Consider the following 72,089-nt stretch of genomic DNA (forward strand, 5'->3'; position numbering starts at 1 on the left):
TCCATTTATTGTAATTTATTAATGAAAATCGTAGATTGCATGGGGTTTGGACAGAGGTGGAGATCTTGGATAAAAATGTGCGTATCTACAGCCTCAATCTCGATCATAGTGAATGGTTCTCCTTCGGATGAGTTTCGGATTACGAGGGGCTTCGACAGGGATGTTCTCTTTCTTCTCTCCTTTTTAATTTGGTTGATGAACTATTGAGTTTGATGTTGTCAAAAGCTGTGAGTTTAGGCTTGTTTAGAGGATTTAAAATTGGAAGTCAGGGTGATTCATTTGAGCTCTCTCACCTCCAATTTGCAGATAATTTATTAATTTTTTGTAATGCTTCAATTGGGGAGTTGAAGAATGTGAGAAGCGTGCTTATGATCTTTGAGATGATTTATGGCTTACAGATTAATTTATCAAAAAGAAGGTTATTCTAAATCAACGTGAACGATAGGGTCATTTGTGAGTGGGCTGCTACAATATTGGGTTTTTTCCCAATGGACTATTTGGGGTTATCTCTTGGGGAGTATCACTATGGGATCCGATTATTCAAATGTTCTATAAGAAATTGACTGTGTGGAAGTCGGCTTCATTGTCTATTGTTGATAGAGTTGTGTTGATAAAGTAGGTTCTTTGCTCCCTACCGATATATTTCATGTCAATTTTCATATTGCTGAGGTGTGTACTAAAGAGGCTTAATTCAATTATGGAAAATTTTATTTGGGGGGATTCGGGTGCTAAAAACAAAATCCATTGGGTAAATTGGGATACTGTTTGCATGCCTAAGGTTTTGGGAGGGCTTGGGGTTTCAAATTTAGAGCTTATGAACGGAGCTTTATTGGGAAAATGGACTTGGAAGTTTGCCAAGGAAAAGAACTCCTTGTGGAAAAGGATTATTTGTTGCAAGAACAAAATTGACCCGAATTCAATGGGGATGGAAAGTTTGGCCTCTTACAAAGTATCTTGGATATGGAAAGGTGTCGTGAAGAATTGTTGTTTGGATGATGAGTTTGGGGTTTTCTTATGGAGTAATTTTATACTAGAGGCGGGCAATGGGGACTCAATCATGTTCTGCCATGATGCTTGGTTGGACGGAGTTCTATTGAAAGTACGTTTTACTCAATTGTTCACATTATCGAATAACAAGGAGGGGAAGATTGTCGATTTCAGGAAATTCAACTCGTCAGGCCGTTTTTGGGATATTTCTATGAGAAGAAATATTGTCGATTGGGAGATACTACAATGGAACGAGCTTATTTCATTGTTGTATAATTTCAATCCTTCTTCGTTGATTGATGATAGCCTCGTATGGTCAGGAGAAGGTGATGGTTGCTTTTCAATTAAATCTTGTCTTAGAATCCTTCTTGGAAACTCAGATGATAGTTTTCTGTAGGAAAGAAATGTGTGGTCTGGTGTGGCTCCTCCTTGAGTTGAATCTTTTGTTGGCAGGTGGTGCTCAAGAAGGTAGCTGTCAAAGTAAAGTTAATCAAATGTGGCGTGCAAAGTATAGAAGATACATCTTTCCATTTTGTGGGTTGGTTCAGGAAACTGTTTCTCATCTATTTGTTTCTTGTAAAGTGTCATGAGGTTTATGCGTTAACTTTTTGCGCCTTTGGGATGTTTCCTTTGCAATTCCAAAGTGTCATGTAGCTTTATTTTCTATTTGGTTTGACCTTGTTCCTCGATCAAGCGTATGGGGGTTCATCTGAAGAGTCATTTTGTGGTCGATTTGGAAAATGATGAACGAGATTGTTTTTAACAAAGGGAAATTAGATTTTGCCATGTTATATTTTCCCACGAGGTATAGAGTGACAGCATGGTTTTCTTCAAAATTTCCAAAACTGTTGATTTCTTTTGATAGCCTAGTGGGTGATCTTGTGTTAGCTGATCGTGTTTCGAGTTCTGAAATGATTTCTTCAAAGTTAGTGAGTTGGTCTCCGCCTTCTATCGGTTTTGTTAAAGTGAATGTGGATGGTGTTATGGACAGATTGTGGTTGAAGGGTGGCATTGGTGGGCTGCTCTGAGACGATAAAGGTGTAATGTTGGGCTCGTTCTCGGAAAGAGTTGGATTTGGCCCTCCTATTATGGCAGAATTGTTGGTAGTGAAGAGAGGATTGATGCAATTTTTGGAGTCGGGATATCGGCGAATCAAAGGCTTATTTTGGAATCTGATAATGCGGTGACAGTGGATTGGATAAAAAATCCAGCTAGCACCACCCAGTTGCTCTTGTCCATAGTTAAAAATATTGCATCGATTGTGGTTGATAAAGGTGTCATTGTTCAGCATGTGTTGAGAGCAGTTAATTGGGAAGCGGATGAATTTGTCAAACTAGGGATAGTTTAATTGGATGGGATTTATTTGTGCCATTGAGTTTGTTGTTTTGGTTTTTGTTAGCAGTTTTGGTCTTTGTGATTTGTTTGTATCTGGTCGAGTAAATTTAGGAGTTAGTTTTTGAGTAGGGTATGAACATTGATGTGTTTATGTAGTGCAAGTTAGCACGGTGTTGAGTTGGCTGCCAATGGTTTTGGTGGTAGTGTATTCTTATTGTACTTGGTATTTATGCAATAAAATTATAAAGCACTCTTTTCCTTCTTTCATTCTCCGTTGAGTCATTTTTTATTGATGGTTATGAAAGGGGTTTTAATGAGGCATTCCTTTTTATCAAAAAAAAACCTTTGCAAACGTTCTCTGTTAAGTCTCTAAGGGCGTGTTTCAAGTTGAATGAATGCATAGAAGGTCTTGGAAGATGTTTGTGGTAGAAGATGCATGATTACAGGTTTAACCCAGGATCCAGCAGCATGTTTCTTGCAAACTGAACAATAACATCAACCCGAGACGGCTGGAGCTGCTCTCTTTCAAAGTGAAGATGGAAACATATATTCTATTCTGGGATTGAAGTAGAGTGGATCCTATGATATATGCAATTAACATTCCTCGATAAAAGCTGTGGTCTTTTCATTATATATAATACATAACAAATTGAACAATGGGATCTATTAATCTCTCGGCCAGGGATCTCGCATGTTACATGCTATAATCGGATGCCGAGTCCAGACAAGAACCCCGCAACAAGTCAACCTGGCTCCAGCTTCTCAGGTATACTTTTATCTTCTTTCTCCTCTACAACATAATTAGTTGCTTCACTTACTTCCTCATCTTCATCCAGGACATCTTCCATCAATACTTCAATGGGATCTATTCATCTCTTGGAATAAAAAAGTTGCTGAAGGGATCATATGTTACAGGCCATAATCAGATGCAGAGGCCAGATCACGAACTCGGGGATGAGTCAACCAGGCTCCAGAGCTTCTCGGCGTATGTTTTATCTTCTTCTTTCTCCTCTACAACATAATTAGTAGCTTCAATTACTTCCTCATCATCATCTGGGACGTCTTCCATCATGTTATCTGTAATTGCTACTTCTGCTAGGCTGTTTGCTTGTCGTTCTGAAAGTTCGGTTAATGCATCCCTTATAGCCAGTGCTGTTGCTGGTCTGTCCTTTGGCCCATATTTCGGAGCAGGCACAACAAATGGCAATGCAACATCATCCAACTTTCTTTGATTTTGATTAGCAATGCGCTTGGCTTCCATTGGAGGAAACACAAATATTATACCAAGTTCATAGTTACAGATGTGAAGCCTAGAAGTAATAAATGAGTTGGCTTGCGCAAGTCCATTTGCTTTTGTCCAAGCCGAACTGGAAATAGGCCTTCCCCAGGCAGCTGCACTAAAATTATGAGACCCGCAATAAACCCAACCAAAAGAAGATGAGCTCATTGTGGACCAAAAGCGCCTCCGTGCTACCTGCAATTTTTTTTTCATTTAGCTTAGGATCCACTCTAAAAACAATTAAATATGCAAGCATTTGGCAATGCGAAAAAACAATTTTCAAAGTTACAGAAACAAGAATGAACACAACTAAGAAATATAGCCTTAGATTGAGGTAAATCAAGCTAGAATTAACTGTCATCCGGAAAACACAACTTATAACAGCAGAAACAGGGTCATAGCAAACAAACAAATCCATTAGGCTTATCATGCTTTAGGCAGTTCGCATAAGAATAAGACTGTAGATAATGAAAATGCAGAACTAGGTATCTATTCTGAACATAAATAGACTAGATTGATGAATTGATTGTTCAAGAAATTTTTCAATCATTCAAAAAGCAGGTACATTACCTTTACATGCATCGGATGCTCTACTCTATTGGAGGGAGAAGGAACTGCATCATGAAGTATACCAACATTTCTCAACCTTTGCCATGTTCTCTGAACAAAGAAATGTCTGATTAACAAAAGTGAGGAAAAAATAATACAGGAAATTACAACGTTACACATAGGAACAGGGTGTGCTGTTACAGCTTGACACAACTAACATATTCCTATTTGTAGCTAGGACCATCAGTTTGTAGTCCCAAGTTTACAGCCTTTCCTGGCGATTTAAATTTCAGAACATTTATCTATCTAGTACTGAGTTCTACTCCATGGTTCGGTAGACCATTTCACTCTAGGAAGAAAGAAACAAATGTTCTACCACTAATGAGTATCTTTTCTCATAAAGTCAGGAGAAGAAACTTCTTTTGTTCGACTTTGGATTCATACACGTCGACAAAACTTGCACCCAATGGTCACAGTAACAAAGACCATACCTCTGAAAAGCAAAGCATTCGCCTTGAAGGAAAGATGCCAAAACGTGAACTTTTCACCCACTCGATGGTAGGAAAAATAATTCTAACAGACGGATTTCTCAATTCTTGACTAGCAGTCCAGCAGCCCCACTGTCAAGTAACACCATATTACTAAGTGTGCGCGTATTTAAGAGCACAATGTTCAAAAAATCATCCATAATGTCAAATCAATGTATGTTACCTCTGGATCAGACTTCTCTGAATCAAAAAATGGTGATGACTTCTTACCAACAGATGCTGCAAAAGCAGCTAGAAACGGTGCACTGACAGATGAGCCAATTGAGGATGCACCTTCAAAACAGAAGATATATCAGGGGGAAAAAAACTATAAATAAGAAAAGTACGTCACTGTACTTTGAAGGGAAAAAGAAGCTACCATAAATGAAATCAGATTCTTGCGATTCAGGCCAATTGTATTGACCTAAAACCTGTAAGAAAAGGAGGTTTTAAGATAACTTCCAAATTATTCCAAGTAATACAACCTGGTTAACGAACACTGTACAATACTACAATTAATTATTTCATTTCCGTATTAACCAAAATGAAGGAAAGTTCTTGATTTCAGACACTAATCAGAAATGCAGATTCAACAATCATGTTGCTAATTTGAAAATTGTTGAAAAGCAAGCAACTATAGAAGTGCTGATCGACTGTGTGATTTTAACATACAAATACAGCATGAGCCATGAAACAGTTTTCCTTTTCTGAAACAGAGACTTCACAATAATAAGTCATTATGACACATAATTAGCACCAGCAGTAATAATGCACAAAATGAAATTCATAGAAACATGACTAAAATTTGGAATGAAGCCACTGAGTTCGTTACCTCTTGAAGTCTCCAAAGGCCTGTACACCTCTGAACTGAAGCAATGAGAGAACATAAAGCAGCAATATTTTGATCTTGCATCATTTTTGACATATGTAAAAAACTTGACCCCTGTACAAATCAAAACATGATATGCTTTAAATAGCTTCATTGGAAATCAGAACAGATACCATCTATATTATACCCCTCAAATAAATAGCAGGAATACCATGCCTGTGACACATGCAGTATCAACTCTACTCTCTTGTTGTTTCCCCCAAATGTAGCTGTAAGGGCTTCTTCACGATTTACATATCCATGGAATTCAAAAAATCCCATATCCCATAATTGAGAAACCCATTTTGCGACATTTCTAGGCAGAAAACCAAGTTGAATACAATCTGTGCTAGCCACGACAAGAAACATGATAAGGCAAAAAAGTATTAGCAACAAATGGCTGCCTTAACCTCAAACCATAACAACCATGTGAATCCATGACGGTGGTCACTAAGATGAAATGCAAAGTCAACAAAAATAGCAAATCTCAGTAAACAAGGGTAATATTAGCAACATATCTCCAGATCTGCAAGGTTTCAGATAAATAAAGATGATCTCAAATATGGAGTAGCTGCTAGTTTCAGATCCTTTTAAAGTAACTACATGATGGAACTACTGATACATCCATACTATTTTGTTAGAAGCCTTGTTTGATTAGGAGTCTTTTATTATAATAAAGGATAAGACTTAGGAGTCTTTGTAATCTCTATCTCTAGAAAAAAAAAATTATCTTTAGTAGAAAAGTCCTATTAGAAGTAAGTGACTCAATTTATTTAAACTACTGTAATCTTCTAAATTCAATAATCAGATTTCTCTTTCATTACCTCTTTTATTCTTTCCCTCTTCTTCAATTTATTTCTTTAGGTTATAACACTATTTTAAAAAATATCTAATGTAGATATCACCAACTTTTAAATTGTCTGAATTATAATTCAAAATACAAGAAATTTACCTTCTGCAGAGAGTTTGTCTGGGTTAGGAACAAGAACGCTCACAGCATTCTCATCCACAGAGATGTTTTGTGTTTCTTCTCAAAACAAAATTTAACATCCCATTCGCATTTTCACAAGTTTTGCCAAGAAATAGTGTCAGTTTCTTAAGTTTCGCACCATTCTTGTCTGCTGCAGTGCAAAAAAGATGGCTTAAACCAACCACAGATGCTTCAACCAGACCAAGGAACTTCACATCCAAAGATGAGGGGGTAAACTGATTAGCCTAAATAAGGTTCCTTCCTATCATCAAACCTAATATAAAATACATGTTAAACACCATAGCCTAATTCCTCACATAAACACCAGAAAACTATCTCCATCAGAAGATCGTGGCAACACTTTATGAATACTATATATTCCACTTGTTATTTTATATGAGGAAATACTCTAAACAACATTTAAAACACTGAGCCAGCTAAGCATTCAGGAATCCACAAAGCAAAATAAGTATCAGGGAGTATTAAATGTGTGGGTTACGAAACCTTCAGTGCTCTGTCAGAATGTATTCCAGGTATGGAAGCAACCAGGTGTCCCGTAGCATTGGTAAAGTCATAATTAGTCAACTCAACAATCCAATGAGACTGACTAGGTACATCAACAATAAGAGATTCCATAAAGCCAGCCAGCTGAGCAGCAAAGTCGGATCTTGAATTTTGACTCGTTTCTCCACAAGAAAGTGAAAAAAGAGACGAACAATCAGGTTCTCTTCTACGTGGAAAATCTTGCCACCAAACAGTGTTTGTTACACAATCCCACTGCAGTAGTATCCAGAAGTGCTAATTTAAATAGATAATAAGAACTAAACAAGAATAATATAAAACATGATTGAAAAGCTAAACAACAATAACTGTAAAAAAATTGAACAGCTAGCACTTTTCTGAGTATAAATAGCAACCATTTTCATTGAGAAATAAAAAATAATGCCATTCCAGGAAAATACTGGAGTAGCCAAGCAAATTAAACCCACCACTTGAAACTTGAAAGCCCACCCTATTCTTAAGGAAAAGAAAGAAATATACTTGTCCAAAAGGTTAATGCAAACAATAATGACTAACAAGGGATACAGAATAAAAGTCCCGAATGCATCAACAAACTTTAGGAATAAGGTGATTTTTCTGAAATTTGGCTTCAGTTATTAGGTTGAAAAGAAACACATATGCATAAGGCATGCATTCACGATGAGAAGAGACAGCGATTAGACTCCATCAGCATAAAAGGAGGCAAACCTAATCCTATAGTCTGCCACGGTTCAAATCAACAGGATACAGAACTCTGATTAAGAAAGCATTGGCATAGCTAAATGATGAAAACAAAACTTACATCTGCAAGAATCAGCCATGTTTTACTTAACATATAGCAAAAACATAGTCAAAAATCAAATCACTAGGCATATTGACATAAACAATTAATAACCTGTTTTGCAACTAAATTTGCAGATGTAATGACAACCCGTATACTATATTCTCTTTGCAGTATAATAACTTTGGGTGATGGCAAGCAATTCCTCGTTTCTTCAAATCATTACCAAAAGCGATAACTTCAGGGAAAGGGGGAAACCTAATAGAAAGTTGGATTAGAATTTTCTTTTTCTAAAAGAAAAAAGCATGCAACAGTACTTACACTACAACCAAGTTAGGGAAATCAGGTAACGGTCTGGAGGTTCTGGCATCAAGGCTTGAACTCCAACATCTCTCAGCATTATGACAAGAAATTGTTACAGGCAGATGGCAAGGAATTTCACAATGCAACAAAAACCTACCAAAAAGACTATTAGCTGTGGAGACAGAAATATCACACGAGTATGTAGAAATTCAACATATTGAAGGGAAAAACATGTAAATCAATTTAGCATAATGGAAACAGAATTATCCTCTTTTTTGGTGTAGAAATACGTAAAGATATAAAATCAATCACGTGAAATACTTTCTACTGAAAACTATGTAGCTGTAGCAACTCTAACTGATTCTAAATAAGGATGCTCTGAGAACATTAACCAGTGAAAATTGATATATAAGGAAAGAAAAAGAGAAGAAAACTTTACCATGAAATGTCACTAGTAAATGTAGCAATAAACATCTTTGAAATGCTTTCAACAGGATATAGAAGTTCTCGCAAGGAAACAACAGAATCGTGGCTTGATGAACATGGATAAGAAAGGCGATTGAGGTAAAACATCTTCCCAGGTGCTGAAATATTGCTTGTCTCAACACCCTCAATGTTTGGAGCATTTTCCTTCTCAACAAAATTTAATAATGACATCCCACACATGTTACTCGCAGTAGCATCTGCACCACTGCATCCAGCAGTGCCCTTTCCCCTGGGAAGATTACTAGGTAAAACATCACCAATTAAGTTGTGGTCTAACTCTGAAGTTGCCACTTCTCTAAATGAACTAGACTGCACATATTTGTCGCTTTTATTAGATGACTGCATTTCTTTCCTGGAAAAAGGAAAGATGCTACTTACCTCTTCTTCACTTCCTATTGCAAATTTTATCCCATCACTTGATGTCAGCCCCAGGAATCTGTTCTGTCCAAAAGCTAAAATGCCAGATTGCCTAATGCAAGTGATGGGGTCATCACTGTGCAATATACTCCGGCATCGACTTAAAATAAACTTTGCCCTCCCCATAACATCACTAGATTTCAGTCCTTTCTCCCTACCTCTGCTCATCTCAGTAGCTGGGATAGCATAAACCCTTTTGCTTCTCTTCCCACTAGACACTGTTCCTTGGGAATGTCTTGATGGAACCATTGCCCCAGGTGAACGTGGCTTCACACCAGTAGTCTCAACCAACTCAGAAACCGCTTCCTCTTTAAAAACTATCCCTTGAATAACAAAACCAACTCGAGCTCGTAAACTACACTTACATTCACTCCCACAAGCAAGCAAAACCTCATCACCAGCAAACAATTCCCTAATCCTACCCCTTTTAACCTTAACCCCATTCACATAAACCCCATTCAAAGAAACCCTAACCCTGCAAACGCCTAAAACCTCATCTTCTTTCTCTTTCTCTTCCACTCCCAGTTCATCATCAGACAACACGAGCCTTCGCCTAAATTCACTAACGATAAAACTAAAATCATCTGACAAAATTGTTCCATCGAGAATAAATATCTTACAGTCAACGCTGTCGTATAAAATCTGGCAGTGCTGCTTACTTACGAACCGATTGCCGAAAGTGAAGTCGCAGGAAGCATTGGATCGACCGATGGTGTAAGGCCGGTCTGGTTCTAGGCCGAGGGAGTCAACAGGAGAACCGACGGCGGAAGAAAACACGGGGCCATCGAAGCTCTTAACTTTAAGTGATACTGATTTTTTAAGGGTGTTGGGTTTTTTGCGAGGGAAATGAGGATTATCATCAGTTCGCTTCTTATTTTGGTTTGAGAAAGGAAAAAACGAGTCTTTCATAAGAATTGTAAAGGGGTAAGTGACTGCAACAATTCTGGAAAATTGAATTTTGAAAGGAGAAAAAAAAATGGTAAAAGAATGGAAGAAATTTTGAGAGGGAAAATGGTTGAACCGTGAAGTCCTCAGTCGTGCGACGGAATGTTAGGTGGTTATTGTTTTTTGTTGAGATAAAAGTTTGCTGTCGGCGGATTATATGTAGGCATCTGTAGTAGAAGAGGTAGACTAAAAGTTTGTAGTCTATAAGAAGAAGACTGTTTGTTTTTTAACGTTTACAGATTGTTAAAATGAACTGAAATATAAATAAACTGATTTTTTAAATTTAAAAGAGTTTTGCAATACTGAAATTTAAATAATTTTAGTTTTATAATACTGAAATTTAAAATAATCCATACAACTACAATAATAAATTATTTAAAATAAATCAATCTATATTAATAAATTATTTAAAATAAATCAATCTATACAACTAGAATAATAAATTAATCCATATTTTAAAATAAATCAATCCATACTAATAAATTATTTAAAATAAATCAATTCATACAACTGCAATAATAAATCAATTTATATTTTAAAATAAATCAATTCATACAAATAAATTATTTAAAATAAATCAAATTATATTAATAAATTATTTAAAATAAATCAATCTATATTTTAAAATAAATCAATTCATGTTTTAAAATAAATCAATTCATGCTAATAAATTGTTTAAAATAAATCAATCCATATTTTAAAATAAATCAATCCATACTAATAAATTATTTAAAATAAATAAATTTATATTTTAAAATAAATCAATCCATACTAATAAATTATTTAAAATAAATCAATCCATACAACTACAATAATAAATCAATCCATATTTTAAAATAAATCAATTCATACAAATAAATTATTTAAAATAAATCAATCCATACTAATAAATTATTTAAAATAAATCAATCCATATTTTAAAATAAATCAATCCATATTTTAAAATAAATCAATCTATACTAATAAATTATTTAAAATAAATCAATCCATATTTTAAAATAAATCAATACATAGTTCTATACTAATAAATTATTTAAAATAAATCAATCCATACAACTACAATAATAAATCAATCCATATTTTAAAATAAATCAATCCATACTAATAAATTATTTAAAATAAATCAATCCATATTTTAAATAAATCAATTCATACTAATAAATTATTTAAAATAAATTATTTTAAAATAAATCAATCCATATTTTATAATAATTTATTTTAAAGTAAATTATTTTATAATAAATTATTTTAAAATAAATTATTTTAAAATAAATAACCTTATTAAATTATTTAAAATTATTTTAATAAATAACTATATTTTATAATTGTTCTTGAAGATGTTTGAAGACCTTTGAAGACATAAAACCAAGTATGCACCAAGAAGAGCTCGCGCAGACGTTTGAAGAGCTTCTGTCTTCTAAAAAACAAACAGTCTGCGAAGCCTAATGTCTGCGCGTGGTCTGCGCGACGCAGACATAAGTGGTTTGAAGAGCTTGCACAGTGGAAACAAACACCACCTTAATCTTTTAGGATCTGGATTTTGGTAGGCGTGTAAAAGCTCGAGCTGTAAAATTGATTGAAATTGATTCGAGTTAAAATTGTTTTTGGCCTATGTTATGATGATTTGAAATCGACTCGAGTTAAAATTGGTGTTGACCTGAACCCGAGTTGGACCTGGAAATTGTAGATCTGAATCTGACCTGCACCTGACATGAGAACGACATGAACCCGAATTGAACTGAAAATATGATACCCGAACCCGACCTGCATCCGAATGATATGAACTCAAACCCGATATTGACCTGGTAAATAATTGGTATTATCCGACCTGTTTTCAACATGACCTATTATAAACCTGACTTGTTTTTAACCTAACCTGTAAATGATCCGACTTGTTATTGACTTGATACCTGACTTATATATTACTATTGATGAAATATAAGATTTTAAAAAAATTGTGAGATTTTTAGTTTATAATAAATCATACTAATTAATATAATTAATTTTTAAATGTTATAATAAAATATTAATTATGATAATTAAATTAGTAAATATACTTAATATATTAATTATGATAATTAATATTCTTTACATTTAATACTTATATTATATTGTTTAATATTTTATATTATATACTTTAGTACTTATGTACTTATATAATTTATATTTAATACTTATTTATATACTTTAATACTTATATCCAAAAACTTTATTACTTTATATATATACTTACACTTTATAGTTTAAATATGTATATAAAGTACCAAATTGAACAAACATGAAGTTAGAAATAAAAAATTGAATAAATTAAACAACATGCATTGATGAGAGATGAAATTGAATTAATTATAAAACGTGAAGTTGATATTAATATAAAAATGGACTAAATTGCATACATTTAAAAAGTTGGTGAACATAATTTGAAAATAAATTTATTATGTGATTTACATTTTACAGGGTTTTAAGTAAATTAAAAAATATAAATAAGTATGAGTCAATTTCATACACAAATATAATTTGAAGGAATAAATTGAACAAATATAAAATTTAAATTTAAATACAATAAACAACATAAAAGGATCAAATCAAAAAAATGCAAAATATGAGGAAAAATTGTAAAATGGACCGAATTGCATTAATTTCAAAAGTTGGGGAAAAATTAAAACAATTATAACACACACATATATATATATATATATATATATATATATATATATATATGTATGTATGTAAAATGAATGTTATGATAATATGATGCATGTATATATAATGTACATTATACTTTATATATATATACACATATATACTTATAGTTTATATATGTATATAAAGTGCCAAATTGAACAAATATGAAATTGGAAATAACAAATTTAATAAATTAAGCAACACGCATTGATGAGGGATGAAATTGAATTAATTATAAAATGTGAAATGATATTAATATAAAAATGGAATAAATTGCATACATTTAAAAAGTTGGTGAACATAATTTGAAAAGAAATTTATTATGTGATTTAAATTTTATAAGATTTTAAGTAAATTACAAAAATATAAATATGGCTTAATTTCATATACAAACATAATTAGAAGGACTAAATTGAATAAATATGAAATTACAAATTAAAATTTAAATACAGTAAACAACATAAAATGATCAAATCAAAAAATTATAAAATGTGAGGAAAATTTGTAAAATTGACTGAATTGCATTAATTTTGGAGAAATTAAAACAATTATAATATATATATATATATATATATAATGAATGTTATGATAACATGATGCATGTATATATAATATACATTATACTTATGCATAGATTAATATATTAATACATTATAAGTATATATATATACACTTATTTAAATATACAAATATAAAAATGTATAAGTATATGTAAAAAGTGTAAACTATAAAGTATATATACTTATAATAATATAAAGTATAAGTATACTATATATATATATAATATAAAGTATACAAGCAAATATAAGTATATAAGTATTAAATATAAAGTATATAAGTATATATATAAACTATAAAGTGTGTGTATATATATATATAAAGTTTTAGTATAAAGTATATATACATATATAATAATATAAAGTATAAGTATATCTATATATATATATATATATATAAAGTATATAAGTATATAATATAAACTATATAAGTATATAAGTATATAATATAAAGTATATAAGTATTAAATATAAAAATTATATATATAACCTATAAAGTGTGTGTGTGTATATATATATACTTTATATTATTATATACCTATATAAATTTTATATTTAATACTTATATATTTTAGATTATATACTTATTAATTTATATTATATGCTTATATACTTTATTCTTTATAAATACGTTATATATATATATATATACACACACACTTTATAGTTTATATATATACTTTTACTTTATAGTTTATACATATTTATATATGCATACATACTTATACTTTATATGTATATATAATTATATACTTTAGTCTTTATAAATATACTTTATATTTAATACTTATATATTTTATATTATTATATACATATATATGTATATTATATATATATACTTTATATTTAATACTTATATATTTTATATTATATACTTATATAATTTATATTATATGCTTATACACTTTATTCTTTATAATTATACTTTATATATATATATATAATATACTTATATTTTATATTATTATATATGTATATATACTTTATAAATATATATATATATATATATATATATATATTACTTTATAGTTTATACATATATATGTACTTATACTTTATATATATGTATAATTTATATACTTTTATACTTTATATTATATATTTTTATACTTTAGTCTTTATAATTTTACTTTATATATATATATAATATACTTATACTTTTTATTATTATATATGTATATACTTTATATATATATATATATATCTGTTTCAATTTTTTTCTTAACTTTTGAAATGAATGCAATTTAGTCCATTTTATAGATTTCTTCACATTTTACAATTATTTCAATTTGATCCCTTTGTGTTGTTTAAATTATTTAAAATTTTATTTGTAATCATTTTTGTTCAATTTAGTCCTTAAAATTATATTTGCATCTGAAATTGACCCATACTTATTACTTATTTATATTTTTAATTGGCTCATAAATTTTTAAATGGGTATAATTTAGTACTTTTTTATATTAATTTCAACCTTACATTTTAAAATTATTTCGATTTGGTCCCTCATCAATGCATGTTGTTTAATTTATTTAAATTTTTAATTATAATTTCATATTTGTTCAATTTAGTCCTTAATTTTATATTATTTATAAAATTGATCCATTATTATTTATATTCTTATTAATTTACTCTAAATCATATACAATTACAAATTACAATTCAACATTCGCGAAAGACAAAAATAATTAATCCAAAAATAAAAAATTTACCTGATTTGAATTCAATCTGCATCTGATAAAGATCTTACCTGAATTCTATCTGCCAATGATGTCACCTAATCTGAACAAGATCTGCCTGAAGTTCATCCAAACCTGAATTAACCTGGTCTTTATATTCTCCGGACCTGAACTATTTTGACCTGAACTGACATCGATCCGAACTGAAAGTAACCCGGCCTGAACTCGAACTGTACCTAGTGTCAAATCAACCTGAAAATGACCCGACCTGATTTGACATGGACCCGACCTGATCCGAGTCGAATCATCAAATTTACCTGACTTGATATGTATTTGATTTTACCCGACCTAGCAGGATCCGACTGAAACCTGAACAATTATCTAATTTTACATCCCTAGATTTCGGTACATGTCAAGTGGTACGAATGTTTAATTTCAAGAAATCGAGAATTATTTTGAATAAAAATTATCTTGTATTTACTTTAAACTAATAAAAAATATCTTATTAAAATGATCGAAATATACAATATCTTGTAGTACAGATATGCTATATATCTTTAAAACTTATATAATTTCATGGTTTTTCTGTCTGGCACATATTTTTTTTTTTTGTCTTTTGGTATGTTTTGGATCGTTTGACAGTTATTTTTGTTTATTTGTTTTTAAAGTTTAATTTGACATTACGATGATTGATCAAGATAACATTTATTTATTATCATGATAATCTTCCTAGCTTTGAAGCGTCAGATTGGATTTGGATATATGATTTATGTTCGTGGATTGTTTTCTCGCATCACATGATTTTAATTTGTATTTTTTTGGTGATCTTTTAATAGTTGGGTCCTTTTATGTGATTCGTTTACCGATGCAATCAGATTTATTTGTATTTACCTTTTTTCGAGTTTATTTGATTAAGTTTTTAACATTTTTCTTGTATGGTCATTGTGTGATATTAAGTTGCTAGTTTCTTGTGTTAATGATTATAGGTATAGATGAACATTCGTTCAAGTTGAGTAAAAACATTTCGAGTTATTCAAGTTGATGATTTGTATTTTATGACTGGAACTTAACTTTAAATTTTTTTCAAATAAAGTCGAGTTATTCGAGTTTCTATACAAATTTTATTATAATTACTTATGGTATTACAGTAAGGATTGATTTCAATTTTTTTATTTTCTCTAACCATATAAGATATATTTTTTTCATATTCTTTTCACATTATAATGCTATTTAATATATCAAATATAATTTAAAATTATAACATATATTTACAATATTATATTTTAAATAAATTATTTTGAGGGTAAAGTATTGATGAGAGTATAAAAGAGTCAAGGAATTGATGAGAAGAAAAAAATTGCAAACAATTACAATCAAAAGACTAAATTGAATAAAATATAAATTTACAGGATTAAATAAAAAGAGAGTATATCTTTAGTAAAGATAGGAATTGAAGTTACATGGTTATTTTATAGTGGTATAAGAGCATGTTGTTCAAATTCGGTAAAAACAAACTTAAAATGAACAATGAACTGAAAAAATAAGGAAATCATGAAAAGTTGATATACTCTATAGGAAAATAAAAAATTATTATCAAAAAGAGAAATTAAAAGCACATAAGTATTCTAAGATGATTTAGGAGCATGTGGTTCAAATTTGATAAATATAGAATTAAAGTGAAGGAGAAATTGAATGAATAAAGAAATCATGGACTAAATCGCAAAACTGTCAAAATCGAGTCGAATTTTGCACACCCCTAATTATAGAAAAATGTTTGTATTATGTTTTTTAATTTACAATTATGATTATAAATTTCATTGTAATTTAGATATTTTTCTATTTTATAATAAAACTAATGACTTCTATTTATGAAATATAATACACGAACTCCTTGTAAATAATTGCATAGTGGAGAACTAAACTAAATATTTTATTTTATTAATCTAAGAGTGATTATAAGATAATATATATTCAAAAGATTCTCAATTCATTTAACAGTAAACGCTCGAACACGAACACCTCCTAATATACGATCTGTTTGAATCTAAAGCCTCTAAAAATGGCCATCATCCCTACTTTTTTACTTGAAATTATTGAAATAAGATATGTATAATTTCTTAGATGAAGAACACGTCTTTTAAGAGAGTAATTTACGCTAATAGAGAGAAAATGAGTAGACTTGATTAACTTGACAATGATCCACCCAAAATACATCATATTTCCTATGGATAAAGGATAATTCTGATACAAAACTCATTACGATGTTCTCGTTTTTACTTCGGAATATTGCGAGGTACACTCCATTAGATGGGTATTCAATTCGGTTCAGTTCTTCACTAAAATTTAAATTGAATTATGTTTTATAAATTTTTAAAAATCAAAATCAAAATTGAATGATAAAACAATTGTTAAATTTTAAAAATCAAAATCAAATTAAGGGTTCGTTTGGAACGGGGAAAACAATTTACAAAAAATGGTTTTCCCGTTTTCGGGTGTTTGGTTCGTGTAAAACACCCAGTCAACGTAAAATCTTTTACGGTCATCGGAAAACTAAGGCAAATACACGGTATTTCGACTTACCGTTTCTAAAAGGGTAAGTTGTTTTCCAAGCGGCCCTTGCTCCACACAAAGAAGACGAAAATTGATTTCTCCCGTCCCTTGCTCCACACCGGCGACTGTTTGGATTCCTTCTCACCGGCGAAATTGATTTCTTATCGTTTCTCAGGTATGAGTTTTTTCTTCTTCTCCCTTTTCTTTTTCCTTATTTCACTTCGATTTCTGATTTTTTTGTTTCGATTTCTGATTTTCTTATAGTTTCCGTGAAATTATGGGTTTGTTTTATTTATAGGGGTTTAGGGTACTTTAGCTAATCCTATTTCCATGAATTTTTAATATCAACTCGTAATTCTATAGGGTAAGTTGTTTTATTAGATTGATTGCTTTTGCTTAAGGGGAATACTTCAATTTTTTGTCTCAAAACTTTATCTGGTTATTCTATGAATATTGACTTGTTCGATCTAGTTTCGCAACTCCAGAGGCACCTCTTCAAACAAATTAATGCCTAATATGTCTGTCTGGTTTTCAATCCTCATTTATCTTTTGTTGTATTTTACTTGATTTCATAGAGCCGTTTCATTAGGGGTGTGATTATAGTCGGTTGTGTGTGGGTTTAGTCTGATGGGGTAATAATAGTTCATCAATGTGATTAACAACCTATGTGATATATGTTTTTCTATCGAACAAGAAAGTGGTTTGAACTTGGAACTTTCGACTTAAACGTCCCAAGCAAAAAACTCAGAATTTGTGAAAAAAGCGGTGGAATTCATGGGATGGAAGAGTGCTACTAGGTTAAATACTCATTACTACTAGGTTAAATAAACACATTATTTCTCCCAAATCGAGATTCGAGAAAGGTGAGGAGAGAAGGGGGAGGGGATTCATTACTATATTATTAAAAGAACATATTATTTCTTCCGAGATGAAAGAAAAGATAGGCAACCGATACAAGTGAAATGTATATTACCTAAATATGGAGCATGTAACAATACCATGTTTCCAAAGAGGAAAGTCTAATTTTTTTATATACCACATAATTTTGTCTGCTATAATTTTGGGAATACATCGGTAGTTCAACCAAATCATACTCTTTGTTGCTGGTTCCAGATTCCCTGGATCGTATGTTAGACGTTATAATCATCGATGTAGGTTGTCTAATGGTATACAACCTATGTTAAATATCCGTACTTATAAACTTGTACTGATTGTGCTACACATCCTTAATTCTCATTTACATTAATCATTTCAATTGTATAAGTGGTTGTTTTATTCTCATCAACTCGTAATTCACACCTTTCATCATCAAAATTAGCACCCATGGAGCCCTCACTTAGTTGTGTAGTTATTAGGGAAATAGCAATGGCACCCCTCTCATTTCCACTTTCCATCAAGAACCTGCTAGCATGTAATGGTTCTTGTTGACACAACCAAACTACATAGCAATAAAACGTACTTTATAAGCAACATTTCTCCTTCCCTATATGTCTTGCATATAGATAAAGAACTTGTAATCTTCCCTATATGTTTGACACATTCACATAAGTGACTATTCAAGTCACTTATCTAATTTTGAACTAATTCCCTTCAATGACATAAAGTTTATATTTTACATAGAACAAGCCACATTCTTATCCACATTCAATCCACATAAACTTCATGATCCCTTAGCTAGCAACTTTAGATTTTTTCTAAGGGCTTACTTCATTGTCATGGAACACACATTAACAGGGAAACACTTCATTTCATGCTCAATAGTATCGGTACTCCTAATAGAGTACCGATACTTCCCTTCTATGGTATCGATACCCCCTTCGGTATCGATACCCCCTTCGACACCGATACCATTTTGACATTCTGTGAAATTTATTCAATGGAAATGGTATCGATACCATACTCTTGGTATCGATACTACCAAATTCAGTATCAATATCAACCTCAACCAGTATTGATACTACCAATTCAGTATCAATACTGTTCTTCTAATACCGATACTCCATTCCCAGAATTGCCATTTCCATTTCGAAATTTTACTAAAAACTTATCTCCTACTTTTACCTTAATCTTTATCTTACATTTTGGTCACTAACCTGATGATTTGGATGTTATAATGAATGTAGATTGTGAATAATTTACTAATTAGTATTTATTATACAATTCAAGTATTCATAAATTATTACGATCATTTCTTTGTAGATGGAACATAATTCTATTCATAAAATAATAGTGGGAGTTGATGCTTCAGCATTGGCTTTTGGGGCTCTTTGTGTAACACCCCAACCCGTATCCGACCCGGATACGAATCTGAGGTGTCACATTGACTAGTCAAAGCACATACTTTTATAAAATAAACCATAGAAAATTTAAAACTTCTATTCTATAAAGAAATTCTTTTACATAAACATGTTAAAACCTTAACAGACTCCATCAGAGCGTACATATTTAATGACTTAATTACATGCCAACATACTAAATTATATGACAAGACATACTTTACAAAATATTTCTGATCTGAACTTTGCGCGAAGATATGTTGCTTTCCGGATCCGAAGCTTGATCTTCTGACTTATCCACGCCTACGTGTAAGACACTTACACTCTAAGTCATAGACTTAGTGAGACATGTAAATGCACAATACAAACTAATAAATGCATACATATATCATATAATACACATCATAATTACATACCTATTGAACCAATCATTAACATATTTATCATTACTTATTTCCTTGTCATTAAATCTATTCTATCATATGAGCATATATTTGACATAAATGTATAATATAACTCCAAAACACAATAATACATGAATAAATACTAATGTCATATCGTACATAATCACATATCATCTCTTATCACAAAACATACATGCACTCATTATCATTATCTTCTTTTCTATTATCATATGATTCTGAGCTTATCATTTATACATTTCATATAGCACAAATATCATTTCACAAAGAACACATACAATATCATAACACATATTTATTATCTTTAAAGCCCATGCACTCTTTTGAGAACTTAAGGTATGTGAGTACATAGAGGTTGTGCACAATGCTGTCACCACAGCTCGTATAAATCCCACTAGGGGCGCGTAGAATTTGTCCCGTAGGACCACTATGTCCCGAAGGACCACTGTGTCCCGAAGGACCACTATGTCCCGAAGACCACTGTATCTCGAAGGACCACTGATAATCCCTCGACTCTTGGCAGGCCAACTATACCTATAGCTCTCATAACACATGACATGGCATTACCTTTTATATCTTTTCACATATTCACATATGCACATAATTCACTTTCACATAGCATATTTCCATGTAATTCACATTCACTTATCACATAGCTTTTCACCTTTACTTGTATTCTTTTTCACATATCTCATAGTCATGATTCTTATTTCATAACACATGTTGCATATTTATATTCTCATCCAATCCCTTCATTCAGTTATAACATTTAACCTAGCTTATTACACTAACATGTATTCACATCAATTATTTAACATACATAGCGTATCATGTAACATTCTAGTAGAAACACGTATAAGTCATATCACTTTCACATATTTTATCTCATGGAATCACATAACCTATTATCACACATACATACATTTACATAGTTCACATATAAAGATGCATTTAATTAATTAAACATGTGCATTTACTCATATACAATACATTTAGTACCATATCACTACATGTTTATGCTTCAGTACCCCTAATCATATAATAGTGGAATTAGACTCATCGCAAGTCTTAATTCCCTATACATACTTAATATCATGTACTCACCTGGTCTCAATGAACACTCTTAAGCTCTTGTTTTCCTTGTGTTTCGTACTCTGCCGACCTATCTAAACTTTGTTTTCGATCGATGTCTACACAATCATATATTTATACTATCATTATCCAATCGATATACTATAATCTATCACTTCTTAGACTGAAAGAAAGATTTATTCCATTTCCCATTGAAGTGCATCGGTACATTCTACAGTGTATCGATGTATCCCTTAACATGTGCATTGATGCACTACCCATGCATCGGTACACAAATCACCTTCGATGTTTTAATCTTAAGGGGTGCATCGATGTACTCCTCATGCATCGATGCACTAATTGCATTCGATGTTCATTTATTTGAGAGTGCATCAATACACATTGAAGATGCATCGATGCACATAACCCATAAATTACATTTTGAGCCCGAAAATTCTTACTTTGTCCTCAAATTCTACTTATTAACCCCTCCTTATGCCTTAAAACTTATCAATACATATGTAAACCTTCTTATAACACTATAACACTTCACCATCTCTCATAATTCACCATAATTCTTGAATCAAAGAATTTCATCAAATTTTCAATGTGTTCTAAATTCAATTATATCACCTCTAACTTCTTAATTAACCCTTTGACAAGTCAAATTCATCCTTAGAACTTCAAAAACCTTTCTATAACAAAAGTTTATTTCTAAACTCTTAATAGAAACCCCCTTTTTAATTCTCTCATCTTGGTGTTTTAAGCTTTATTTAAGCTTATATAACACCCAAATAATAAAAACCTACTTAATATTCAAGAAATCAACAACTAAAATCAAACTTACCCTTAACAATGGAAGCCAACGTGAAGAAGGAAGAAGAAGAAATAAGCTTTCTAGAAAACTCTCCCCATCCCCACGTGTTATCTTCCTAAATAAGGAAGATACAAATATCATCCAAGCAAAATTACCATGGTAACCTTATAATCCTTTCATATTTACCCTTTATCCAATATTGAAATATTCTTATTAAAATCCTTGAACTTTTCAAATTTCTCCTAAATTGATCCCCAAATTTAAAAAATTCTCATTTTAGTCACTGGCCCGAATTTCGAGATATTACACTTTGGATTCACAGAATAAAATCTAGAAAGCAAATAATTCGTCAATGTCATTGAATCGAGATGATGAAAGATAAAATTACATCAATAATATTTTATATAGGTGATCAGAATTGTATCGGCATAATACGAATACGACCACTTGTGTTCTTTAATTTGTGTGACATCCTTACTAGAATAACTTTTTACAGTCAACAAGATCGGTGAATGTTAAGGAGCAAGTTATCATATTTTTACATATAATTTGTCATAATGTAAGATTTCGAGTGATTGGATCAAGATATTATAGATCAATTGAGACAATTCACTGTTACTTTAGGATTGTGCTGAGGGCTATTCTGAAGCTATATAAATTAGCTATTAGGTTACCCGACGAGTCAACTCCTCTTGAAATAATAAACAATTCAAGGTTTTACCCATATTTTAAAGATTGTGTGGGAGCATTAGATTGAACTCATATCCGTGCATCTATTCCACCTAACATTCACGGAAGATTTCGTAGTCGTAAAGGGGAACGACACAGAATGTATTAGCTGCCATTAAGTTTGACCTAGAATTTTCATATGTTCTAGCTAGTTGGAAAGGTAGTGCGCATGATTCTCGTATTTTAACTAGTGCACTTACACGCCCAATATGATTTAGCATTCCAGAAGGTAATAATTAGCTTTAATAATATAAATTAATTAATTTCAAATCATAATACATTAAGTAATAATAACATTTTGTTAAATTATAGGTAAATATTATCTTGCTGATGCTGGTTATGGCATTCGAAATGGAATTATCTCTCCATATCGTGGTGTTCGATATCATTTAAAAGAATTCAGTAATCATCTTCCAGAAAATGTAAAGGAAATTTTTAATCTTCGTCATTCATCATTGCGAACAACTGTTGAGCGAGTGTTTGGAATTTTAAAGAAACGTTTTTGTGTATTAGATACTGAACCATTTTAGGATTTTCAAACACAAATAGGCATAGTATTGGCTTGTACTATCACTCATAACCATTGATGTGATCCTACCGACCACCAAGTTCAAATAAAACATGCTCTCAACTTTGAAGTTCTTCCAAGATGATTCTAAGGGAGTTCTTCCATATTTTATTACTTATTTACTCATTTTTGCTTTATATGTGTTATAAGCATGCTTTGACATTCTAAACTATGCTTGAATATTCATATATTGTCCTATGTTTGCATCCTATATGATATTCATGCATGTCACATCTTTAATTAGCTTGTTTCATGCATATGTTACACATTCCTTACTTATGTTATCATATAAATTGCATTATTATATTAGCCATGGCATCATGTGTTACATTAGAATGTTACTTATTATTTATTCATTATGTTGAGCATTGTAACTTATATACATTTTGTATTTAGTACAAGGTACATTCAAGGCAATCCAATGGACAGATTCACGTCACTCATAGAGATGGCCATTTTTGAACATGTTCATAGCATCTTTGGGTGATGAAGTCTTCTTAACATTTAATCCCCTATCTCTTATCTTTCTAACTCACTTTGAATCGTATCAATATGATATTGAGAGGTAAAGATATGCCCAGATTAATTAAGACAGTACAGGCTGGAAATAAGTACGGGATTTACAACCAAATGAAGAGTCATGTTCACACCTGATGCATTTCCACCTTCATGAATCCATTTATGACGTGTACAATCATACAAGGAGGCTAAAGGACTTGTTCAACATTCAAGGGAGATGGATGCATTATTTTCAAACTCATTCACCAAATCCAAGTGCATGAAGGGAGCCTATGAGTCACGTTCACACTTGGTGCAAGCATTCCAAAGGGGCCCGAACATACAATGAAACATTCCTCCAAATTCATGCAAGGAAATGAACCAACATGTTCACATCAAGAGAGGATGAATTCGGTTATGAAGATGTATTCACTGTAATGGATGAACATTCATTTATTTTATTAGTTCATGAACTTGCATAGGGGCCGTACATTGTATCTACTAGGATGAACATTCATCTATGAAGGTTCACTCATTAAATGTTTTGTATTCACACCATGCACTCTTAGGCCTATAAATAGTTTTCCATTTCATTTATAAAAACCAATTCACTTTGTTTAATCAAATATTTGTGAGAGTTTCTCTCTTTGGTTCTTAAGTGAACTTTATCGACTTATCAAGCTTATGCTTGTGGCGTCACCCCTATCTATGTCACCCTGATACTTCTGGTTCCTATCTCTTTATAGATAGTGGGTCAAAATCCTTGTTTACCATCCCTTAAAGAAGCAATAAAAAGTCTAGGTCTTTGTTCTTTAACATTGGTTCTTCTTTGAGTCTTCTTTGAGATACTACTTTTCATATTCATCTCCATCACCTTCATTCTAATTCCATTACCATACTTCATCATTTCCTTTAAACATATCACCAACTTATATATATTTTCCACTGCCATATTTATCTTTCCATTTCATTACTTCCATTTAACTATTTTTTTGCTTTCTTGTTTGTGCATGATCCTTGTTGCTTTCCTAGATCGAAACAATCAAAGGTACAACCTTAACTTCACCATCCATCCAAGTGAGGCTAGGTTGAACTGTATCATATGGTAATCAGAGCTAAGGTGGATTGCAACAAGAACATGCAAAAGCAACATCCTACCATTCAATAAAAAGAAAATCAAAAAGAGAAGTACCCAACGGAAAAAAAAAATCAGCAAGTTATTCCCAACATCAACAAGGGATTTCAAGTGAAGAAAATCTAAAGAAAGGAAACAAAGAAAGTAAAATGCAAAGAAGTGACCAAGGTGACAAGCAACATCATTATTCCAACCGATCCTAAAGAAGTTTTAAGACCTTTGATTGTTTCTTCTAGGAAGGTGATGAGTATCTTTGCATAGTAAGTGAACCTTTCTTTCTTTTTCTTCTTTTTATAAGACCACCCTTCATTATTTAATCTTTCTACCTTTCTATTTTTTCCTCTACACTAACAAATTTTTCACCGATGTCCATAGCACTTGAAAGGTCTCGAGTTAGTTCTTTTAAGAACTTTACAAGAGAGGAACGAGTGGAAAAAGGCTAATCGAGTGTGTGAGATCAGAAGGGGAATTACAAAAGCCAAAGACATATTCCTGAGTGAAACACGAGTGCTTGAGTGGAGTGACATCATAATTTTTTTTTGGAGTGACCGTGAGGTTTTGTTGTGTGAAATTTGGTAAGGTCCTAATTTTCACATTTCAAATTTTTACTAACAATGTTATTTGATCTTTCCTCTTCCCAAGAAATGGAGAACATTCAACAAAGAGAGAATGCATTTCATACTCGTTGCCATGTAAATGGTAAAGATGGCAAAGTATGTCTTGTAGCCATTGATAGTGGAAGTTGTGCAAACCTTGCTAGCACATATATGGTAGAGAAGTTGGGACTTACAACGTTCAAACATCCCATTCCATATGTTTTTCAAGGATTTAATCAAGATGAAGAGTTAGAAGTTATAGAGTAAGTACTTGTGCCCTTTTCAATTGGGAGATATGAAGATGAAGTCTTGTGTGATGTTGCTTCCATAAATTCAAGCCATCTTCTTTTCGGTTAACCTTGGCAATTTGACAAACGAGCTGTCCATGATGGATTCAAAAATCGGTATTCATTCTACCACAATGAAAGAAAATTAATCTTGACTCCATTATCTCATAGCCGAGTGAATGAAGACTAAACTCAACTGAAGAAAAACATTGAAGAACATCGTGAGAAAAACAAGACATTTGGAGTTGAAAATGAGAGTGTGATTTTTCGTGAAAAAGCCATTAGAGTTATTGAAGATGAGAGTAACAACATTGAGAGTGAAGATGAGTGTGTTGAAAAACATGAGCATGAGAGAAAAGAATGTGAGGAGAATGAAGTTTTGCTTTATACTAATCAATTTTTTTCTTCTATTCATTCTTTGAATTTGCAGGTTATTCCAAGGGACATTTAAGATGATTCAAGCATCATTTCTTTTGAAATTCCAAAAGATGTGTCACTTGAAATTATAAAGAACATGTTCATTAACCTTCAAAGTACATTCACCTCATATTCAAGATCGAATGAACCTTATAAAAGGGAAGATTCAATGAACCTAACCATGGAGAACATTAAGAGTCCAAACTCATTCATTCATGAATTTAATCATTTCCTTTCCTTTGATTCTAAATTATCTACTTCTAACTTTGTTCTATTTTTCAGATTGTTGATTCAAAAGCAAAGACTTGAAAATGTGAAGCATTTTGAGCAAAGAAAATGATGCAAGATGAGAATGAAAGAATTTTCATTCAAACGAAGATCAAAGTTGTTCCCTTATGTACCAAGCATCGATTTGGGGACAAATCGCCTTAAAGAAGAGCGCGATGATGTGATCCTACCGACCACCAAGTTCAAACAAAACATGCTCTCAACTTTGAAGTTCTTCCAAGATGATTCTAAGGGAGTTCTTCCATATTTTATTACTTATTTACTCATTTATGCTTTATATGTGTTATAAGCATGCTTTGACATTCTAAACTATGCTTGAATATTCATATATTGTCCTATGTTTGCATCCTATATGATATTCATGCATGTCACATCTTTAATTAGCTTGTTTCATGCATATGTTACACATTCCTTACTTATGTTATCATATAAATTGCATTATTATATTATCCATGGCATCATGTGTTACATTAGAATGTTACTTATTACTTATTCATTACATTGAGCATTATAACTTATATACATTTTGTATTTAGTACAAGGTACATTCAAGGCAATCCAATGGACAAATTCACGTCACTCATAGAGATTTCCATTTTTGAACATGTTCATAGCATCTTTGGTGATGAAGTCTTCTTAACATTTAATCCCCTATCTCTTATCTTTCCAACTCACTTTGAATCGTATCAATCTGATATTGGAAGGTCAAGATACACCCAGATTAATTAAGACAGTGCAGGCTGGAAATAAGTACGGGATTTACAACCAAATGAAGAGCCATGTTCACACCTGATGCATTTCCACCTTCATGAATCCATTTATGGCGTGTAAAATCATACAAGGAGGCTAAAGGACTTGTTCAACATTCAAGGGAGATGGATGCATTATTTTCAAACTCATTCACCAAATCCAAGTGCATGAAGGGAGCCTATGAGTCACGTTCACACTTGGTGCAAGCATTCCAAAGGGGCCCGAACATACAATGAAACATTCCTCCAAATTCATGCAAGGAAATGAACCAACATGTTCACATCAAGAGATGGATGAATTTGGCTATGAAGATGTATTCACTGTAATGGATGAACATTCATTTATTTTATTAGTTCATGAACTTGCATAGGGGCCGTACATTGTATCTACTTAAGGATGAACATTCATCTATGAAGGTTCACTCATTAAATGTTTTGTATTCACACCATGCACTCTTAGGCCTATAAATAGTTTTCCATTTCATTTATAAAAACCAATTCACTTTGTTTAATCAAATATTTGTGAGAGTTTCTCTCTTTAGTTCTTAAGTGAACTTTATCGACTTATTAAGCTTATGCTTGTGGCGTCACCCCTATCTATGTCACCCTTATACTTCTGGTTCCTATCTCTTTATAGATAGTGGGTCAAAGTCCTTGTTTACCTCCCTTAAAGAAGCAATATAAAGTCTGGGTCTTTATTCTTTAACATTGGCTCTTCTTTGAGTCTTCTTTGAGATACTACTTTTCATATTCATCTCCATCACCTTCATTCTAATTCCATTATCATACTTCATCATTTCCTTTAAACATATCACCCACTTATGTATATTTTCCGCTGCCATATTTATCTTTCCATTTCATTACTTCCATTTAACTATTTTTTTGAGCTTTCTTGTTTGTGCAGGATCCTTGTTGCTTTCCTAGATCGAAACAATCAAAGGTACAACCTTAACTTCACCATCCATCCAAGTGAGGCTAGGTGGAACTGTATCAACCATATAATGGGAGTTGATCCTAATGATATAATCAATGAAGGATTGTATGAGAAACCCGAGCCTTATTCGATAACATCAATGCTTACACAACGAGAAGAGAGAGAAGAAGCTAGAGAATGGGCTACTAAAAGAGATGAAATTGCAGAAGCTATGTGGAGTGATTATATAAATAGAAATATGTAATTTATTAGTTGAATTTTTTTGAGTATTTGTATGTTACGTATGATGGATATTGTTGTTTTTAGTTTGTTGGAAATTGAACTTCCTATGTTTTAAGTTCGTATAACATTGAAGTTAAATTTTATGGACGTTGACAATTTTATTTTTAGGTTGTTGGTATTATAAATGTTATGTTTTATGTTTGTTGGACTATAAAATATATAATGTTATGTTTCCAGTTATGTTTGAAATTAATCATTATTACTGTAAGTTTTAAAATTTTGCATTTCATCGTCTAATTGCTTTCTATTTATATGATTATTAGCAATGAGCACATCAAAAAATTTTAGGTGGACAAAACCAATGGAACGTCATTTCCTCGAAATACTTGCAGAGGAGGCGCAAAAAGGTAATAAGCCATCTAATACATTCAAATCAGTTTCTATAAAACGAGTTGCAACAACTATTTCCAAAAAAAATTGGTGTCCAATGTGACGCTAAACACGTGGAAACCCATTTGAGGACTGTCAAAAATACATGGAAAACTATATGTATAATTCGTGAAGAAAGTGGATTAGGATGGGACGACAACATGAAAATGATAACCTATGACGGCGTGACATATGGCACTATAGTGACGGTAATTTCTATATACTATTTTTACTTGAAAGTTAAATTTTACTTGTTATTCTAATTGTGTATAATATTTAATAGAACACCCGAAATATGGTCAATTTTTTAACAAAAAAATTGATTCTTATGATGAGATGACTCTTGTTGTCGGTCAACATTTGGCAACATGGAGTTTTGCTAAAACTTTTGCCGATATAGACTTGGATGATGTTAATGCAGGATCAATGCTATTAAATTTCGACACTCAGCATGTCGATAAGGAAAGAACAAACATATCTTCATCTGGTACATCAAAACATAAAAGGAAGAATGTCCAAGAAAAGTCGAGGATGATCATATTCAGTTTGTAGGTGAGAAACTTGGTGAGATTGCTGAAGCACTAAAAATATTTATCAAGGATAGGACATCATATCTTTACGAAGAAGTTATGTCAATGGAGAAAGAAAGATTTGATGATGACTTTCTTTGTGAGGTATTCGATTTTCTAGCCAAGAATGAGCTTGAGGCCAAAGCTTTCTTGGCTAAAAAAACTAAGCATAATAAAATTTTCCTTCAGAAGTTTACCCAAGGTTAAGATATGAACTTTAAATGTGGTGTAATATTATTTATGGCTTAGACAATATTTTAGCTCTAATGTGTTGGATTGATGTGTTGTAGCACTAATTATGAATTAGACTATGTATTATTACGATTGATATTATTGTTGTTTTAATGTCATAAACCCTTTAATTATATATTTTGATAATATTATTATTAGTACAATGTTATGTACTATTGTTGTTTTAATTTGGTATACTATTAATTAAACATTCTTAAGATTTATAAACTTTTATAATATATTTTTAATCAATTATTAATATTTTCTAAAATAGGTATTTTTATAAAATATAATTATATATATAAAAAATGAACCTTTAAAAAATAATAAATAATAAAACATATTCAATATGTACAGCTTCATTAAAAACAGATTCTGAAAGTAGTTTTTAGGAAAATTACCTAAACAGTGTAAAACATTTTACAATGTACCATCCAAACATTGGAAAATGTTTTCTGGAAAATGTTTTCTGAAAAATGATTTATATTTATGTAAAATATTTTCCAGATTTCATTTTCCGTAAATTGTTTTAAGTGAAACAAATAAACCCTAAAGTCGAATGATAAAACAATCACAATTATCGTTTCGATTCAATTAAATTTTGCGATTCTTAATTATTCACATTTTTCAAATTCAACCTCCAAAATATAAATTTAATTTTCATTTCAATTCAATTGATTTTGCAATTCTTGACTATTAACTATTTTTCAAATTCAACCTCTAAAATACAAATTTAAAGCTTAAATACAGTGTAAATATATAAATTTATATTTAAAAAATAGTATTAGTTTTAGTATTTTATTTATTTAAATTTATCTTATAATAAATTATATTTAAATTTTAAAAAAATTTAAAATAAATTTATTTTGATACTTATTTTTTTTTCAATTCAATTTAATTTCAAACGAGTTCTATAAAAAATAAAAACGAAATATTATATATTTATTTTTTAAAACCAAACCGTAATTAAAAATCCCAAACCGAACCGAATTGTCTATTATTCAAATTGATTTTTCGATTTTCTGAATTTGTTGCTCAACCCTACACTCAATGTTCTGTTTTAAATCGGTGTTGTGACGACAAAATTTCCACAATGAAACAGACATTAACATAGGGTTTGTGGCATAAATGACGGAATTACAACATAAACCAACGAGGTTTTATTTGATTATTTTCTTGCTCATTTGGCATGTGATTCCCTCGCCTGCTTCGTACAAGGATCCTTTGGTTGGTCATAAGAAATAATGAACTAAGAGTCTGAAATGGACCATGACCATGTTACAGAGCACCTTAATTACTGCATCAGTGTTTAAGAATAAAGGCACTGCTCGTTCGGCTATAAAGAAATTCTACAAGTTCTAGCATTCATTCGTCCCCCCCCCCGGGGGGATTTGGGGTTTGGATCCAAGTTAAGACAGCATGAAAACCGTCTCGGTTACACTCTTCAAGTCATACAATCTTCTAACAATATTCAGACGTAAAACTAAAATTCTCACCAAGAATGTTTCAGCTACTAAAACCACCACCACTCGAGCCCCCAAAATTTCTCCAATCACCTCTTCCTGTGACTCTTCTCTCAGGTTTCACGTCTCCTTCGGCGGGGAGCAGCGGCGGATTCATCTTTCTCTTCCTCTTCATCTTCAGCCTTTTCTCCGCCGGTGGTTTGATTGTTTGATGCCTCGGCAACATCAGGTTTCTTCTCGACTCTTGGCTGCAAGGTGATAAATTAATGGAGTGAGACAACGAGCAAAGGAATAATGAAATACCATAGTATAGACCGACAAGGTTTACTTCAAAAATCTTACTTGCTTCTTGCCACCAAAACTAAGCTTGAAGAAAACTGTGAGGACGATCACCGCGATAGAGACTATGACACCAATGGTGATATTTGGTTGCTTCTCAGCCTTCTCAATGAGATCCTAAAAGAGAGAACATGATTTCGGATGAAACTCGGTCAGGGATATTAATTTGTATGAGAGTGCATCGTTAAGACAACTTACAAGGATTCGAAGCTTGTATTCACTTAAGAAAGGAATATCAGCAACCTTGTATAGGACATCAAATACCTTCTTCTGCAGAAAAGAAATGACCAACTTTAAGTTGATATGAATCAAATTTATAATACGACCAACAATGAAAAAAAAAACCTTGCCTATGCATTACCTGGAAGCCAGAAAGCTCATCCGAATCAGTGGTTTTTTCCTCGGCCTTTTGTTTTTCCTTCTCAACCTCAAACTTGGGTTTCCATGTGGTCTCCCTATATGACTCGGCAACCTTTTCGTTTTTGGCTATCAGAATATTGTCAAACAATATGCCATCTTGCATTGTCCAGATCTCAATACCAACAGCAGCGATAGGCTCAAAGTCAGGCTTGTCGAGCTCAAAGTAGTTGGGGTTTGGAATCTCCTGAGGCTTCCAGATACCCTTGTAATTGGGGTTATCAATGAGAGGAGCAGACCATTTTCCCTTGTAAGCTGGATTTGGCTTCATCGGCCTCTTCCATTCACCACAGCCGAGGGCTGCCTCACACTTTGGGTTATCAATTTTGGGGGCTTCCCACTCACCATCCTCATCATCATCCCAATCTTCCGGCTTGGTTGCCTCGGGATCATCTATCTCCTCAGGCTCATCATCTAACCATCCTTCCGGTTTCACAGCATCTTCATCTTCAATTTCCATGGGCGCATCCTCATCCCAATCTTCTGGCTTTACAGCATTTGGATCAGGAATTTTGGCTCTTTCGTCCCAGTCCTCGGGTTTCTTATCATCTGGGTCAGGAATCATCTTAGCAGGGATAAGTGGGGGCTCAAAATCATCAGCCGAGAGAAAGTTTGCCTTCTTTTTCTCCTCGCCATCAATCAGAATCTTAACCACATTGTCAGGCTTCAAGATGGCAGTGTAGACATGGGTAAGCTTGTCAGATGGGACAGAGGGTGGATATTTAAGATGATGTTCAATGTATTCCCCACTTTTCGGATTCTTATGCTTCAAAATGAAGTGCACCTTGTTTGTGCCCCCACATTTGTCAGGTCCAAACATGATAGAGTAAGGGGATTCATTGTCAAACTCCTTAGGCTTCCATCCAGCTTCCTGAGGACGAAGGTATTTCAAATATGCACCACCGCATTCGAGTCCATTCTGGAGGCGCGTCTCAAACTGAAGCACAGTGCTTCCATCCTTGAGACTCACGGGCTTGTCGAGCTCCTTCACTATGGCATACTTCCGCGCCTTCTCGCTCACAAGAAGCCCGTAGTCATCATGCCCTTCACTCTTTGAATGCTTGCACACACCTGCAAAAATTCCTATTAATCTATACACCCTTCAACTCCTAAAACCTCAAATTGCAAAAAATAAAAATAGCATAAATACTAAAGTAGAAAAAACTTAAGCTACACTGCATCCAAGTGCACAATGAGGTTACATTAATCGGAAAACAAAAACACAAAATAAAACTCTTAAACAAATTTTAGATGCCAATGCCATAGAAAAGTAAGATAATTAAATTTTGTAAGCAACGCAATGAGCTAAAAGGTCATTATCTAACAATAACATAAGCCGAGGATCAAAGAAGTGGCGGATTCAATAAGAATAAACATCATTTAATATCTTATGACGATTCAAACTTTCCCAAAGATCAAGCTTCTATCCGTATTTTCTTATTCAATTTCGTATATATTTTAAAATCTTTTCACTTCTTGACTACTTCCACTTGAACTCAAAATGTCAAATTAGCTCAAATAAGCTCCACAGACAACCCAACACTTAGAAAAATCTCAGAACAACACAGAGAAAACATAGCTATAAAAAGTACTCAACAAAAGAGATCTATAAACAGAACAGAAAATTATTTTTTCAAAAAATAAAACTCACCTGTATAATCATCTTTAACAGATACGATCCATCGCCCGTCAAAAGGCTCATCGAATGATTCATAAAAGACCTAAAACAAACCAAATCACTTCAAATTCCACAGATTCAAACATTCTTAACAAAATAGAGGGTTTTAAAGATATAACCAAAATTACCGTATCATCAGCGGCAGCAAAACAGAGGAGCTGCAATGACGCGAACACCAGGAGAAGGAGAAGAGCGAAACGCCCCATTAACTTCAATCCAAGAACCCTAACTCTAATGATTGAAGATATTTTCCTTTTTCTTGAATCTGGATCTAAATAGGAAGCTGTGACTGTTTGTTTTAATTTTATAGATCTTGGTGACTCTGGCGTCGACTTGTTTTGCCCAATGAAATTACACGCCACGTAAATTTAGCCAATGGTTTTCTGCCACGTCAACAATTAACACCAACTCGCTTATGTGCAGTAGATATTAGTAGTATATGTTATTTTTAGGGTCCCTCGATAATAGGGAGAGGCCCAATTTTAGACTTTACGAGTATTATTTTTTTTAGTTATTTTAATTTATGAGTATTATTTTTTATGATTTAAAATTTATTTTTAAAAGAATTGAATTAATTTAAATTTATAAAATTTGAGTTGAGTCAAGTTATTTAAATTTATGTTTCAATTTAATTTTACATATATATATATAACGTTACCATACTATTTGATATTAATTTAAATATTTTTTTATAATTGTAGACGCTTTATTTCGACCTTATATTATATAATAATATATTTATTTATTTTATTTTACAGGCCCAAGGAACTACAAAGCCCAACAGAAGATTCTGGTCCAACCCAGATCCAAAACACGTAACCGATTAGGGGTCCCCAGAACCCTAACTCATCCATCTCTGGCCTCAACCGCCAGCAGTGATGGCCGTTGGATCTAGATGAGATCCAACGGTCCACAGTAGACCCTATTTAGGGTTTTATCTTTTTGGAACCCTAACTCCATCACACCAGCGCCGCAACCCTCATATGTGAGGACTCTACAACCTGTCGTTTTTGGTCAGTCCCGAATACTCCGGCGCAAGGGAAGCACATGCAACATCCATCACCAACAACCATCACCGAGTTAGAGTCATGATGGGAATGAAATACTTAGAATTCTAGGCTATAAATAAATGTAATCAAACCCATTTGAGGGGGGATTTTCATACGAAATAAAAGCAGAAATTTCGAGCAAAATTAGAGGCAATATCAGAGTAAAAGTCGAAACTTTTTAAGTTTTTGAGAAGAACAAAAGGTAAAGTCCATACCTTGCGTCGTTTTGGTTGCTTGCATGTCATTGTTGTTGGTTTTTTTGAACCCCAAAAAGCATTTTCCGGCCGATGAACGAAGTGAGACCATTCTTTCCGAGGCTATTTTCTAGATCTACGCTTTTTCGAGAGGTTTTTTGAAAAACCACTTTGCTTTTAGGGTTGTGGAAAGAAAGGGTTTTTTTTATAACTTTCGATGTGGACTACCGTCGATGAGCGGCGGCGAGGCGGTGGCCACCGGCCGGAATCTGGAAACCAGGCGTCGTTGTTCATCCTTGGATGAACAAGTTGAGAGCATTTTCTAGGGATAGGGGGAGGCATTCGTTTGAAATGAAGGAAAATGAGAGGTTTTTTGTTTAAGAGTGGTATCTATAGTATCCACATAGCCGATCCACGACCCGATTCGAAACCATGTGACTTGCGTGTTTCTGTGTAGAAGGGGGTAAACCCGCTTTTGGTCCCTCCGATTTTAAAAGTCTGTTATTTTGATCCCAAATCCGGTTCTCAAACTCCAATGTTATTCTAATTCGACCACTCAATTCGTTTTTATTTTCAATTTGGTCCCTGTTAAATTCAATTCGTATTTTTTAAATCTTTTTTTTATATATTACTTTTATTATATATATATATATATTATTATTATTATATGTATATATATATATATTTACTTATTTCTTTTATACTCTTTTACCATTTTTATTTTATTATTATTATTCTTTATATTATCCTTATTATTTCTATTATTACTATTTTTTTACTTATTTATGTATATATATATATATATACGTTTTTTAATTTTCTTTATTCGTTTTCTTTATTTATTATTATATATATATATTATTTTTTTATTTTAGGTATTTTATTTATATATATATTTTACTTATTATTTTTGTTTTAACTAATAGTATATATATATATATATATTTACATGTTTTATTAAACACTCTATTATATATACATCACCTCACATTTATTAACTAGGGTCCACCTTCTCTCTTTTTTCCTTCCTTCCCGTTATTCATGCTTCACCAAACTTAGACTTCTTTTTTTTCGGTGGGATTATTTTCAATCTTTTTTTACTATTTATTACTATTATCATTATTATTTTTACCTAATAACTATATATTAGTATTCTTTTCATATTTTATTATGTTATTACTATTTTTATTTTACTTAATATTTGTATTTTCATTTTTCATTTTCATTTGGTTTTTCTAATTTGTTTATTATCTTATTTTATTTTATTTTATTTTGTTTGTTTTATCTTTTTTTTTTACTTTTTTTAAGTCATTTATTTACCATTTCTTTCTTCTGTTTTATTTGGGTTTGTTTATTTTATTCATTTATTCATTTCCTTTTCATCTAACATTTTTTTATTTTTTTAAGGGCACGATTTAAATTCATCAGAGGTAAATAATTTGGGATCATATGTTACCTTTAAAGTTTAACTTTCAATTTTCTTAATTAAAGACAACTGGAAATTACGTAGTACCGAAAGGGCAGTTCAAGGGTGCTAATCCTTCTTTGACCGTAACCGACTCCCGAGCCCGACATATTTCTGGTAAGACGCAGATTAGGTAAGAAATAGGGTATCCGATCAACCTGTTTATTCTTAAATAAATGATCGGTGGCGACTCCAATCCATATTTTTCAAGTCGAAGCCGAATTCCGAGGCCCAACCGAAAGACGGTTCCGACAGCTTGGCGACTCCGCTGGGGACTTGGTAAGTGAGTCAGGCTAAGGTAATTTCCAGTTGTCTTTTTAATGAAAAGGGTAAGTTTGAACTTTAAGGTAACATTTCGACCTTTATTACTTACTTTTGGTTATATTTTTTCGAGTAAATAGTTGGACTGACCATTTTCTAATGATTTCAGCCTTCCAAACTTTTTCATCCAAAGGCTCTATACCCGAGCTCCAAACCCTTTTAGTGGGGGTGAAAGCGACGTATTCGTGTGAATTTATTCACCGCATATGCCTAGTAAGTAGCCTTCGGGATTCATATACCTTATGTCTTCGTGTGAATTTATTCTCCGCATAGACATAAGGGAATGTGTCCCCTCGAGTTTAACTTAGTCCATACAAGCCTGTGATGGGTTTAGGACTAAGGGTCTGGTAAGCCCAAGGGGGCACCAACAAGGAGAACTCGGGTACCGTTTTTTAGAACCTAAACCAGGAGACTTCGAAGAAATAGAGCCTACCCCAAAACCACATTCCAAAACCTAGGACAGTTCTTTCCTGACCATTTGTTTTTCCTTATGTTTTTTCTTGCCATTTATTTCTTGTTATTTTTATTTATTTCCATTTATTTTTATTTTACTAACTATTTGCCTTTGTGTTTGTTTTTTTAGCATTTGCATCATAACAAGAGGTCATTGATCCCTAAAAGGTGTTTGTTACACAAAATAATCTGAATTAATGGATAAAGGTATTGTAATACAAGAGATTAAAAACCCTGAGGTACGACTATGGTCCGAGAAGACTCAGAAAGAAAAGGGAGACAGTCTTCAAGACAGCTATATGTCAGAGCTGATTAGCTACGCCTCGATCAGCCTAAAGCAGAATGACGTGCAAGAGCTTCGGGACATCTGGGACAGTTGGAAGAATGAGGTGAAACAAAAGTTCAGCCAACGGTACGATGATGTTGCACTTTTGCTTCATGTTAAGATGGATGAGCCCCTAATCAGAGCCTTGGTTCAATTCTGGAACCCGGGATACAATTGCTTCACCTTTAACCGGGAAGACATGGTGCCCACCATAGAAGAGTACACTACACTGCTGCATTGTGAAAACATCAAACTCGAGCGGGCCTACCTTAAGCACATTAAAAGCCAACCTTTCAAAAATGCACTAGCCAAGGTTGCCGGAGTTGATGAAAAATGGGTAACTGACCGAGCCCGATGTAAGGGTAGTGGAGAAGGAATCGCTTGGCTTCATATCAAGCAACTAATGAAGCATCATCCCGATGAGTGGAAGACAATAGACATGTTTGCATTAGGTCTGTATGGTCTAATTATATTCCCAAAGACCTTGGGATACATCGATGTCGCCGTAGTGGAGCTATTCGAAGAGCTCTCGAGAAAAGTCAATCCAGCACCGACCATCTTAGCCGAGACCTTCCGATCTCTCAATTATTGCAGAAGAACTGGCGGAGGAAGGTTCATTGGGTGTGTTCAGCTCCTTCAAGTCTGGATTCACATCCACTTTTGGAAGACTAACGGGGTTGCCTACCGCCGTTTCAGCACCACATATTCACCTCTAGGTGAATTCATCACCATGAAATGGCATGAAGGCGCCTCAAAGGAAAAATGGATGAAGGTTTTTACGAATCTTCAGGACCGGGATATTGTCTGGAGAGCCCCTTGGTTATTCCTCAGTGACGTTCTTTTCCGATGTGGGGACTCCGACACTATGACCTTACTTGGACTTTGGGGTGCAGTTGGGTATGCTCCATTGTTAGCACTTAGACAGTATGGGGTACGTCAGTTTATCCCAGCGACATATGGACTAGCTAGGTCAGAGTTTGAGTATCACGGTGACAGCTATAAGAAGATGATCAAGGAAGTAGTTGATTCATGGAGGAAAGTATTCCAGATGGATGTTGTAGCTGCCAGAAGCATGCTTACTCCTGATTATGTGGAGTGGCGAAGGTTAAGGAAAAATGATAATATTCCGGTACCAGACTATGAAGACACCCGTACTATGGAGGAACATCTCAGGCATGTCCCTTCTGAACTCGTGGTAGCCAAGACCGAGTTTGAAGCTGTGAATAATGAGCTAAAGCAGAGGATAAGGGAACTTGAAGCTGAACGTTATCAGTGGAAGCTTGATGCTGACTCTCAGAAAGATCAGGCAGATAAACTGGAAAAAGAGCAAAAGAGAGTCCGTTTTGAGCTCGAAGACTTGAGAAAGGGGTATCAAGATAAGGTCAAGGATAACTCCAAGTTGAAGGTAACCTCTGAATACTGGAAAGACGAAGCTCATAGCATGAAAAGGAAGTTCGAGGGGACTGATGAGAGAGCTTGGAAAGAACAAACGAAGACTGCCCAAAGACGCTTGGCAGATAGTCAATATCAGAACCAGCGCTTGAGAGTTCAGGTAGCTGACTTAGAAAAACAGCATGAGCAAAATGGCAAGACGATAGCTGAGTTGGAAGCTGTTGTAAATAGGTTCAAGAGGCAAGCAAACGAGCTTCAGATAGTGCCTTTCGATGGAGGATTACAATGGCATTTCCGTTGGGAGCAAGCACAGCGAAGGGTGAGGGCCCGAGATGCAACCATCCGAGATTTCCTGGATCAAGTGCAAAAAGCAGCCCGTCATCTTCACGGCCTAGCAAGGGAAGCTGGAGTGGTTCGACAAGGCATTCAACCAGTAACAGATGAAGTCAGAAGACTCGTCAACCTACTGGAAGCCGTTCGGGGTCTAGAGGATTTAGTCCGAATGTACCTTTAATTTGTTTTTATGTCTCTAAAAAGATAAAACATTTTTGTCTGAATAAGGATTATTTATAATAATGAACACTTTTCTGGATCAATGCCTCCAATTGCATACATCATACATTACATTTCTTGCATTTCATATTTGTTTATTTTATATTTTCCATGTTTTTACATTCGTATTAACTAACAGAACATGTCTCAGACACCGAGCTTACCACCGCAAGCATCAGATACACATCACCCGCACAATACTCGAGCAAAAAAAGAGACAAATGGAAGCCAGAATGGAGAAGATCGAAGAGAACATGGCAAGACTTCAAAAGGAACTAGAAGATAAGATGGCTCAGAACAGTGAAAGTACTCTGGAGTCCATCAAGAAAAATCAGGAGTCCTTGGTCGACCAAATCGTAGCCAAGTTGTCGGGTCTACAGCAAGCTAGTGCATCAGGGGGAATTTCTTCCGAGGGGGTGGACATACCACCAACCCCGCAAGTGGTTATCTCACCCGGAATATTACCCGGGGACGCATCTGCTACTAAAGGGAAAGCAGCACTACCCGGGGACTCATTCGTTACCAAAGCGAAAGTTGCACCTGCTGTGAAGATACAAACTTCTACGATCATCCATGATGATCATCCGGATGATTATCATGTCCCAGACTTTGATGAGGAAGATAAAGCCAAAAAGATGGAAGAAAAGATAAAAATATTAGAAGATCAAATAAAGATGGTCCAGGGAGACCATGATTATTATGGGGTGGACGCAATGCAGCTGAGCCTAGTTCCAGACTTGGTGCTTCTACCAAAGTTTAAAGTTCCTGAGTTTGAGAAGTTCGACGGGAACAGCTGCCCTTCAGCCCATATCACTATGTTTTGTCGAAAGATGACAGGATATGGCGGGAATGACCAACTCCTGATCCATTGCTTTCAGGAGAGCATGTCCGATTCAGCTATTCGGTGGTACAACAAGCTTAGCCGAACTCATATCAAGACGTGGAAAGACTTAGCCAAGTCTTTCTTGGAGCAGTATAAGCATATCAACGATATAAGACCAGACCGGGTTATGTTACAAAGCCTGGAGAAGAAACACAATGAGAGTTTTCGACAGTACGCACAGAGATGGAGGGATTTATCTGTGCAAGTTCATCCACCATTGGATGAAAAGGAAATAAGAAAGCTGTTTGTACAGACCTTGAAGGCACCTTACTTCGGGCACTTGGTAGCAATCACGTCGGGAAGTTTCTCAGATTTAGTCATGGCCGGTGAAATGATCGAGTTGGCCATTAAACAAGGAAAGATTGAGGGAGGAGACTCTAGTAAAAAAACTCCCATGAAAAACAAAGAGCGAGAGATCAACAATATAAACACCTACAATGTCAGCAAGGGGGTTACGATCTCAAGCTCAAGTTCCACAGCAGCTGTACCCTCCGGTACTTCTAGACAGAACCAGAGAGAACCAAGAAGGGAAAGAGAAAGGGAGTAGTTCGAACCCATTCCCATGACATATAAAGAATTATACCAACAGCTCTTCGACACTCATGTAGTGTCGCCTTATCCTATGAATCCAATAAATCCCCCTTACCCGAAATGGTATGACGAGAGCGCTCACTGCGAATACCATGGCGGTGTGCAGGGGCATTCGATCGAAAGTTGTCTCGCATTCAAGAGACTTGTGCAACGAATGCGGAACAAGAATTGGATTTAAACCTAATGATTTATTTATTTTTGTGAAAAGATAATCACATATTACTGTACAAGGATTCATGGAAAAGTACAGGTACCCAAAAGCCGATCAAGGCTCATGCACATACTTGAGATGGTTGAGGAGCATCTCCAAAAAAAAAAAAAAACAGAATGTGCACATCAGATTTAAACATGTGAAGAATTCAAGATCAGAGATCGGAACTTCAAGCCTTCAAAACTGAGAGTCAACAACGACAGGCCACCCGAGATCGAGATTTCTCTCCAGAGCCCAGAATAACATATGTTGCATATGCATTTTAGGCATACCTAAGAGCATGACATCCATAACATCATATATGCATATCTTTGCAGGTTTTACCCAGAGCCAATTCCAACTTCACAACCGAAATACGGTTATTGGACTCCAGACAACGTAAGTTCAACTTCACGACGAAGGGACCGCTGGTTGTCAACAAACATTTCTCAATTTCAGAGCCAATTTCAAATTCACAACGAAGGATATTGGACTCCAGACAACGCAAGTTCAACTTCACGACGAAGGGACCGCTGGTTGTCAACAAACATTTCTCAATTTCAGAGCCAATTTCAACTTAAAAACGAAGGATATTGGACTCCAGACAACGCAAGTTCAACTTCACGACGAAGGGACCGCTGGTTGTCAACAAACACTTCTCAATTTCAGAGCCAATTTCAACTTCACAACGAAGGATATTGGACTCCAGACAACGCAAGTTCAACTTCACGACGAAGGGACCGCTGGTTGTCAATAAACAATTTCCCAATTTCGGATCCAATTTCAACTTCACGGCGAAGTATATTGGCCTCGAAACAACACAACTTGCATTGGATGTCAACCTCACGATGGGAGATATCCAATTCTCAGGCTCAACTTCACGACGAAGGAGCCATATACGATTCCAACTTCACAAACAGATTGACCCAACTTCGCGACGAAGGAGTCATCTGTAACACAACAACACCAAAGTCTTCAGGTCAAGTTTCATCTTCACGTCGAAATATCTTGAGCCAGAAGACGGTCCAGAGGCCACTCGCCAAGTGCTTTGAGTTCGATTTCAACTTCACGACGGAGGATATGTGCTTAGAAGCTTCCAGTTCAATTCGACCACGCAACGAGGGAGTCATTTCATATTGACAAACCAGTTTCAATATCGGATTTCAACTCTACTACAGAGGATATTCGATATGGTCGAAATTTGCGTCATTTAATCTTCGGCCCATTTTTGTTACACGATAATGAGCAAAGAGGGGCAGCTGTAGACGCTTTATTTCGACCTTATATTATATAATAATATATTTATTTATTTTATTTTACAGGCCCAAGGAACTATAAAGCCCAACAGAAGATTCTGGTCCAACCCAGATCCAAAACACGTAACCGATTAGGGGTCCCCAGAACCCTAACTCATCCATCTCTCACCTCAACCGCCAGCAGTGATGGCCGTTGGATCTAGATGAGATCCAACGGTTCACAGTAGACCCCATTTAGGGTTTTATCCCATAACTCCATCACACCAGCGCCGCAACCCTCATATGTGAGGACTCTACAACCTGTCGTTTTTGGTCAGTCCCGAATACTCGGCGCAAGGGAAGCACATGCAACATCCATCACCAACAACCATCACCGAGTTAGAGTCATGATGGGAATGAAATACTTAAAATTCTAGGCTATAAATAAATGTAATCAAACCCATTTGAGGGGGGATTTTCATACGAAATAAAAGCAGAAATTTCGAGCAAAATTAGGGGCAATATCAGAGTAAAAGCCGAAACTTTTTAAGTTTTTGAGAAGAACAAAAGGTAAAGTCCATACCTTGCGTCGTTTTGGTTGCTTGCATGTCATTGTTGTTGGTTTTTTTGAACCCCAAAAAGCATTTTCCGGCCGATGAACGAAGTGAGGCCATTCTTTCCGAGGCTATTTTCTAGATCTACGCTTTTTCGAGAGGTTTTTTGAAAAACACTTTGCTTTTAGGGTTGTGGAAAGAAAGGGTTTTTTTTTATAACTTTCGATGTGGACCACTGTCGATGAGCGGCGGCGAGGCGGTGGCCACCGGCCGGAATCTGGAAACCAGGCGTCGTTGTTCATCCTTGGACGAACAAGTTGAGAGCATTTTCTAGGGATAGGGGGAGGCATTCGTTTGAAATGAAGGAAAATGAGAGGTTTTTGGTTTAAGAGTGGTATCTATAGTATCCACCTAGCCGATCCACGACCCGATTCGAAACCATGTGACTTGCGTGTTTCTGTGTAAAAGGGGGTAAACCGCTTTTGGTCCCTCCGATTTTAAAAGTCTGTTATTTTGATCCCAAATCCGGTTCTCAAACTCCAATGTTATTCTAATTCGACCACTCAATTCGTTTTTATTTTCAATTTGGTCCCTGTTAAATTCAATTCGTATTTTTTAAAAAAAATCTTTTTTATATATTACGTTTTATTATATATATATTATTATTATTATTATTATTATTATTATTATTATATATATATATATTACTTATTTCTTTTTACTCTTTTACCATTTTTATTTTTATTATTATTTTTATATTATCCTTATTATTTCTATTATACTATTTTTTTTACTTATTTATGTATATATATATATATATATATATTTTTTTTTCTTTATTCGTTTTCTTTATTTATTATTATATATATATTTTTTTATTTTAGGTATTTATTATATATATTTTACTTATTATTTTTGTTTTAACTAATAGTATATATATATATATATATATATATATACATGTTTTATTAAACACTCTATTATATATACATCACCTCACATTTATTAACTAAGGTCCACCTTCTCTCTTTTTTCATTCCTTCCCGTTATTTATGCTTCACCAAACTTAGACTTCTTTTTTTTCGGTGGGATTATTTTCAATCTTTTTTTTACTATTTATTACTATTATCATTATTATTTTTACCTAATAACTATATATTAGTATTCTTTTCATATTTTTTTATGTTATTACTATTTTTATTTTACTTAATATTTGTATTTTCATTTGGTTTTTCTAATTTGTTTATTTGTTTATTATCTTATTTTATTTTATTTTTTTTGTTTGTTTTATCTTTTTTTTTACTTTTTTTAAGTCATTTATTTACCATTTCTTTCTTCTGTTTTATTTGGGTTTGTTATTTTATTCATTTATTCATTTCCTTTTCATCTAACATTTTTTTATTTTTTTAAGGGCACGATTTAAATTCATCATAGGTAAATAATTTGGGATCATATGTTACCTTTAAAGTTTAACTTTCAATTTTCTTAATTAAAGACAACTGGAAATTACGTAGTACCGAAAGGACAGTTCAAGAGTGCTAATCATTCTTTGACCGTAACCGACTCCCGAGCCCGACATATTTCTGGTAAGACGCAGATCAGGTAAGAAATAGGGTATCTGATCAACCTGTTTATTCTTAAATAAATGATCGGTGGCAACTCCAATCCATATTTTTCAAGTCGAAGCCGAATTCCGGGGCCCAACCGAAAGACGGTTCCGACAATAATCATATAAGATATATATATATATATATATAATTCTTTATATTGTTTCATATGTGATATACATATATTGTGCAAAGTTGAGAGATTCAACTTAAACTTAAAATATAATCAACTAATTACTAAAAATTTTGAGCTGTTCGAGTTCTATTTTATATCTCAATTCGAATTTAAATTTTTTTAGTCGAGTTTTTAAAAATACAATTTATAAGCCAAATCAAATCACGTCAAGTTTTTTAACATTGAGTAGAGCTGATATAAAAAATACGAGTTAAAACAAAGCAAGTCAATTTTTTACCATCTAACCAAAAAAATTTAATTTTTCCAATAAAGTCAAGATTTTTTACACCTACCCTTAAATGTGAATATGTATCTCAAGAATATATTAAGAACCATTTTAAAACATAAATTATTCTAATTTTATACTCCCTCTGTCCCATAAAAAAATATATCTTTTGTTTTAAAAATTATGTCGTTCAAAATGTCTTATTAAAAAAGTTAACAAAAAACAACAATTATATTTCTTTTTTACTCTTATATGCCTCACTTTTTATGCTTATCAAAATAAATCAGTCAAATTTATCTATCATATTTTAAAAATAATTTTATCATTTCCCTGGTTAAATATATCTCATAAAACTATATGTATAGTCATATAAGACACAAATTATGAGACGAATGGAGTATTAATTACTAACATTGTTTAATATAATTTCTTAAGAATGATTGTATAAATGAAATCAGATAATTTTGAATTTATATTTAAATATTTTAAATTAAATATGGATCACTAAATATCATTAAACTAATTGATCTAGTAGATGAGGCATTAGATTTCTTAGGTAATATCATGAGTTTGAATCTTAGCGTTTACGAATAGAGCAAATTAGATTGAGAGAATCATCCTATAAGAGCTTTTGTAAAACTTGATTTGAAATAATTGATCAATAGATTACCGATTATAGACGCTCATTTTCGTCCGAGTACTAATATGAGAACCCATTTGAAATTTTGGGTGTTCTGATTTCATTTTTGTTTTGATATTAAATCTAGTATTAATATTACTAATTAAATGTAATTTATTAATTAGATTATATATATCAATTACACTAATACTCTTTTTATTTATTTATTAGGGTTACATAGCCAAGCCCAAATAAAATTTGGCCCAAACAGCCCACGAGTTAAACTAATGTGGGAATTGATACCCTAACTAACAATTGAGACAACCACTACTACCAGAGCTCCCAACTTCCATACCAGCAAGGTAACCACGTCGTCGGTCACATCAGGTATGATCCCCCATCTCTATCACACTCGTACGAATCTCTCACTCACGAGAAGGGACCACAACAACAAAGTATTGGGTATGAATCGAGCCAAAAAAATATCCAAATGACATAGTTGTTTATCCTTCACCTACTGTCGAATTTGGTAGGATCCTTTCACCCTCGTGCATGTGTATAAAAGAATAGAGAGTTAAAAAAATGGGCAACAAAAAAATACATGAGAAAGCCTTTTTAAAATAAAAAAATACTAGGGTTTTTAGAGGAAAAAAAAGGAAAATCATACTTTTGGTGTAGTTGTCGTCGACCGGAATCATAAAGCTCGTCTCTTCGAAGGTATTTCTTCACCTTTTATTCCCTAGATCTAGGCCAACTTGTGTTACATAAGGGGTTGAAGGTGTCTTAAGGGTTCGTTCAAGGTTTTAACTTCGAATAGAGAGGCAAAAAGGTTATTTCTTGTCAATCATCGCCAACGTACGACAATCGAGGTCTTTCTTTTCATCCTCTCTCTCGAGAAGAGGAGTAATTTGTAACACTATTATGAATTTGAAAGATTAAAACGTCACATGGAACCACTAAAGTGAGTAACCCTATTATATATTTTTGAAAACATTCAATCATTTAAATCATAGTTAAAAACATAATAACATCCAAATATAACATTGTTTACCAAAGTGGGGAGCTCTCAGTAATACAACCCAAAATATGAGTTATAAATAGAGTTAACAACTCAAAATATACAAGGGTCTATAATAGTACATGCCCATTATAAATACTCGATACATACTCTGGTACTCAACCTAGTCTAGAATCTACAAACTAGCGATGAGCTCCTCGAAGTATCACCTAAGAACTTGTGCACGAAAACACATTTCGAACACTAAGCTCACAAGCTTAGTGCCACACAAATAACACTACTATATACATGTATTCAACAATGGGACATTCAACACACAACATAAGTAAGTATCATGGTGTAGCTCGGGGTCACACAGCACCACGGAACTCACACCCCTATTTGCTTACTAAGGGTACTTTAGGTAAGACATGGGTCACACAACATCAACATCTTACAAGTACCTAGGGCGAGGTTTGGGTCACAAACATCGACACCTTGCCCAGCTAGTCTACTCCTTTAGAGTACTTGGAATGTGTCTGGGTCATATAACATTAGTACAACGTTCAACTAACGCTTTAAGTGCCCTTGCACTAGATTGGATATATCTAATAATCCTTTACTCAACTTAACGATCATCGCACACAAGTGACTTCGGCATCCTCATTGTTTCCAGAGCATCAAACAAGACATAAGTCTTATGGAATCTTACCTCATAATGATCTTATATTATCACACAAATGTTAATGTTTCCACATGCAAGCTTTTAATAAGATATTCCCATTGATCTTAACCACTTCTCGGGTTCCTTGATAAAAATAAGGTTTATAGCCCTTGCTGCCACCATGGTACCGATACTCAACCATATGGTATCGATATTAGTTCTCACTATCGTATTGGTACTACCTAGAGTATCAATATCGATTTGGCTCACTGTAATTTGAGACATCTCTCACTATTGATACTTTTCTTGGAGTATCAATACCAAGTTGCATTTGATGTCTGCAAATACTCTGGCATCGATACCCCTACCTAGAGTATCGGTATCATACCATATGGAATTAGTACTGCCTTGGGTACCGGCACCAATTTAACTCACTGAAATTTGATATGGTCTCATGTATAGATACTAAACCTCGAGTATTAATACCCTATAAACAATATTGATACCTCAAGAACAAGGTATCAATATCACTTTTTATAAAACCCTATGATTTTTCTATCAAGCGAACAATATTGGTATTGATACCCACACTTAGAAAGCCTTGTTTTTTCATGAGTGAAACTCATAAAATCGCTCCTAAGACTCTTTCAAGGTCCTAAAATGTTATTTAAAGCTTATTTAGGGTGAAAGGGTCATAAAAGGTCATTTCTTTATACATGAACAACATCAAATATCCCATTTCATCTTATGAACCCAAATGCATCCAAGTGCTTGATAAATACATCCAAGCAACCACACTACACATGTTGATCTACAAGCATTATAGATGTGTAAGGAGTGTGTTACCTTACTACTAGAAGATGGAGATTCAACCTCAAGCTCACCCAAGCACCATTCTGTATTTACCCTTGACCTTACAGTTTTCTTCCACTTCTCTCATTACCACAAGCAAAATAATGGATTACTTACTCAACTAAGAGTTTAAAAGGAGTTAAAAAGGCTCCTCAAGAACCAAACTAACTCAAAATAGACGGTTTTTTCTTACAACCTTAAACCTTTCTTAAACCCTCATATATGGCCCCAAAGCCAAACCAAGAAGATTAGAGCTCAAAATGAAGCTCTAAGAAATGAGAATTACAAGACTTACCTTCTTTGATTTAGTAAGGATTCTTGATTAACCAAGTTATACATTTGTTCAATTTAGAGAAGAGAAGAAGATGAGCTTTTGAAAGGAGGAAGAAGACAAGGGTAAAGGGAGTGATTCCAACGTGTGACATAATCTCATTTAATGGGAATCAACCTTTGCACAACTTTATGGGTTAATTATAACTTTAGTTATTTCCCAATTGACGTAAATTCAAAAATCCTCTTTTTATCACTTATTGGACTCAACTGAAGCCCCATTCATTCCATACTTGGACCAAAGCTTCCTATAATGCTATCAGGCTTATCTAAAACCTTCTCGGGTTAGTCCAAAACTACTAACTCTAAAATTAGGATGTTACATGATTTCTTTGGTTTAGAGAGCCGTAGGAGAAACATAAGTGAGGTTGAGGGTTCTTTTCATAATTCTAATAATGAGCTTTAATTTGGCCATAAAAGCAACATGGTTTGGCAAACCCTATCTCTCTTTCAAATTGTGTACGCGTCTAAGATCCAGGGGATTAGTGCTTTTTTTTTAAGTTGTGGGGTAATTTTAGTTTAAGTATTCTAGTTTTTGTATGTTTTATTGTAGCCATTGGTTTATATTAATGAAAATTTTCTCTTGTGACCTCACATTTGTGATTTATTATATTTTAGCGTCATTTGCATTTATATTTCATTTTCTGCTGCTTTTTTACATTTGCATATTGTTTTAATAATCTTCATTTTGGTCCCGAATAATATTCAAGGTTTTATTATGATTTAGTGCTCAAATTTTAAGATATTTATGTTTTATGCCCTAAATCTTGCCATGTTTACATTTGCATCCAGTTAGGTTCTATAATTTATATTTTGACCTACATCAATGTTATGCGCCTATGTCATATGTACATGTATACATTACTATATGTTATGCTAAGGGTGAGCAAAACTCGTCTCGACTTGAAAAATTGATTTTGTTTTCAATTTCGAGTTATTCGAGTCAAGTTATTTGAGTTATTCGAGTCAAATCAAATTGTAAATTCATTTTTCGAGTTCGAGTCAAGTTGAAATTTTGAAATTTTGAGTTACTCGAAAATCGAAAATTTGAGTAAGTATTTTGACATGTTTACGATTTAGTCCCAAATTTCATTATTCCTCCAATTCACCCTTTATTTTAAGATTGTTTTTATCAAATTTGAACCACATGCTCCTAAACCATCTTAAAATACATATGTACTTTCAGTTTCTCTTTTTGATAACAAATTTTCTATTTTTCAATTTAGTCTCTTAATTTTTCATATTCATTATTTCTTCAATTCATCCTTTATTTTAAGTCTTTTTTTTTTTATATCAAATTTGAATCACATACTCATAAACCATATCAGAATACATATTTGCTTTCAATTCTATTTTAGATAATAAATTTTCTATTTTTAATTTAGTCCCTCAATTTTTCATAATTTACTTATTTCTTCAATTCATCTTTATTTTAAGTCCATTTTTACCAAATTGGAACCATATGCTCCTAAACCAACTTAGAATACATATCTACTTTCAATTTCTCTTTTTGATAACAAATTTTCTATTTTTCAATTTAGTCTCTTAATTTTTCATAATTTCCTTATTTCTTCAATTCATCCTTTATTTTAAGTCTTTTTTTATATCAAATTTGAATCACATGCTCATAAACCATATCAGAATACATATTTGCTTTCAATTCTATTTTAGATAATAAATTTTCTATTTTTTAATTTAGTCCCTCAATTTTTCATAATTTACTTATTTCTTCATTTCATCTTTATTTTAAGTCCATTTTTACCAAATTTGAACCACATGCTCCTAAACCATCTTAGAATACATATCTACTTTCAATTTCTCTTTTCGATAACAAATCTTTGATTTTTCAATTTAGTCCCTTAATTTTTCATAATTTCTTTATTTCTTCAATTCATCATTTATTTTAAGTCTTCTTTTACTAAATTTGAATCACATGCTCATGTACCATAATATCATACCTATGTAACTTCAATTCTTACTTTTTTTACTAAAAAATTACTATTTTTTATTTAGTCCCTTAACTTTGCATTTTACTCAATTTTGTTTTCGACTACAATTGTTTGTAAATTCTTTCTTCATGTCAATTCCTTGACTTTTTATACTCTCATCAATATTTTACCCTCAAAATATTTTCTTTAAAATATTTACCCTAAAACAATTTGGAACAAATCCTTGCCATAATACTATAAATAATTATAATAAAATTAGTGTAGAAACTCGATAACTCTACTCAAATTTCTTAAATTCTACTCGACTTAAAAATTTTCAAGTTAAGTTCTAGTTGTAAAATACAACTTGTCAACTCAGATAACTTGAATGTTTTTAACTCGACTCGATTGAATGCTCACCCCTATGTTATGTTTTTTAAGTATATATACTATATATACAATTATAACATGTTTATTTTCTTTACGCTTTCCAACTTATTATATTATATATGTGTGTGTAATATTTTTCGTACCTTATACATATTTCATATTATATATGTATCATATAATTTCTATAATTGGTATTTGTTAAATATGTTTATTGTTTTTTATTTATTATTATACTCATATTAAATATTAAAAAATGAGATTATATTATTTTGTAAGGAGAATCTATAGAAATGCTTCTAGACTGATACGAAGTGTGTTTCGAAGGATTATTCGTACAAAATAATATTTTTTATATATATTTGAGTGAGTTTTAAACATATTAAATATATATAATTTATTAAAATGAGACAATATTATTTTATAAGGGAAATCTGCAAAAATATCTCTTAACTGGTAAGAAGTGTGTTTCAAAGGATTATTCGTACAAAATAATATCATTTTTTATATTTGAATGATTTTTAAATATATTAAATATATATAATTTTCTAAACTTATTGTAATATTATTTTGTAAATGGAATCTATGGAAATGCCTCTTAACTCACAAAAAATGTGTTTTCGAGGATTATTCGTACAAAAGAATATCATTTCAATCCTTAAATGGTATAAGTACTAAATGTAATAATTTATGCATTCATGTTGCATTCGTCATACTTGATTAATTTATCATTATTTTTTTGATTTAATAAATTTTAAGACAATGTTGTTTTAATTTGGGGAATTGATAAAATAGTGTTTTGGCTGATAATCTAGGCTAATTATTCAAATGAATAAGATTATAATTTAAGTGTATATTTGAATTTGCAAGTTTTGATATTTAGACAATGTATAATCTCTAGGTACCAATTTTGGGCATTGTGGAGGTTCTCATCTTCCCTACGTGTAACCGAGTCTTAAACCCTTAAAAATGTTTTTTTGTTAATCGTAGGTAATTTTTATCTTTTAAAATGATTTTCTTAAAATTCTTTTAAAGGATATTTTAGGTATTCGACCTACCTAATCCAAAGGTTGATGGCGACTCCAATTTTTTTTAACCTAATATTTGAAATTAAGTTGGATTGCTCCCATCATAAAAAGCTTAAGGACTGTTCCGACAGCTTGACTGCTGCACTAGGGACATTTAGAAAGTCAAGTCATAATCGATTATGCATCATATTTATACCTAAAACTTTCAATTTGAATTATATTTAATTTATGTTCGTTTTGAGTTTCATCATGCCATACATCATTTTATTCTTATAAATAGTTGTACTGATGTTTGATCTCATTTTGTAGATTTGTACAAGTTTCCAAAAAATAGCTTGTGAGTTTCTCACTACACTCGTCATGTTCATTTATGTACCATGAGCCTTCTAACTGCGCTTTGTCCCTTTAAGTAGGGGTGGGTGCTACACTTATGTGAGAAAAATTGATTTTCTTCACATAGGCCTTAGCAAGTAACTTCTAGGGTGCATATGTCTTATGTTTACGAGTGAAAATTGATTTATAATGGGTAAAGATTGAAGGTCTGGCAAGTCTAAAGGGGCACTAGCAAGGAAAATTCGAGGACCTTTAGAATTCAAACTCCGTCTATGGATCTTTAAATAACTATCACAGAGGGGAAATACACTATAACCTTTTCTTTTTGTTCATAGAATAGATTTAACATGAGAACTAGAAAAATATGTGGAAAACACACTATTTATTTTTATTCACATAATAGATTTACTTTCTATAAAAAACATGAGAACTAGAAAAGTATATGGTTATGTTTTACATTTTTGAACAAAGTATAGAAACTAAAAAGAATATGGTTAGGATTTATTTACGTAATAAAAGCATGAGGTAGAAATCATATGAGCAAGACCTATTAAACCATGTTTGGGTAGGCAACATGTGAGAGTAGGTTTTATTCGTTAAAGATAGTTCTTACTATTTTATGATTATCTTATTGATACTAACTCACTTTTTGTTTTGGGTTTTCTTTCTTCCTTGCATTTACATCACCATGATATTTGTATCATCATGACATAGAGGTGTTGGTTCAAAAAGGTTGTTATCAAAAGTTTAAGGTTTTTATATCGATATAGGGATTCAATAACTAGGTAGTCAAATCCAAATAGTTGATGATCTACAAAAGGAGTTAACCGATGAAGGAAGAACTCATAGTCGATCGAAGACTCTCGTCAAATGCACACAAACTGAGATGCTATCCAAGAATAAGATGCTAGTGGTGTCAAGAACGAGAAGAATCTTTATGACATATGAGGACCATTTTCCCTAGAAAAATATCATAGAATTAGAGGTATAAAGATTCGACAATCCTAGTAGATGATTTTAAAGGAAATAGAGAACATCATCAAATGCAAGAGGTGGTTCAACTTCTTGATTAGTATAAAAATGATTGTGAAGACAACATCAGATCATGAGAGTAACCTATCTCAGACATGAAGAAAAAGAAGCTTCTAAAAGTTGGTTTTCTAGCATAAGGAGAACTTTTGTTTTGATGAAGGTTTTTGCATTTGCATTTTGCATTTTGCATTGCATTAATTTATTAAAGTATTTTTTCATGCATTAATCATGAAAACGTGAAAATGATTCGTAAAGGATTTTGTGACAGAGATCTTATCATACCTTGAGAATGAAGAAAACCATGGATGAAAGACTAGCTAATAATGAGCAAGCTCAAAATGATTTGCAAGATCATATGAATAAGGCTCAACAAGAAATGATGGATTTTTTATGAAATCCCAAAACGAGATGATAAAAAATTGACTCAATTAATGAGAGCAAAAGATGTTGACCTAGTTGTCAATCCGATGGCCGAGAATCTTTTCTGCTTACCAGTAGCCACTCCAACTTGCTCAAAATTAATATTCATCAAAGTAGTCCCTCTACTCATGCCCCTATAAGATTAAACTAGGATAAGAATACATCTCAATTTGATAGAACAATTGAAGTTGAAAGAACCGAAGAATAACACATGAAAGAGATAGAAGAAATGGTTCAAATGTTGAGAGAAGTTGATGATTTCCTTGGAATAATGTGAAAGAGCTAAGTTTGATCCATGACTTGATGCTCCAACCTAAGTTTAAAATGCATTATTTTAAGAAGTATAGTGGAACCGTTATCCTACCGGTACCTCACGATGTTTTTTCGGAGGATGTCTGAATATACCTACAATGGTCAAATATTGATTCACTACCTTTTAAGATAGCTTGACCAGTTCCACTTCCAAATGGTACAATTAGCTAAGTCGTAGTCAAATCCTCTTTTAGAACAATTTAGGCAAGTCTTTCCTAGAGTAATATAAACATGTGAAACATATAAGACCCACTCAATTCGTGTTGCAAGGTATGTAAAAGAAGTCCAATAAAAACTTTAGACAATATGCTCCAAGATGAAGGGACATAGCAGTGCAGGTTCACCTTCCCTTAGTTAAATAAGAGATAGAAATGTCTTTAAGAGATTTTAATGTTAATGTTTCTAGTGCCCCATATCTTGCCGTCTTTGATGGCCTTTTCAATCATCACCCCAAACATAACTAGACCAACAAAGCTCTTGGATGTATTTTCTATTAATATACTATGAAATGAACTTTTAAGGATATTTAATAGGAAATGCCTCCAAAAGATTTACTGGTCTAGTTATATCTAAGGAGATGATCGAAAAGGTCATAAAAAATAACAAAATAGGAACTAAAAACACTAATATTAAGTAGAATGTTTAAATTAAGATGGTGGGATCTCATCCATCTGGTTATTAGATAATTGTTTCCAACACTTGTTGAAAATAACCTTGTGAGTTCAGATCAATCCAAGTCAAAATCCCCCACATCCTGAAGGTTACGATGTTAACGCGACATGTAGCTACCACATAAGAATCTTGGGACAAACTATTGAGAATTGTTGGGCATTAAAGCATAAGGTCAAAAATTTGATTGATTCAAGTGCTTAAACATTCGACGAGTGATTGGGCAAATCTGGAGGAGATTGTTGTTCATCCATCAGAGTGATTTATTGCCCTTGCATGGAAAAACATTATGTTTTGTTTGAACTTATTTTTTTACTTTCTTTCTTATTTCTTAAATATTTGTAAGTCATTTTATATTTGAACTTATTAAATGAAATGATATCTTCTAAGATTATGAGCAATGAAACGAGTTTTAATCTTATAGTTTTTATATGTCAAGTGAATAAAAAACTCTTTTGAAGATCAAGGTTATAAACCTTAGATATGTGGTAAGATTAGATTTTGCGTATCCTGTCCAAAGTCAAAAATATAATCACTCGATTCTTTACTCAAAATCATTCATGGTCAGTTAATAGTAAAATATAAACCTTCACATTACCTATCTCTAAGACAATAAAGTCACACACTTGTCATTTTAAACACAAAGCTAACTTTTTTCTCCACAATAAAACCTCAAAGACGTTGAGTGCAAGATGTTCATTTGCGCAAGAATCTTTTTACACGAGAAGCAAATTGGGATATCCCAAATCAATTTTTTTAAGAATAAACCTAATTAATTGAGTCATGTTAGAAGCGATAAGAAAAAAATAGAATGATTAAAATAATTTTATCATTCATTAATTGCATTATTTTTATGTGAATAAAAGTTAATACTGAATATCTCTATCTCTTTGATACCTCTTTTGCAAGGACTTTCGTATATAAAATGATGAATGACATTCTTTCACTATCACTTCAAAAAAGTAAAAACAATATTCATTGTTGTCCCCATTTGAGTCTGATATATTTTTTTTTAGATTCAACCCTAAAAAATATCACTCTCAACACTAAGGGTGAGGCGAAGAGATATTAATAACAAGGTACTGTAAGGTAGACTAAATACAACGTGCTTGAAGATTCAAGCCCAATTTTGAAAAACAAAAGGTGTTCCAAATACTAGGAATAACTTGCATTCAAATATAAATGTTGAATTCTTCAAATAAATATAACAAAAAATGTGTTCAAATCAAAGTAAAGTTCCAAATTCAACAATGAAGAGGGCAAGAAGCGTATGCAATGAGTCTATCAAATAAAATGACTCATTGATCCTTAAACCACAAGGTTTATAAAGTACAACTGGCCCAAAGTTCCATATTCAATTCACAAAAAGATCAAGAAATACCAAAGGAATAGAAAAAGAAAATAAACTCTAGGATGAAAACTCATAATTGGGTAGTCTAGAGGGGTCCAAAAAAGAGGGAAAAAAATAAAAGGCATGTGGAAGCCGATTCAAATCAAACAAAGCTATAATAAAGGCATCAAAAATAATTTGATCTCTGGTTCGATCACTCTTAAACACTTGTTAGGCCTATTTATAACTTTTTTCATAACTGTAAGTTTGGATTACATTACGTGCCTTAAAAGTCATTTCTAATCATACATGTATTTCTAAGTGAAAGAGTATATCTTCATAATTTACTTTGTCCCTCAAGGTTAATTTTTATTTTGCAATTTTTTCTAAAATCTTTAATGCATTATAGAGAAAATGAGAAAAATAATAAAATGGAGGTTCAAGATGAAAATTCACAAACAACATCTTGAAACCAAAGGAGGATTCGAGTTTAACGCTTGAAAAGATGTCTTGTACAATTATTGCATAAAGGGTGATCTTACAAATCTCTTGATAAAGTGTCAAACGTCCTGAAAGTGATCGCGAGAGCTTGGAACTAGTAGGCATTTTCAGAAGATGAACACACCAACTATTTCGTCAAATCAATGAACATCAAAGATGCGAAAATGCTAGTTCTTGACCAAAGAAGTCAACCCAAAACACATTACCTTCCAGAAATAACTCATACATAAAAATTGTCAATAGGCTAGAAACTTGTCAAATAGTTATAATTTTTAAGAACTAAAAGAGTAATCGATTTGTTGTTTGATATTCAATGGACTCTTGTTTTATGATTTATTTTAATTGTGAACATGAAGTGAGGGGTAACCTTTTGTTTTTACAAAAAATTTCTTTAAATTTTCATATTTCAAAAATGAAAAAAGAAGAAATACATTTTCAAACAAGACAATTTATCTTGGAATAAATAAAATGTCTTGAAACTGACAATTGTCTTTCTGACTTGAAAGGTTTGAATTAGAAACTTTGTGTCCCCTCTCGTGAAAATGTCTTTAAAATCTCCTTTGAGAAAAATAATCTTTCTTAAGACCTTTCCTCTAGGACCCCAATTTTGACTTTCTTAGGACATGTACCATAGAAAGCTTAATCTATTTTTTAAGACAGTTTTCCCTTGAAACTGATTTTGGTCTTTTTAAGATCATTTCGCTAGAAATGTCAATCTTGATTTTCTAAGTACTTGTATAATAGAAAATTCAATCTGGTCTTTCTTAAGATCATTTCCCTATGAACCTTATTCTTGACTTTCTCAGGACTTGTTCTACCTTCCTTAAGATCATTTCTCTAGAAAATTCAAACTAGTCTTCCTTAAAACCGTTTCTCTATAAATCAACTTTGTCTGTTTAAGATATTTTCCTTGAGATCATAACTTTATTTTTCGCAAAGACCTTTTCACCTTTATGAGGACATTTCCAAAATATTTCATTTTCTTAAGGATGTTTCCCTTCTCTCCTGAGGACTTTTCCCAAGGTGTATGAATATGCATGAATTGCATTACTGCATTCATAAAAGCATTTTTGTCATATGTAAGCAATTAAATTACACATTTAAGATGAACAAATTTTTTTATATTTTTCAAGAAAACTAAAGAATTATAACCTGAGGACCTCAGGAAGAGAAAGTTAAATTTAAAGATGGAAGATACCAAATTCATAATGGTAGAACCTAAAGAATGAAGCGTCACAATTTAGGAAAGGGTCACAAGTTTAAAGTGCAACATGTTTCCCGATCATTATGATGTTTTGAGTGAAATTTTGAAAAATGAAAAATTGATTGTCAAATATTTCTAGATTTGTAAGACATTTGGACCATTAGTAAGCCTTTCATGCATGATGTTAACTCCTTTGGGTAATCGCTAAGTCCTTCGTGCACGATGAATTAAACCTTTGGGTATACTAACTAATTTAAATTGTCAGAAAGAAAATTATAATTCTCTTAAATCTAATTTTCTCTGAGAGTAGTGGAGTAAATCGATTTTCGGATTTGACATCCTTAAGTGAAGGAGCAAATCATTCGTCTTCTTAGAGATTAATTTTTTCTTGAAACAAAGTTTTTATTTTACTCGAGATTCATTTTCATTAAAACAAAAATTTTATCTCACATGAGATAATAAAAATCAACTCCAATCTCCCTTGAGACAACAATCAAATTTCAAACCAAAAGATAAAATCAAACAAAAATTCATCAATTTTTTATGTTTGCTTGATTCTCATTTGCATGCCAATGGGTAAAACGGTGCAACAGTAAATATTTATTTTCGTGCAAATGCTAATACGAGGAGCCATTTGAAATTTTGGGTCGTTTGATTTCATTTTTGTTTTGAAATTAAATATAATATTAATATATTAATAAATAAATGTAGTTATTAATTAGATTAATTATATATATATATATCAATTACAATAATACTCTTTTTATTTATTTACCCTTAGGGTGTGTTTGGTTGGGGGAATGTGAGATTCTCATGGGAATAGAATCCACATTCTCCCGTTTAGTTGGTCGAGAGTATCATTTCCGGGAATCTTACATTATCAATAGTGGATTTTTGGGGTATATTAACTGAAATGTCATTACCTCTCTTTCCTTAGGTATTGTTAGATTACCGGCGTTTTGGACTAAAATGCCCTTAAATTTTTTTTCTTTCAAAAATATATTTATTCTGTCATTGAATAATAAAAATTCTACGAATGTTAAATTATAAATTTATCCTTAAACTATTTTATATTTACAAAAAAAATCTACAATTAAAATTTTATATGAAGTTCAGGGTTTAAAATAAAATTTTATCATTTCATTAAACCTTTTTATATTTTCAATTTTGAAAAAAAATTATATAAATTTTATGAATTTAATTTTTTAAAGAAAATATATAAATATTTTTCAACTTGTTAAAAAAACAAATATATAATAAAGACAATTTAGTCAAATATACATTCTAATAATCTTTTATTCTTTTAAATAAACACGATATTATTATATTTCTGCTAAACTAACCAAACAAAAAATACAACATTCCCGTAATTATATTCCCTGGTAATCTTTTACCCCCACTGGTAATCTTTTATTCCCACTGGTAATCTTTTATTCCCACTGGTAATCTTTTATTCTCACTGGTAATCTTACATTCCATGAACCAAACGCACCCTTAAAGTTACATAGCAAGTCAAACAAAATTTGGCCCAAATAGCTCACGACTTATACGTGAATTGAAACCTAACTAGCAATGCAGACAGCCGCCACTGCAAGAGCTACTCATCCTTCACCAAGCATTGGGTTTGAATCGATATGGTCCCCCCAATCTCTATTTCACTCGTACGAGTCTCTCACCCACAAAGAGGGACCACAACAACAGGCGTTAGGCATGAATCGAGCCAGAAAATATTAAGATAGTAGAGTTGTTCATCCTTCACCAAGCATTGAATTTGGTAGGATCCTCTCACACTTGTGCATGTGTATAAAACAAACAGAATAGAGTTAAAAAAGGGTCAACCAAAAAACGCAGAAGAAAACAATAATTTTTTTAGAATCGAAAAAATTAAGGTTTTTAGAGAAAAAGTTAGTAAAATCACCTTTGGGGGCATTTGGTTCACGGAATAACGTTACTATAGGAATATAAGATTACTTGGATGCATATTTTATTAAATTATCATTTTGATATATTTTTTTAAAGTTAAACTTTAACATTAATTTATAAATATTTGAATGAAAATTCATAAAAATATTTTAATCGTTATACTATCTAACTTTTGAGGAAAAATTACATTTAATATATAATTAATATAATTAGTATATTAAATTTATATTTTTAAATAATGTTCATAAGTATCATATTTATTTATATAAAATATAATGTAATATAAAAACAATAATATTATGGTAGTTAATAATGATATTTTTTTCAATTATATAAGATATGTTTTTTAATAACTAAAGTTAAATATTATTTTAAATAATTACATTTTTAAATAATACTATTTTTTCATCTCGTAAAATTATAAATAGTAAAATATTAAATATTAAAAATACAAAATATTTTAAATTCTCAAAATTATTAATATTTAATAAATCAAACTCTTTGTATATTATTATTATTTTTATAATTTTGAGTAAAATATAAAAAAAATAAGAATTTAGAAGGATCATTATAAAAAAATTATTAGTCTAATGGTGTTATTGTCTAAAGTGGTAAGAATTATTTATTTCTAAGAATTTGGAGATAATAACATTATCATCATTTTAACTAAAAAAATACTACTATTGGAAAAAGAGTATTTCCAGTAATGTAAGATTCCGTGAACCAAACGTGAGAATACAATTTCGAAAAAAATTCTTTTAATAATATAAAATTCTACGAATCAAACGCACTTTGGTGTAGTCGTCATCGACCAGTCATAAGCCTGTAGCTTCAAAGGTGTTTTCGAGGTTCTCTTGAGATTTTAACTTTGAATAGAGAGACAATCATCAATTGTCGCCGACGTACGATAGTCAAGGTCTTTCTCTCTCTCAAGAAGAGGAGAGCGTTTAAGAGAATTTTTTTTCTCTAATTTAAAGAATGACAAAAGGAAATATAAGTGAGGCTAGGGTTCTTTTCATAAGCCTATTTGAGGTTTTAATTTGACCATAAAACAACGCTGTTTGGCAAATCCCTCCTCTCTCACAAATTGTGTACGTGTCCAAGATCTAGGGGATTTGTTATTTTTTAACTTGTGGGTTAACTTTATTTTAAGTCCTCAAATTTTTGTATGTTTTATTGTAGCCACCAATTTATATTTTTAAAAACTTTCTCTTATGACCTTATATTTGTGTTCTATTACATTTTAGTCATTTTGCATGTATATTTCATTTTTACTGTTTTGTACATTTAACATGTTATTTTAATAATTTTCATTTTAACCCCGAATAATATTCAAGGTTTTATTGTGATTCCAATGCTTAAATTTTTAAAATGTTTATGTTTTATGCCCTAAATCTTGCCATGTTTACATTTGCACCCATTTAATTTCTATAAATTATATTCTGACCCATGTCCTATGCGCCTTACATTACTATATATTATGTTGTTTAAATATACATAGACGAAATTTTTGAGATAATACATTTGAGCTTTTTATTTCACAAAATAATGCAGGTTGTGGATTATTTCTTGAAATAGGGTGATTTTCACAGTACTGAGGGGAGACGCACAATGGTCCATGCGACCCAAAGAGACACCATGCTTGCAATGCGTCTCCCACCCCTTATATTCTGACCATCTTGCTGTGTGCAATTGAAAAAACTGTGAATCATGTGAATATTAGTAACACGTGAATATTAGTAAGGTTGCATGACTGTTAAAACATAAAATTACTGAAATGCCTCTATATTATTAATTTACTCCACTTACATCACTTATATAGCTTTACAGTAAAACTAACCACAACACAACTGTCTAACAAACTCTAACTAATTCCTAACTGCTTCTTTATTCTTAACACTCCCCCTCAAGTTGGGAAGTGAAACACATCCTTAACTCCCAACTTGGATAAGAGATATCTATGCTGTGTAATACCAAGAGCCTTTGTAAAGATATCTTCTTGTTGTTCTGCAGTTGGTAAAAATGATTTGAATCAAACCCTGCTGGATTTTTTCTCTTATGAAATGACAGTCGATCTCGATATGCTTTGTTCTCTCATGAAACACATGATTTGCTGCAATTTGTAAAGCAGCTTTGCTATCACTAAAGATCTTTGCAGGTTGATTGTTATTGATTCCAAGCTCCTTTAACAACCCTTGCAACCAAACCAGTTCTGACATGGTCATTGCCATGCTCATGTATTCGGCTTCTGCTGAAGATCTTGCTATGGTACCTTGCTTTTTTTATTTCCATGAAATTGGTGAATCCCCTAGTTTTACACAGAAACCAGTTACAGTTTTTCTTGTCATTGGACATGTTACCCAATCCGAATCACAGCTAGCCACAACCTGACAATTGCTCGAAGCTCTCAAGATAACTCCCAACCCAGGATTATTTTTAATGTACCTCACTACTCTAAGGGCTGCTTCCATGTGCTCTCTTCGGTTCATGCATAAACTGACTAAGATGTTGAACTGAAAAAACTATATCAGGCTTTGTATGTGTTAAGTAAAGCAGTCTACCAATCAATCTCTGAAATTCTGCTTTGTCAGCTAAACAATTTTCACCTTTATTATCTTGCTGCAGAGAATGGTCATACTTCATTGTAGTAAACTTAGTGTTTTGCTCCAAGGGCGTTGCAGCAGGTTTTGCACCCCCTATTCCTGTATCTTGAATAAGCTCAAGAGCATACTTCCTTTGATTTAACAAAATCCCTTCTTTTGTTCTTAGAACTTCCAAACCAAGAAAATATTTTAGTTCACCCAAATCTTTAATTCTGAAGTTCTTATGTAGTACCTCTTTTAATTCTGAAATCATCTTAGCATTATTCCCTGTGATTAGCAGATCATCAACATAAACTAGAAGTACTACAATATGATCCCCTTGTCTCCTAGTAAACATAGAATAATCATGTCTACTTTGATCATATCCTGCTGAGATGAGAGCTTCTGTGAGCTTAGCATTCCATTGTCTCGAGGCTTGCTTCAAACCATAGAGAGACTTTTGTAGTCTGCACACAACATTCTCCCCCTGACTACAAAAGCCTGGAGGAAACTCCATGTAAACTTCCTCAAGTAGATCACCTTGTAAGAAAGCATTGTGAACATTCATCTGCCACAAAGGCCAATCAAAGATGGCAGCAAGAGCAAGAACAAAACGAACTGTGGTAATCTTGGCAACAGAAGAAAAAGTATCCACAAAATCAACACCTTCTCTCTGATTATAGCCCTTAGCAACCAATCTAGCCTTATATCTCTCAACTTCACCAGAGGCTTTAAGTTTAACTTTAAAAACCCATTTGCAACCAATACACACTTTTCCTGGAGGCAAAGGAACAAGAGACCATGTGTATTCAATTCAAGAGCTTGTACTTACTCCTGCATTGCCTTAAACCATCTAGGATCAGACTTGGCTTCAAGAAAGGTTTTAGGTTCAACAGATTGGGTAGCATAAAAAAGAAAGTTTTGTGTATTCCATGGCAAATGAGAGTAAGAAATGTGACTAAAAATGGATACTGACCTGGAAAGGAAGTGCATTGGAAGTTATAAATGTAATCATTCAACCAAGAAGGAGGTTTAGAAACCCGAGAAGATGTTCTATGAGGTGGAGACCTAGAAACCAGATGAACAGATTCCACAGAAACACCATCTGTTGAAGCATTAAGAAGATTATCTACAGGATCATTAGAAGCAGAATAATGGTCAAGGTGAGGAACAGTAACAGAATGTTGGTGAGACTCACATGAAGGTTCAGGAGAAACAATTTGAGATGCTGGTAAAGATAAGTCAGGAAAAGAAAGATTCAAGAAATTTGAATAAGAAATAGGAGGATTGGAGGGGAAAAAAGAAACAGAGTTAGGAGAAGCCATTTTAAAGGGAAACACATCCTCATGAAAAACAACATCTCTGTTGACAAAAATTTTTTGGCTTCAAGATCAAACAATATATATCCTTTTTGAGTAGATGAATAACCAACAAACACAGAGGGAATAGCCTTAGAAGATAATTTATCAGAATATTTTGGTTTAGTAGCATAGCACAAGCAACCAAAGACTCGTAAATGAGACAAATTAGGGGTCTTATGATAAAGTTTCTCAAAGGGTGTTTGCCATTGAATAATAGAGAAAGGTAACCTATTAATTATGTAACAGGCAGTAAGGACACATTCACCCCAAAATTTAAGAAGAACTTTGGGCTGAAATCGTAAAGCTCGAGCAACCTCAAGTACATGTCTGTGTTTTCTCTCAGTAACCCCATTTTGCTGAGGAGTACCAATACAAGAACTTTGGTGTATAAGACCAATGGAAGAAAATAAAGGTGAACAAACAGAATTAAAGAACTCAGAACCATTATCACTCTAATGATTTTTACTGAAGCAAAAAATTAAGTTTTGGCCATAGAAAGAAACTGTTTAAGAGAGTAGAGGGCATCATTCTTATACTTCAATAGATACAACCAAGTCATCCTAGTGTGATCATCAACAATCGTTAAAAAAAACTGATGACCATTGTGTGTAGATACTCTATATGGTCCCTAGAGATCAATATGAATAAGTTGAAATGGCACAGGAGAACGAGATGTACTAAGGGGAAAAGGAAGCCTAGTCTGTTTAGCTAGAGGGCAAATAGAACATTTATGAACAAAGTCTTGCTGAAGCTTAACAGTACTCAGAAATTCCAATTTATTCATTTTTGAAAAAACAGCATGTCCTAGCCTAGCATGCCAAAGACAAGTTACTAAACTAACAGAAGATATACAAGAACCACTATTAATTGAACGCATTACATTGGATAAAGCACGAACAAACAAACCATACTCAGAGCAGGATGATTCAAAGAAATACAATCCTTTAGACTGCCTACCAATCCCCTTCATCTTTCCAGTTGAGAGGTCCTGAATAAGGCAAAAGTCAAGATAAAAGGTGAGAAAGCAATTAAGGTCACGGGTTAGCTTAGAAACAGATAGTAAATTGTGATGAAATTGAGGAACAATCAGGACATTCTCCAATTTACAGTCATGGTAAGAAAGTAAGAGCCAAGGTGAGTTACAAGAACTGTTTTACCATCAGGGAGGTAAATTAATCATATAAGAGAAGCACACAACACAGGATAATCCAAGCTTTTAAAATCGGATAAAATGTGGTCTGTAGCCCCTGTGTCAATAATCCATTGAAGTGTATTATTAGTAAATGATGAATCAGAAGCCATTATACCTGCAAGGTTGACAGCCGACTTAGCAGAAGGTGGCTTCTTCAGCAGCTGTAAAATTTGGTTACATTGCTCTTGAGTAAAAACCGAAGCAGAAGGAATAGAAACTTGAGGAGTTGCAGACACAAACAATATACTGGAATTAACAGAATCATTGGATACCACTTTCTTCTTTTGAAACTTATAATTTGGAGGAAATCCGATCAGCCTGTAGCACTGATCCCTCTTATTCCCCTTGATATAGCAATAGTCACACATGCCAATAAAAAGCATGCGGTTGGAAGAATTACCCGAATTGGAAAATAGAGCCATCGAGTCTGGCACATCAACTGTAGAAAGGTGGGAATGCTGCGACTCTTCTTGAAGTAACATTAAATATGCTTGATTAACCATTGGCAAAGGTTGCATAAGTAGGATTTGACTTCAAACCGCTGAGTAGGAATCATTCAAGCCCATCAAAAACTGAAATAATTTCTGCTAAACCAAGTGCCTCATATTATGCTGAGACACTTCACACTCGCAAGAAGTTAACGGAATTAGGGATTCATACTCATCCCATAGCATTTTGAGAAGAGTGAAAAATTCAGAAATCGTGGAATCCCCCTGGCTAAGCATGACAATCTCACGGTGTAAAAAAATAAATGCGCTATCCATCAATTTTGTCAAATCGCTCTTGTAAATCCTTCCAAACTAAAGTAACGCTAGAAGAGAAGACAAATCCAGCAGACAAATCCTTGCTGACTACATTGAGAATCCATGACAGAACAACAGCGTTGCACCGATCCCATTGTAATTACAAATCGCCGTCGTACGTACTTCGCTGACAGGATCCATCAACAACCCCTAGTTTGTTCTTTTCAAGCAGAGCAATTTTCATCGATCGACTCCACACACTGTAGTTAGCCAATCCAACTAATGGCTGAGAAACGAGCAGTAACCCCGGCATATCAGAGGGATGCAAGTATAGAGGATGAATGAAACCGATCATTTCCTCAGCAGGAGGCATCGTGAATCAAGAAAGGAGGAAAGAGACTTAGAGAAAAAAAGAAAATACCAGAGAGGCCCAAAAAGAAAGTTAAATGCCCTGGAACGAGAAATGGATCAAGATTTTGGCTGATACCATGTTAAAATAGTAAAATTACTGAAATGCCTCTATATTATTAATTTACTCCACTTACATCACTTATATAGCGTTACAGTAAAACTAACCACAATACAACTGTCTAACAAACTCTAACTAATTCCTAACTGCTTCTTTATTCTTAACAATGACAATTATGAATGCTAAAAAAAATAGGTACACAATTATATATAAAAGTAATAGTAATAATTATTGTGTATAGGCATGGCTTGAGTTATATATATGATATCAATTCCGGGTGAAATGAAATAAGCAGAAGCAATGAGGAGAATTTCCTACAGATTGAATTCGTTCAAATGATAGAAAAATCAACTGCTTCATCTTGACGCTCAACATATTTCCAGCAATTTGGGATCAATGGTGTTATTATTTTTTAATAAGATATTATATTTTATTTTTAGAATAAATTAGTATTATTAAATGATAAAATTTATTTTTATTTTTAATTGATTACTTTCATTAATTAATTAATTGTAGGAAGATGAGCGGCGAGTCCTCCGCCATGGACTCAATATTCGCAACAAGCCACACCCTTTGATTGAAGAAAATTTGCAACAAGCTGAATTTACTATGTACATTTGTTCGAGAATACAAGTTGGTCCGGTTTGATTAGTGCGCTAATTGAACGTTGGAGACCATAAACACATACATTTCATTTTTCATGAGGAGAATACATGATAACTCTAGAGGATGTGACCATGCAACTTGGGGTCCAAACAAATGGGATGCCATCGGTACTGAAAAATGATTATGAAAATGTGGAAGTACTTTGCAATGAGTTTCTTGGGCAGACAAAAGTAAGCCCAAATTTAAAAGGGTGGTGTTTGAGTCTATTGTGGCTGGAGAATTAATTTAAGCTCGAAAGAAATAGTACCAGTAAGAAATTTTATATGCAACTCGAACATATATATTGCAGTTGATTGGGGGAGTTTTGATACTGGATAAATTTGGCAATCTGGTTCACACGCAACATCTCCAGTTTTTTAGTAATTTTCAGAATACCCGACAATATAGTTGGTATTGACTATATTGACATTCTTGTACCGTGAGATGTGCAAGGCATCATTAATCATAAACGATACTAATACAACAAAAATCGGTGGATGTCTAATATTGTTACAATCATGGGCTTGGCATAGACTGCCATTTATAACACCGATTAGTCGAACCACGATTGATTTCCTTTTGTCGGGAGGTAATATTTCTATATTTTAATTTTAAAATTTAACTAGAATTTATTTATTATGATTAAAATTATTTAACGAATATTTTTTTCATATTTAGGTGGAGACAAAAAGTAGAAAAAACGGGATCAATGCATAATAATATTAAAGAGTTTAGGTTGAAGACCGATGTTTATACCAAAAAAAGGTATAATAATATTAATATAATAATATATTTTATAATTATTTTTTTATTAATAAAAAATTTGTATTTAAAATTTGTATTTATTATTTTATAAGACATAATTAAAATTTATAAATTGTAATTGTATAGTTTAATTGGAGGTAATACGTAAAGGAAGAAATTATTGTGTGTGTGCCGCAACACGTTTGGGATGGTTGTGAATATAGGTGTACCGTTGATTCATTTTGCTTTTGTTGAGTCCTAGTTTTAAGATAGAGTGCAAAGGCAATTTGACTTCTACCATCCTATTCATCCTATTCCACTGATTCCACATGATCATTTCAACCACCATAGTCTAGATGGACGAGGTAAGAACAAAGTGAATTGGGTTGCAAAGCATGCAAAATACATTAATGATTTGAACAATAGAGCTTCATACTTGCTAACTCTTTATCCCATTCAAGATGATGACTTTTATTTTAAGAATTTGGCTTACTTTCATTATTATTTTTGATAATGGAAAGTCATACCTAAAAACGTTGGGACAAAGACGAAAAATTACAGAAATTTAAGAAAAAATTAGTAAAGACGAAAAATTTATTCCAAATGAAAGTGGGAGTTTATCTCAACAACATGAAGCAGTTAATAGTTCAACATAACCGTTTGCTAATTCCATTGTTCCAGCATACATACCTGAGTTTGGAAATCCTCAACAAGCCAAGTTTATAAATTCTCAAGCACCTATATACTCTCCCATGTTTGAATCAACATATGATTTTGAGCATATGACATATATGATGTGTCGAATACGACTATTTGTCAGTCTATGTTTCCAGTAGAGATATGAGAGAAACGTGGTGGGATGGGAGAGTATAATGGTGGGCATATATTTTCACAGAATGATGAGGATGACTACACACTCCTGAGCAAGTGCAACGATCACAACGCACTCGACATCCACCAAGACATTATTATTCCACAACACCCCGACACCGGCAAGAATTATAAAATCCATTGTTATTTGTACTAAGTTTATAAAAGTTAGTAATAAATAAAATCGAAAATTCATCATAATGGCTAAAAAATAAATAGGAAAAACCAAGCATTCATTCGTTCAAATAAAATATAGAAATCCATCAGAGTCATTCAAATTGAACTAAAAATGAAATTCAAATATTCATTCCAATACAAATACATATATGATTATTATTCAGGCCTATATCTTGATAGATTTAGACACTTTTTTCGAATAACCTTCACCCCTACATAATCTGCATCTCTTCAGTTGAGCTTTCTCTCAACTATGAAAATCCATACTAGTATGAATATAAGTGGACTGAGGTCGACCCTTTGGACTTTACAAACATTGGATTTGGTAGCTATTCGACATAATCTTTTTTCAGCCAATATGATTCATTTGGGATGGGAGCGAACTCATACATGTAGACATTTAATGTCCTCTGTATATGAAACAATTCATCAACATAATTTACGTGCTTACACTATCATGCATACATGTAGCAACTACATGAGCACAATGATATCTCCATGCTTAAAAGCATCCACTATCACACTATCTGTGACGTAAATCAACTCTAAATGTTTGACCATCTCCTTCTTTATTGTGGTTTGTGCATGACAAAACAAAAGTATGACCAATTCGTTTAAAATCATGAACTACCATTGAGATTTCCAATCGCTCATTTACTTTCATAACTTCCACTACTGTAGGAGCCCAAGTTGTACCTCTATTTATGAGAGACACAATCTCTTTCCCTTTATCAAACCAAACCTTAGCTAACCTAATGTACATGTCTTTCACTACACTCACCATTGGATGACGTGTACATTTTAGTACCGAATTAATGGCCTCAACAAGGTTTTTTTTTGTCGAAAATATTTTTTTCTTAAGTGAAATTTTAAAAACCACAACATTTTTTATTTCTCTTTTAATTAATTTTAAAATTAAAAAGTAATGTGATTTTAAAAAACCTTTCGAAACGAGCTGCCCTCTTTGCTCATTTTCGTGCAACGAGAATAGAGAAAAGATCAAAGTATGGTCGTATTTGTCAGGTTATGAAAAACTTGAAAAGTTAATCTATTCTACTATCTTCAGGGCAAGTGAAACTTGATCTACTCCCTTCTACTTTCAAGGGAAATCAGACTTGATATGTTCCTCTTTTCTGTGTAGTCAGATCAATTTTGATAAGACGGGTCTGTTCCACACTTCTTTCAGGGAGATAAGACTCAAAAAAATCTTCGAAAGACGAGTCTGCTCCCTCTTCTTTCTCAAGGAGTATAGACTCAAGAAAAAATTGATAAGACGGGTCTGCTCCACTATTCTTTCATGGAGATAAGACTAAAAAAATCTTCAAAAGAGGGTCCGCTCCCTCTTCTTTTAGGGAGTATAGGACTTGAGAAAAACTTGATAAGATGGGTATGTTCCACTATTCTTTCAGGGAGATAAGACTCAAAAAATCTTCGGAAGACGGGTCCGCTCCCTATTCTTTCAGGGGTATAGGACTTGAGAAAAACTTGATAAGATGAGTCTGCTGCACTCTTCTTTCAAGGAGATAAGACTCAAAAAATCTTCTGATTCACTCCACTACTATCTAGGAGGAACTGAATCGGGATAGACTTGTTTTGAAGATCGAACCTGAAAATCAAACATTACCAATCATTAGTGTATGCTTGAAAATTTAAAATTATTATACTCGAAAGTTTAAAATTCGAGAACATTTATGAAAGTCCATCTCTCTTGTAGGAACTTGTCTCGTAGCCATCCGATATGAGAATCTGCCTTGGCTTAATTGTCATTTAAACATCTCTTTTCAAGATTTTGAAACTGGTTATCTCTATCTTAAAATTTCAATCTCTTCAATCATCAACTTTATTTTAAGAGACCTGTAGTTATTTAATTCATCATGCATTTATAAATACCATGATCCTGTTCATGCTTAAAATGTATGCAATGATGCAATTTAATGTATTTTCTTTTTCGAAAGAACCGCATCTCCCTTTGATCTCATTGGAACTTGGTTTCATCCTGGGCGTAGAACACTTGACCAATTCACCCCAGCTAACAATCTCGATACCATACTCTTCGGTTAAACATTATCTTGATTCCTTTATTTCATGAAACCTGCCAGTACCCATGATTAACTATCCGATTAGTGATGATCATTTTGGGTTATCTTTCAATAGTTGGGACCATCTATGTACTCCAAGGTTTTAGTTTCCTGTAACCATACAAGCTTACATGTTTAAAACATTGTCAGTTTCAGAATACTTGCATTTTTCAAAACTTTTTGCACAATAATACACAATGATATCATGTACTTCAAGTTAAGCTATATTTCTTTACTCTTTAAAGTAAGATGCTTGCAAAAAAGGGAAATTAATAAGAAAACACCTCTTGTTATTTATATAAATATAGAGAATTTTGGGGTATAAAAGAACAAAGAAGTAGACATCTTCAAATATCAATACTGCAAATGCTTTTGAACTGGCACGCCGTAGAGTGACTCGAGTGTAGCTTCTGTCAAAAGGGTCTCATAAGTTGTGACGTTACGTAAGGGTGTGAATCTCTTTCTAAACTACCAAATCTCCAAATGTTAGATGCTATAAACCAGTATTGAATCTCTATGCATTCAATTTCTCTGGTTGTTTCAATCGAGACTCGTTAATCTTTAGTCCCAACCCTAATCACCAACTGATATTTCAATATCAAAAGCTCTTTCGACTTCCAAAATCAATTTAGAACCTCCACATTTATGAATTCTGAATTTAAACAAAATCAAGTGACCCTTTATAGGTTTTCAACTTGAGACATCCTTTGGTTTCAAGATGCCCTTTTCATATTTTTATCTTAAACCCCTTTTTATTTATTTTTTTTATCTTTTTTTTTTTTTTCATTTTATCCATTTTTTCTTTTTCATTTTTTCTTCTATTCTTTTTTTATTTATTCTTCAAACAAAATATCTCTTAATCGCATTGAAATTCACAAGGTAAGGTAATTCCAACCCGTCCATCTCAGTAAGGATTAAGCTCCTCTAGAAAAGACTTTCTTTACAACATAAGGTCCTTCCTAGTTTGACATCCAGTTTCCTCAGAAATATTTTTAAATAGCTAAGATCCTTCTAAGCACCAGATCTCCTTCGTGGAATTCTCGAAGGTGAACTTTCTTGTCATGTGCTCGTATCATATGTTTGTGGTACATCTGGCCATGACAAATGGCTTTCAATCTCTTTTCTTCAATCGAATTCAATTGACCATATATGGCTTGTACCCATTCTGCCTCATTTAGCTTCACCTCTGACAAAACCCGAAGTGAGGGAATTTCTACCTCAATAGGTATGATAACTTCCATCCCATAGACTAAATAAAATAAAGTTTCCCTAGTAGATGTCCATACTGAAGCCCGATAAGCAAATAGGGCAAATTGCAATTTCATATGCCAATCTTTATAAGTCTCAGTCATCTTCTCTATGAGCTTTATGTTCTTATTAGTCGCCTCTACTGCTCCATTCATCTTCGGGTGATAAGTGTTGGAATTATGATGTTTTATTTTGAATTGCTCAGACCGAGTCCATTATCTTTTTTTTTAAATTCAATGAATTGTCGGAGATAATCCTCTCCAGTAAACCATATATACAAATGATTTTCTTCTTTAAGAATTTATATACTATTGAATGTGTAACATTTGTATAGGAAACTACTTCTACCCATTTGGTGAAGTAATCTATTGCTACCAAAATGAAGCGATGACCATTTGATGCTTTGGGCGAAATTTGTCTAATAACATCCATGCCCCACATTGAAAATGGCCACGGAGTTGTTGTCACGTGTAACAAATGAGTAGAGGTATGTATTTTGTCTCTATAAATCTGACATTTGTTACATTTGCAAACATAATGATGCAGTCAGTTTCCATAGTTGACCAATAATACCCAAATTTTATAATTTGTCTAGCCATTACATGCCCATTAGCATAGGTACCACATATTCTTAATGCACTTCTTCAAG

General features: G+C 32.8%; 1 protein-coding gene and 1 pseudogene across 1 annotated transcript; both read right to left on the bottom strand.

The window, feature by feature from the left end:
• Window positions 1-2,936: 2,936 nt before the first annotated feature.
• Window positions 2,937-10,089, bottom strand: LOC120172225 (annotated as a pseudogene).
• A 20,867-nt stretch (window positions 10,090-30,956) lies between these two features.
• Window positions 30,957-33,873, bottom strand: LOC120172255 (calnexin homolog). Its single transcript, XM_039179756.1, has 6 exons — window positions 33,719-33,873; window positions 33,564-33,633; window positions 31,857-32,983; window positions 31,694-31,765; window positions 31,499-31,612; window positions 30,957-31,404 (listed from the first exon to the last, which is right to left on the bottom strand). Exons 1-6 carry the CDS (start codon window positions 33,794-33,796, stop codon window positions 31,270-31,272), a joined length of 1,596 nt encoding a protein of 531 aa, XP_039035687.1. The 5' UTR covers window positions 33,797-33,873; the 3' UTR covers window positions 30,957-31,269.
• Between the last annotated feature and the right edge of the window lie 38,216 nt (window positions 33,874-72,089).

Source organism: Hibiscus syriacus, unplaced genomic scaffold, assembly GCF_006381635.1.
Source record: "Hibiscus syriacus cultivar Baekdansim isolate YM2019G1 unplaced genomic scaffold, ASM638163v2 tig00111847_pilon, whole genome shotgun sequence".
Lineage (NCBI taxonomy): Eukaryota > Viridiplantae > Streptophyta > Magnoliopsida > Malvales > Malvaceae > Hibiscus > Hibiscus syriacus.

Bases quoted from the DNA above. Each gene is read 5' to 3' on its own strand.
- LOC120172255 (XM_039179756.1), bottom strand. From the start codon at position 33,796: ATGGGGCGTTTCGCTCTTCTCCTTCTCCTGGTGTTCGCGTCATTGCAG. The intron at 32,984-33,563 runs GTGAGTTTTATT...GAATTTTTGCAG, and splicing joins TGTTAAAGATGATTATACAG to GTGTGTGCAAGCATTCAAAG. The intron at 31,405-31,498 runs GTAAGATTTTTG...ATCACCTTGCAG, and splicing joins GTTTTGGTGGCAAGAAGCAA to CCAAGAGTCGAGAAGAAACC.